The sequence below is a fragment of the Cornus florida genome, unplaced genomic scaffold (genome assembly GCF_030987335.1).
Source record: "Cornus florida cultivar Cherokee Brave unplaced genomic scaffold, ASM3098733v1 CherokeeBrave_3.0.0_Hap2_Chr02, whole genome shotgun sequence".
Taxonomy (NCBI): Eukaryota; Viridiplantae; Streptophyta; class Magnoliopsida; order Cornales; family Cornaceae; genus Cornus; species Cornus florida.
In genome coordinates, this window is record NW_026775572.1 from 71,224,557 (window position 1) to 71,296,645 (window position 72,089).

Sequence of the window (72,089 nt, forward strand, 5' to 3'; positions counted from 1 at the left end):
TTTTAGCACTTAGAAGCAAGGAAGAGCTTCTTGTAAAAGGTTTGCTCTCCACCCGCAAGGAGAAGCCATAGTGAATTGGGAAGTTTCAAGAGGGATCTTGAGTCGAGGAGTAGGAGTTTCTAAACCTCGCTAAAATCGTTGAGTACATGTTTGCAATTTCTATCTCTATCTCTTATATTTATTGCCTCATGTTTGGTTAATAAATTTGTTAAAAAATATTGTCCATTGAAGCTTAAAATTCAGTTTGCTTTTTTCAACAATTGACTAGGAAGTTAAGCCTAGTACTAGTTGTTTAAATCAAAAAGAAAAATTGACATTAGTTTGCTTAGACTCTATTCACCCCCCTCTAGAGTTTATACTTGGGCAACAATCCACAAGGCAATGGACAAGCAGAAATAACTAACAGAACAATCTTCGTCTGCATCAAAAAGAAGCTCAAAGATAAGAAAGGAAAATGGTTAGACGAATTCCCAAATGTCCTATGGGCATACAAAACCACTCTAAGACACCCCACTAGCAACACTCCATTCTCTTTAGCTTATGGAACCGAAGCCGTGATACCCACCGAAGTGATGGTGCCCACTATCCGAAGCTTAACTTGGGAACAAAGATCAAATAATCAACTTCTAGAACACAATCTGGATCTCTTGGAAGAGAAAAGAGAAGCGGCTGCCATTCGACTAGCAGCCTATCGATAGCAAGCAGCTACAATAAAAAAAGTCAGAAGACGAAGTTTCAATCCGGGAGATTTGGTACTCCTGAAATCGGAAAAATATGTCGGCAAACTGGAACCCAACTGGGAAGGCCCATACCGAATCTCAAACGTGATTGGAAAAGGAGCTTACAGACTCCAGCACCTGGATGGCACAAAAATGGCCAAATCAAGGAATGCAATGAATTTGAAAAGGTACTTTCAATAAAGCAATTGTACAATGCTTTCTAGTACTTTTCTTCAGAACAAATAAAGTTGTTGCTTGTCTTTTTCGAAAGTCCCACATCACATATGGACAAAACTTTTAGTTGTTATTTAAAATAAAATAAACACCAAATCAAAATAGTGGAGTGGGCCCCCTGATGGTAGGCAACCCGTAAAGGGACCCACCATCAGGGGTCTCCACTTCACACTTTTTATTTTTTTTAAAAAAAATTTAAATCTTATTCATGAAAAAGTAAAACCTCCTCACCCATAGAAGACGATGTCCCACATCGTTTAAAAAGTAGAATCTAATCATTTTCTTATAAGGATCCTCACTTACCTTTTTATCAGTGTGTGGGACCCGTTGACAATGGGATCCCATTTACGACATTGAAGTGCCCCATTGTCAGAGGTCTCCACACACTCCCCACATTTTTTCAAATGAAAATATGTTTTCCTGTTTTTAGATATCGAGGTCCTACATCGATAAAAAAGGAAAAGAATCCTTTATTTTTAAAACATAACCTGCTGGGTATACAATCAGCGGGCGAGGGCCCTAAATTATGAGACCCATGGATAGTCACAGCCCATTATCGAAGGGTCCGTAATTCAGAGCCTTCCCCGCTTTCTTTTGGGATAGATCACTTCTTTTCAAATCGCTATCTCACTTTAAAAAGAAAATAGGTTTTCTATAAAACAAAATCATTTGATTTTAACATCAGCAAAAGAACGCCCTTATGAAGAAGATCCGACACTCGTTTTGACCGCAAAGGCTCAATAAAAAGGGGTCAACCCGCGTCGAAACACCCAAAAGCCGTTCGCAAAATAGGCAAAGGCCCCAAGAGCCTAACACCTGAACGGGCTTGACCAGTGAAACTGCTCAAATCCTAAAAATTCGAACAGCCCCAAGAGCTGATCACAAAATAGGCAAAGGCCCCAAGAGCTTAACGCCCGAACGGGCTTGACCAGTGAAACTGCCCAAGTCCTAAAAAGCTGAACGGACCCAAGAGCCGATCGCAAATAGGCAAATGCCCCAAGAGCCTAACGGCCAAACGGGTATGACCAGTGAAACTGCTCAAATCCTAAAAAGCCGAACGGCCCCAAGAGCCGATCGCAAAATAGGCAAAGGCCCTAAGAACAGAACGCCTGAACGGGCTTGACCAGTGAAACTGCTCAAGTCCTAAAAACTGAACAGCCCCAAGAGCCGATCACAAAATAGGCAAAGGCCCTAAAAACCTAATGCTCTAACGGGCTTGACCAGTGAAACTACTCAAGTCCTAAAAAGTCGAACGGCCCCAAGAGCTGATCGCAAAATAGGCAAAGGCCCTAAGAGCCTAACGCCCAAACGAGCTTAACCAGTGAAACTGCTCAAGTCCTAAAAAACCGAACGGCCCCAAGAGCCGATCGCAAAATAGGTGAAGGCCCCAAGAGCCTAACGCCTGAATGGGCTTAACCAGTGAAACTGCTCAAGTCCTAAAATGCCGAACGGCCCCAAGAGCCGATCGTGAAATAGGCAAAAGCCCAAAGAGCCTAATGCCCGAACGGGCTTGATCAATAAAACTGCTCATGTCTTAAAAGGATGAACGGCCCAAGAACCGATCGCGAAATTGGCAAAAGCCCCAACAGCCTAACGCCCGAATGGGCTTGATCAATAAAACTGCTCAAGTCCTAAAAGGATGAACGGCCCAAGAGCCGATCGCGAAATAGGCGAAGGCCCCAAGAGCCTAACGCCCGAACGGGCTTGATCAATAAAACTGCTTAAATCCTAAAAGGATGAACGGCCCAAGAGCCCATCGCAAAATAGGCAAAGGCCCTAATAGCCCAGCGCCCGATCAGAATTAGTCAGAAAAATAATCAAGTGCAAAAAGCCAAGCAGCCACAAGAGCCGATCACAAAATATACAAATGCATCAAATCACAAGCAAGAATATAAGAAAAGGCGACCTCAAGGATTGCAGAAAGAAACTTTTATGTTCTCCAAAAGGGGAGGGGGAGTTTCTACAAAAGAGGTGGGGCATACCCAACACCTTGAAACAAAAAAACTAAAAAAAAAAAAAACGAGGAGCTACGTAGGATCACTCTCAGGCTCAGTTCCACCTTCCGCATTAAACCTCTGCGTAAAAGCATCAACCAACTCTACCCTGGCTGGAGTAAAGGAAAGGGCATCAAGCGACAGAGCAGTAACCCCTGAAAGCCCGAAAGATATTTGAAAGGAGGCAGAACTTCAGCGGCCACCTCACCCTTCAGCAGAGCAGCAAATTCAATCTCTCTAGGGCAAACCGAGGGCTCGGCATATTTACCAGCAACTAAGAGCCCCTGTTCGGCATCATGCTCATCAGCATCACCATAATCTCTCTCCTCAGAAGGAAGTTGCCCCTGAACAAAACCAAGCCTAAAGCTTTTGGCATAGCGAAGATTCACAATCTGGGAAAAACGGTTGAACATCTCTAAACCCCCATCCTTGCAGGTCTGAATAAGAGAGTTCGCTTTCCTAAGCTGTAAGTCAAGCTCAGTCGCTTTGTGCTCAAGTTCCTTAGCTCTCTTGTCAAAGTACTCAATTTACTTCAGCTGCTGGACCTTCTCTCTCTTCTCCTCGGCGAGGGAAACCTCCAAAATACTTACCCTCTTTTAAAGGGCAGCAGACTGGTTCGCCTGAAGGGAGTCAGCTGACAGCTTCTTCATAAGAGCGAACATCAAGAAAGAGCTCTATGCACAAACAACAGAGAACTGTCAAAAAATAAACCTAAGTAAAAAAGAAGAAGAGGAATTAGGAAGAATTACCTCTATTATAGACTTGGGAGCAAAAGACAACAGATCATCAACACTCATTTGTTGTTGTAAAATTTCATCTCTGAGAAGCCACATCCCTCTGGCTAAATCCATCAACGTCTCCAGGTTTTTAGCACCAGAGTCACCGATAGTGATAGGGGACCCATCAGCCTTCATCATTTCGGGGAACCACTTCTCAGTAGACCCCACAAAATCACCCCCAGCAACATCAGCAACACCAGGAATTAGGGCACTTTTACCCCCAAAAGTTCCAGCCATAAGTTTTGGGCGTTTTGAAAAAGAATCATCCTTCGCTGAGGGACGCTTAGTCCCTGACTGAACCCCTTTTCCTTTTGAGAAGAGGAAAGCTTACTCACATCAACAAAGAGGTTATTTCTTTTCTGCAGTAATTTAGCAGCTGCCTCCCTCTCCTTCTTAGTCGTACAAGGCTTTGGAGGAGGAAGTTCCATTGCCAATTGAGAAAGGGATAGAGGGGCAGACGATAAAAGGATAGCCACGAAATCAGAAGCATCAAGATCAATGGGATCCTCGGGATTTTGAACAATTACAGGAGAATCCTTCGAAATCGTCTCAAGAAGAGAAGAAGAGAGAAGGACCTTAGCAGAAGGAATGTCACTCCAAACTCTTTCCTGTAAATAAGCAAGGTGATGAGCACTGAAAAGTGCATATTTAAACCCCTTAAGCTTAGGCATTCTAGTACCTTTATTTATCTTACTTTACCGTTTTAGATTGATTTCGTATTATTTCCATTTTCAGGCACTTATCCCGAAAATAAGCTAACTCAGCCAAATAAGAGCTTAATTGAAGCAATTCTAAGATTAAACAAAGAAAGGAGCAAAGTGGAGAAATAAAGAAGCAAAATGAAGCAAAGCAGCAAGTTCGATCGATCCAAGTCCAAGGTTCGATCGATCGAACATTAATCGATCTCAGCACTTCAAGATAGATCCAAGCCTTAACCCAAAGCACTTAAGTCCAAAAGTTCGATCGATCCAACATCATTCTTCGATCAATCGAACACCTTTGTCCTTATCCAAATGATTGATCATATCCACAGCTGTACCACCCACGAACCACTTTTGTCCTTTTCCTATAAATATTTCCCATAAATATCTTGAATTTGTCTTTTTCCAAAAAGCTCAGCCAGTTGGATCAATCCAGCCTAAGTTTGATCGATCTCACTTACTTTCAATCGATCTCACTTACTTTCGATCGATCAAACTTCCTCCAGTGCAAAAAAGTTAAAATTCCATCTCATTGAAAGTTGTCATTTATCCAATCATTAGGGAATATTGTGTGCACGACTCAAGCTCATTTTGGGCGTCATTTTGATCTATGTGATACCCCTCGGATCCAAGACATGGGTTAATCAGGCCCAAGCCCAAACCCGAGGGAATATCAAACAATTAAAGTATTTTAAAGCGAACACAGATGACAAAAAGAACAATAAAGATAGAATAAAACTGAAAGAAATAATAATAATAAAATCCTCCATGTGTAACTGAAAATTGAAACTCCAATCCTTCAAAACTTCAAAGTTACAACTTGGGAATCCACTGATGGACCCCTAACTAAAAATTCAACTGAGACTGAAACTGAAAATAGATAATACTAGAAACATCGGGGAAAGTCCTACGTAATCCGATGAAAGTGAGACTGTCCTTGACAAGCACGATCGAGCTCTAAGGCTGGAACCGTCCTGTACCTGAAAAGAATAATAAAGGAGTGGGTCAGACCCACGAGCAAGTTCTAATCTAACTGCAATCCATACAGTGACCCGATGCGCAGATACACCGTAGACACCTCACAATATCTATTTAGTCCATACGTATAAATATATCCACACAAAGGGACATTCACTAGTCTATAATAGGGGTCTCAACCTGAATAGAAGGCAACATGCGAATACGCACCCAAAGGTAGGCATGAGTACCTAGACCTAACAGGGTACACCTCAACCTATTATAACCAGCTACGCATCCACTGCATATACGCACCCTAACCAACGAGTCTGAAACTCAAGCTCAACTCGTAGTACCATAAACATATATATAAAGTCCGTCCAAATCCAGGGTATGCAGTTCAACTATTTATTAAACTGACATACAATAAACCAACTAGTTAGTCACTCAACTTATTCAGTTGATATGACTTAACTACCATCCATTAATCCAGGAAGTCATCCAACTTGGTTACAGCTGATCTGACATAGTCACAATTAGGATTCGATATCTTTCAATCCATTCCATTACTCCATTAGGTTAGGTTTATGCATTTTGAGCTAAACCGTCCCTAGTATGTCACCGTCCCATACCGGTACATACAATCCTCCATATCCATGTAAATTACAACATATATAACAGTTCAATAATTTACAGAACAAAAAACCACCATCCAATACTTGCAGAAGGAATCTTAACAATCTAGCAAATAAAATCCAGTAATAATCCATGTAATTGCATCGGAGAATAAACTATTCTAACAATTAACATCCAACACATGCATAGTTCAAATTTAATAAAACAATGACCCTATCATGTATTTAAAATTAGTTCTATAATAATATTATAGTCCAATAAATAGCTAAATTAAACTAAGCGATCTAGTTCCCTCTATCCGGTAACAGAGTACTAAGTCATACACTTATATTGTGTTGTATCCTTTAGCACAGAGCCCCCACTATGCCACAAGTCCAATATATTACTTTAAAAGACTTCATCGTGCATCTAAAATAAATTTAAAATCATTTTATAGCACCCTAAACCATCAGATTAAAATTAATCAACAAATCTCCTTCCAGCCGTTAACTGTACGCAAAGTTGTCAAATAGTGTATTGTTAATTCCATTTAAACTAAGGGGTAAATTTATGCAATTCAAGACCTTAGTTACAAGTTAAAATTATTATTTAACACCCAACTAAAATTTTAAAACTGATTAATAACCCAGATTGCCCAAACAGTGAACATAGTACGTAGAAAAATTAAAAAAACTTAAAATAAATCAAAAATAACAAGGGAGCCTGCTCCAGAATTTGGAGCAGGCTCTTTTTCCAGCCTAGAGCCGGCTCTAGGACTTCTTAGAGCCGGCTCTACTTTGTTGTGGGAGCCGGCTCCTACTTCTATGGAGCCGGCTCTCACCTCCTTTGAGAGCCCCTGTCCCCGTTGCTTCGTTTCAGTCCGTCCGCTCCTTCTCTGATCAAATTCAACCACTCTGTTGGTCCCTAAAACTAATCTTAGGACTCTTAATTTAGTCTAGAAGCATTCCCCAAGATTGTTTACAATAGTTTTGCAAACAATTACAGAGTTTAATCAAGCCATTTAAACTAGCATAGTTGAAGAACAATACTGAAACTAAATTGCGACATCAGTTTTATCCCAACCCCTCTGTTCTTCCTCCAATTTTAAAATTGAAGTCTTAAATTACATCTAATATCCAATCAGTCCTCGGTTGATTTCAGTAAGATTCAAAATAAAAATTAGATCAGTGAGACGTTACGCCAAAACAGAGTCAAGAAAACATACGCGCTATAATTGTTTTGTAAATAAATTTCACAGATAAAACGATCAAGTAAAACATATATAAAACATGCATGGTTCAGTTTAAGGCTAATTAATCTCCTAGAGATGTCCAGGTACACAGAACACAAATCAAAGGGAAGGAGGAAGATAAGAACTTGCCTTTGAGTTTCAGACTTGAAACTCTAAATTCCCAGTTCTGTATTGCCCGTTCAATTCCCCACTGCTGTTCCACAAACCCACGTTCCTTCTACCTTGCTTCCACCTATCCTTCCTCTCCTATCTCTCTCTATTCTCCCTCTGTATCCCACGGTCTCTGTTGTTTTACAGAAATTACATTTAATTATTCTAAAACCCTAAACCACCGTGACACACATACTTATAGGCTTAGTGATTAAACCCTAATCCATGTAACCTTTAAGCCAGAGCCCATCTCGGCCCATAAACCGACCTAAGATAAATACCTACGTCGGCCACCTATGTAAAATTGCAACCCTAAATTCACGTAAAGAACCAGAAAACTAAATTCCCTTAAATTTAAATTCCCATTAAATAAAATTGATTAAACAATTAAATAAACACAATTAAATAAATAAATAAAGTTATATAAACAGTTACCAAAAACATATTAAGTAACATGACTGATTAAACAAATAAACCATTAAGCAATTAATTAAACCAAATAATGCACATACAACCAATTTAAACAAATGAAAAATAATAAAATAAATAAAAATGCGATCAAGACAATAAAATAAAGAAAAATGTAATACAATAAATATTAAAAATGCCGAGACTATCCTTTTAAAATTAGAGGTATTACATTCTTCCCCCCTAACAAAAGGAATTTCGTCCTCGGAATTCGCTCTTACCTTTTTCCAATATTTCAGGAAACTGCGAGCGAATGACATCCTCCTGTTCCCAAGTGGACTCAGCCTCATTGTGATGACTCCACTGCACACGAACCAAAGGGATAACCTTATTGCAAAGGATTTGATCCCGACGGTCAACAATACAACATGGTGGCTCCAAATAAGTTGCATCCGGCTGTAACTCAATCTCCCCAACATCGATATGTTGATACCGATCCTCATCTCACAAAAATTTCCGCAACATGGACACATGGAATACGTTGTGTACGCGGTCCAAATTATCCGGCAGCGCCAACCGATAAACAACAGCTCCAACTCGATCCGTAATCATGAATGGACCGACAAACCACGGAGACAACTTCCCTTTCTTCCCAAAGTGCATAACACCCTTTATATGAAATACTTTGAGAAGAACCTAATCCCCAACCCGAAACTCCAAAGCACGAGTGCGACGATCAGCATAGCTCTTCTGCCTACTTTGGGCAATACGCATGCGATCTCGAATAAGAGCAATCTTTTTAGAGGTATCCTTGATGAACTCAGGACCTAAGAATCGATTCTCTCCAACCTCCATCCAACAAACAGGTGATCGACACGGTCGACCGTATAACGCCTCAAAAGGTGCCATCCCAATAGTCTTATGGAAACTATTGTTATAAGCAAACTCTACAAGTGGCAAATATTCCTCCCAGTGGCCCTTGAAATCCAAAACACACGACCGAAGCATATCTTCCATAATCTGATTCACCCTCTCAGTCTGTCCGTCAGTCTGAGGATGATAAGCAGTACTAAGGTGTAACTCCGTACCTAAAGCCTGCTGAAAACTCTTCCAAAATCCAGATACAAAGCTCGAATCCCTGTCCGATATAATAGACAATAGAATGCCATGTAGCTTCACAATCTCTGAAATGTAAAGCCTCGCCAACTGCTCCGAAGTGTAGTCAGTGCAAATAGGCAAGAAATGAGCTGACTTGGTCAACCTATCTACAATGACCCATATGGAATTATGCCCCTTGAAAGAATTTGGCAACCCTTCCACAAAATCCATAAATATGCTCTCCCATTTCCACTCCGGAATTGGTAGTGACTGTAGAGCTCCTGGCGGCCTCTGATGATCAATCTTAACCATCTAACAGGTACTACACTGAGAAACAAAAAGAGCAATGTCCCTCTTCATACCTGCCCACCAAAACTGCCGCTTCATATCCTGATACATCTTATCGCCTCCTGGATGAACAGAGAACTCAGAGTGGTGAGTCTCAGTCATCACATCCTTCCTTAAATTATCAGCAGAAGGTACCACTAACCGTCACTTGTACTTTAAACCTCCATCAGCCCCAACATAGTAGAATGGAACCTCTCCGGAAGCTATCTCTGCGACCTTGTCGACACACTGCTGATCGGTGAGTTGTGCTTGTAAAACCTTGCGAATGATGGAAGGTGTAACCACCATGCAAGCCATAAAAGCATCCGATAACTCATCCACACTCTTCAAAGCATTCCACTCAGTAATGAATAGAGCAGAAAGATTACCAACAGGTCGGCGACTGAGTGCATCTGCCACCACATTCGTTTTCCCTGGATGGTACTCTATAGAAAAATGATAGTCTTTTACAAACTCCAACCACCTGCGCTATCTCATATTCAGCTCCCGCTGAGTGAACAAGTACTGCAGACTCTTATGATCACTGAATAATCTGAAGGACTCACCCAACAGATAATGCCTCCAAATACGCAAGGCAAAGACCACTGCTGCCAACTCCAAATCATGTGTTGGATAATTAAGCTCATGAGGCTTAAGTTTCCGAGATCCATAAGAAATCGGTCGTTCTTCCTGCATCAATACACATCCAAGACCCTGTAACGAAGCATCCGTGTAAACAAGATATTCTATCCCGCTCTGCGGGGTAGCCAGAAACGGTGCAGAAGTCAGCTTCCTTTTCAGCTCATCAAAAGCTCGCTGACAGTGTTCATCCCATATGAACTGTACACCCTTCTTGGTCAGATGAGTGAGTGGTCCTGCTATCTTGGAGAACCCCTGGATGAATCTCCTGTAATATCCTGCCAGACCGAGAAAACTCCGAATCTCAGTAGGTGATGTAGGCTGTCCCCACTCAACCACCGCTGAAACCTTGGCCGAATCCACTGCTATCCCCTTTTCTGACACCACGTGACCCAGAAATTTTACCTCCCGCTGCCAAAATTCACACTTCTCGAACTTGGCATATAACTGGTGCTCACGAAGCGTCTGCAAGACTATGCGAAGATGTCTAGCATGATCGTCCTCCGACCGAGAATAGATCAAGATGTCATCAATAAAGACAATAACAAACTAATCCAAATAAGCCCGGAAGACTCTATTCATTAAGTCCATGAATACTGCAGGTGCATTAGTTGTCCCAAACGGCATAACATGAAACTCATAAGAACCATATCTCGTGAGAAATGCTATCTTAGGAACATCCTGCTCCCTAACCCTCAGCTGATGATACCCAGAACGCAGATCAATCTTGGAGACGTATGTGGCTCCCCTTAACTGATCAAACAAGTCATCAATCCTGGGCAAAGGATACTTGTTACGAATCGTAACCTTGTTCAATTCCCTGTAATCTATACACAGACGAAGCGAACCATCCTTTTTCTTTACAAATAGAACCGGTGCTCCCCAAGGTGATGTACTCCTACGAATAAAACCCTGGCTGAGTAACTGCTGAATCTGATCCCTCAGCTCTCTCATCTCTACCGGTGCCATCCTATAGGGTGCCCTAGCAATAGGCGCAGTGCCTGGAGCTAAGTCTATCACTAAATCGATCTCGCGACTAGGTGGCAACCCTGGAATCTCCTAAAATACATCCGGGAAATCCTGTACAATCGGTATGTTATCCAATGGCACAGTAATCCCCTCCTCATTTTCCCCCTCCACATGGAACAAATAGGTGCTACCGCCCCCTTTAGAACGTGGCATAGCTACTACATACATATCCTGACCAGGTATGGTAAAAATAATAGATCTATCAAAACAATCAACTTGGGCATGGTAGTGAGACAACTAATCCATCCCAAGTATCACATCATAAGTGTGCATGTCCAGGACCAATAGATTGGCTAGAAATCTGAGTCTGCCAATATCTAGTGTCACAGGCCCATCACTCTTATGTATAATAGTTGTATTACCCAATGGTGTAAAAATACCCTGAGGTCTAGTGCATACCCTCGTCCTTATCCCAGATAAAGCAACAAAAATCCTAGCTACAAATGAGTGTGTAGCACCCGTATCAAATAAAACACGTCCATGCAAACCATGAATAAGAAACTTACCCTCAATAGTCTGAGGTGCCTGAACATCCTGTGGCATGGGGTTATACACCCTGCCATAGTGCAACTGCTGTGGTGCCTGTCCCTGAGGCTGCGGCGGTGCCGGTAAAGCCAGATGTGTCTATCCCTGAATCCGTGGAACCTGTAGAGCTGGTAGAGGCACTGGCGCCCTCTGTCCCTGCTGCACATATTGTCTCTGTCCCTGTTCGGCTTTAGGACACTGCCTGGTGGTATGACCATACTCTCCACAAGTGTAACAACTACCCTGGAAAGTACCAAACGGCCTCCTCTGTCGGTTAGCCTGTGGCTGACCCTGTCCTACCTGTGGTCCCCCATTATGTTGCCTCTGAATAGGTGCCCTATTCCGATGAGCATCTGAACCACCCTTGTGCTTCTTCCAAGGCTGTTGTCCCTGGAACTTGCCTTTGTCATTCTGCCGGTGACCATTACCATTCCCCTTTTCAGCTGACTGATTAGTAGAGTCTTTATCACCCCGCTTCTCACCACGAGCCTGTCTGATGTCCACAGTCAACTGATACTGTTGTAGAGCGGCGTCTACCACCTGAGCATAGGTAGTATAGGCTGGACTACCTGTAATAGCTCTCTTGATAGACCACATCAGTCCCTTGACGAAACTGTTACGCTTCTTCTCCTCTGTATACACCTCCTCCGGTGCAAAAAGAGACAAGCGGGTGAACTGCTGCTCATACTCAGCCACTTTCATGTTTCCCTACTGCAGATTTAGAAACTCGGTCTTCATAGCTGCCCTGACTGCATAGGGAAAATATTTCTCGTCAAAGCGAGCACTGAACTCATCATAAGACAATGTTATCCTCTCCTCTGGGGTGGTAACTGACTCCCACCACTGTAGTGCATCCCCAACTAACTTGAAAGTAGCAAGCATCTGCTTCTGAACCTCCGTGCACTAAACCAAATGAAGATGACGCTTAATGTCCTGTTTCCACTGGTGAGCTGCTCTCGCATCAGTTGAGCCTGAGAACACAGGTGGATTCCCCTTTGTGAAAGAGCTCCTAGCCTTTTCCCAAGAATCCGTCTAAACCACTGGTGCTGGTACAGGTGCCTGCTGAACCTGTGGTTGGCTCCGGAGTGCAGCTGTTACCCCAGCCTCTATAGCCCGAGCAACAAGGTCATTGAGGTGTGGAGGAATCTCTGGATCTCTGTCCCGACCCTGAGTCTGTTGAACTTCCTCCTGCTCCTCCTGAAACCCTGGCATTTGCTGCTCTTCTTCCATTTGCCGACATTGTAGACGTTCCTGCTGTCTACGTACCGCTCTCCTCTATCGACTGTTCATGTTCTGTCCTCTTCCAGTGTTAACCATGCTGTTAACATAGAAAGACAGACATCAGTACGAGTTTAAACGAACCGTAAAAGAATTCAACGAATCCTAAACATGAGCTCTATATGAAAAAAAAACGCTACGCGGAAGTCTTAATACGAAACGTCCTAGAGACACTTGAACCTGGAGTGCTCTGATACCAACTGTGATACCTTTCGGATCCGAGACACGGGTTGATCAGGCCCAAGCCCAAACCCGAGGGAATATCAAACAATTAAAGTATTTTAAAGCAAACACAGATGACAAAAAGAACAATAAAGATAGAATAAAACTGAAAGAAATAATAATAATAAAATCCTCCATGTGTAACTGAAAATTGAAACTCCAATCCTTCAAAACTTCAAAGTTACAACTTGGGAATCCACTGATGGACCCCTAACTAAAAATTCAACTGAGACTGAAACTGAAAATAGATAATACTAGAAACATCGGGGAAAGTCCTACGTAATCCGATGAAAGTGAGACTGTCCTTGACAAGCACGATCGAGCTCTAAGGCTAGAACTATCATGTACCTGAAAAGAATAATAAAGGAGTGGGTCAGACCCACGAGCAAGTTCTAATCTAACTGCAATCCATACAGTGACCCGATACGCAGATACACCGTAGACACCTCACAATATCTATCTAGTCCATACGTATAAATATATCCACACTAAGGGACATTCACTAGTCTATAATAGGGGTCTCAACCTGAATAGAAGGCAACATGCGAATACGCACCCAAAGGTGGGCATGAGTTCCTAGACCTAACAGGGTACACCTCAACCTATTATAACCAGCTACGCATCCACTGCATATACGCACCCTAACCAACGAGTCTGAAACTCAAGCTCAACTCGTGGTACCATAAACATATATATAAAGTCCGTCCAAATCCAAGATATGCAGTTCAACTATTTATTAAACTGACATACAATAAACCAACTAGTTAGTCACTCAACTTATTCAGTTGATATGACTTAACTACCATCCGTTAATCCAGAAAGTCATCCAACTTGGTTACAGCTGATCTAACTTAGTCATAATTAGGATTCGATATCTTTCAATCCATTCCATTAATCCATTAGGTTAGGTTTATGCGTTTTGAGCTAAACCGTCCCTAGTATGTCACCGTCCCATACCGGTACATACAATCCTCCATATCCATGTAAATTACAACATATATAACAGTTCAATAATTTACAGACCAAAAAACCACCATCCAATACTTATAGAATGAATCTTAACAATCTAGCAAATAAAATCCAGTAATAATCCATGTAATTGCATCGGAGAATAAACTATTCTAACAATTAACATCCAACACATGCATAGTTCAAATTTAATAAAACAATGACCCTATCATGTATTTAAAATTAGTTCTATCATAATATTATAGTCCAATAAATCGCTAAATTAAACTAAGCGATCTAGTTCCCTCCATCCGGTAACAGAGTACTAAGTCATATACTTATATTGTGTTGTATCCTTTAGCACAGAGCCCCCACTATGCCACAAGTCCAATATATTACTTTAAAAGACTTCATCGTGCATCTAAAATAAATTTAAAATCATTTTATAGCACCCTAAACCATCAGATTAAAATTAATCAACAAATCTCCTTCCAGCCGTTAACTGTACGCAAAGTTGTCAAATAGCGTACTGTTAATTCCATTTAAACTAAGGGGTAAATTTATGCAATTCAAGACCTTAGTTACAAGTTAAAATTATTATTTAACACCCAACTAAAATTTTAAAACTGATTAATAACCCAGATTGCCCAAACAGTGAACATAGTACGTAGAAAAATTAAAAAAACTTAAAATAAATCAAAAATAACAAGGGAGCCTGCTCCAGAATTTGGAGCAGGCTCTTTTTCCAGCCTAGAGCCAGCTCTAGGACTTCTTAGAGCCGGCTCTACTTTGTTGTGGGAGCCGGCTCCTACTTCTATGGAGCCGGCTCTCACCTCCTTTGAGAGCCCCTGTCCCCGTTGCTTCATTTCAGTCCGTCCGCTCCTTCTCTGATCAAATTCAACCACTCTGTTGGTCTCTAAAACTAATCTTAGGACTCTTAATTTAGTCTAGAAGCATTCCCTAAGATTGTTTACAATAGTTTTGCAAACAATTACAGAGTTTAATCAAGCCATTTAAACTAGCATAGTTGAAGAACAATACTGAAACTAAATTGCGACATCAGTTTTATCCCAACCCCTCTGTTCTTCCTCCAATTTTAAATTTGAAGTCTTAAATTACATCTAATATCCAATCAGTCCTCGGTTGATTTCAGTAAGATTCAAAATAAAAATTAGATCAGTGAGACGTTACGCCAAAACAGAGTCAAGAAAACTTACGCGCTATAATTGTTTTGTAAATAAATTTCATAGATAAAACGATCAAGTAAAACATATATAAAACATGCATGGTTCAGTTTAAGGCCAATTAATCTCCTAGAGATGTCCAGGTGCACAGAACACAAATCAAAGGGAAGGAGGAAGATAAGAACTTGCCTTTGAGTTTCAGACTTGAAACTCTAAATTCCCAGTTCTGTATTGCCCGTTCAATTCCCCACTGCTATTCCACAAACCCACGTTCCTTCTACCTTGCTTCCACCTATCCTTCCTCTCCTATCTCTCTCTATTCTCCCTCTGTATCCCACGGTCTCTGTTGTTTTTACAGAAGTTACATTTAATTATTCTAAAACCCTAAACCACCGTGACACACATACTTATAGGCTTAGTGATTAAACCCTAATCCATGTAACCTTTAAGCTAGAGCCCATCTCGGCCCATAAACCGACCTAAGATAAATACCTACGTCGGCCACCTATGTAAAATTGCAACCCTAAATTCACGTAAAGAACCAGAAAACTAAATTCCCTTAAATTTAAATTCCCATTAAATAAAATTGATTAAACAATTAAATAAACACAATTAAATAAATAAATAAAGTTATATAAACAGTTACCAAAAACATATTAAGTAACATAACTGATTAAACAAATAAACCATTAAGCAATTAATTAAACCAAATAATGCACATACAACCAATTTAAACAAATGAAAAATAATAAAATAAATAAAAATGCGATCAAGACAATAAAATAAAGAAAAATGTAATACAATAAATATTAAAAATGCCGAGACTATCCTTTTAAAATTAGGGGTATTACAACCTACCTATATAAGGATAATGATTGTTTTTTCAAGGGGAGCCAACATTATATTTTTCATATCATCTCTTGGAGAGAAAGTTTTAGAGGAGGAGGAGGCTAGAGACACCATTGGAGATCTTCATCAACAAGAAGCAAACCTCTTCCATGGAGTTAGCCCTTGAGGGTTGGAGCATCATCACCATGAGTGGCTAGACATCCTCTTGGGGCTAGAGTTAGCTCCAAGTATGCTTTCAATATCTTAATCTTGTGTATTATTGAGGGTTTAGTGTTGTAATTAATGTTTTGACACTTGATATATATAGATCTTGTTTAATCAATGATTTGTGTGGTTTAATACTTCCAATTGATCATTTCATTCTATTCATATGTTTATGTATGCTAGAATTGATGTTCATATTCTTGTCTCTAGATTTTGTGTTGTTGATGTATGTCTATGTGTATTGATGTCATGGATTTAGAGATTGTCAAAACATTGTGCTTAAAAGAATGCTTTTGTGATTCTCTTAATGGTTCATGCTTATCTCTTGATGGATTGTGCCTCTCCCCTGATTTATTTTCATGCTAGTAGTGTAGATGTAGTGTAGTTGTAGTGTAGTGTTAAATGGGAGGACAATCTATGCTTGTTGTTTGATGATCCAAGCTTTTGAATGCAATTAGCATATGTCTCTAATCTTGTGTTGTATTTGGATTGTGAGTCTAATGAAAGGATTAATGACTTGTTTTGATTTATTGTGCCTTTCACATGTTGTTTAGACAATATATGATTCATTGCTTAGATATATTGTGCCTTTCACATGATGTTTAGACAATACATGTTTAACTAGTCATCCTTGCTTGTTGAATTAATCAAATACACACACACCAATATTGCAACATCCTAATTGCCCTCATTAATCACTTGTCAATAATATAGAAATGCATTGCTTGGTGGTGATCTCTAAACCCCAAGACTCTTCTCTCTCTTACTTACTCTTAATTGCACTCTTTTGCTATTACTTAGTTTAATCTAGTTGCTCTTTAATCAACCTACCAACCAATTGTTTGATCACTCAACCTACTAACCCTAATAGCGATTCCACAGTCAACTCCAACATTGCTCAATCCCCACAATCCCTTGGGACGATCCCTACTCACTCTTGCTACGTTAAGGCGACTATCTACAAATTTTGAAAAGAAAAAGTCAGTTTTGTGACCCAGGAAGTCATAAATGTAACAAAAATGCTTTACAGTACAGATGAAGCAAGAAGACTCGCCCGAATCATCGAATGCATGAACGGATGGAGCATGAAAGCTCGATCGAATGAATAAATCCCGAGCGGATGAAGATTGCCACACCCCTTTGACCTTAACAATTTTATCTTTCCACTCCTTTTCAAAAGTACTGAGGTGAGAGAAAAGAGTCTTACCTGGCTTAGAATGAAAGTGGAATCTACCCTCTCCGCCTTTCAATCTATTGAGTGAGTGACAAAACAGAAGATCGGCAAGATTCAAGGTCAAACCTCGAACCCTACTCAAAGTAAGAAGACAGGAGAGAATACGGAAGAAATTAGGGTTAACCTGAAGAGGGGCCAGATTCAACACCGACAAGACTCGAACGTAAAAAGGATTAAAGGGAAATCAAAAGGTAGGAAAATGTAAAGCTGAGAATTCCAAACCCTCACCTGTACTAAAATTCAAATCATAATCGTACTCCTTAAGGATAAAGTCAGAAGGAACGCGATTCTTCTTTCTCAACTGAGAAATCGAAAAGGACTTCCTTTCTATAATATTTGCGGGGAGGACTATAGGACCCTTGGCATAATCACTCAGACTCGCCGCCGTATTTCCCGACTCAGAATCAGATATATGAACATTATGAGTTCGTTCACTGCTCTCCTGACTCATAATGTAAGAAAGATGGAACAAGAAGAAAAACTAACCTCAGCAAATGGAAGGAGATGTCGAAGCAGCAATCAGAATCTCATTAAAACTCGGGAATAAAACCACAGATGCAGTTGCCCAAATGACAGAAACCCAATATATAAGTAGAAGGAAGCAGGTAACGGAAGGACGAACACGAGGCCCCAAAATCAGCAGCACGAATGGTAATGATAAGCAGTAATAGCCGCGAAAACTTCTCCACTTCCCGAAAACAGTTATAATTCCTTATATGAATCAAATTCATAAAAGGAATCAGGGGCAAAGTGTGGAGGGAAAAAAACCCCACCAATCACAATACATCACGTGGCAGCAAAAAAACAGCCCACAACCAAATTAAGACAACTAGAAGGCTACAGTCATTTGGAAGCCCAACAGAAGCGGCCATGAGCAGGTACCAGTTCGGCCTAATTAAATGGAGAAAGTTCCACTTAACATAAAAGTTGAATAGAAGGACAAACACGAGACCCCAAAATCAGCAGTACGAATAGTAATGATAAGCAACAATAGCCGCAAAAACTTCTCCACTTCCTGAAAGCAGTTATAATTCCTTATATGAATCAAATTCATAAAAGGAATCAGGGGCAAAGTGCTGAGGGAAAAAACCCTACCAATCACAATAGACCATGTAACAGCAAAAAAGCAGTCCACAACCAAATTAAGACAACTAGAAGCCCACAGTCATTTGGAAGCCCAACAGAAGAGGCCATAAGCAAGCACCAGTTCGGCCCAATTAAATGGAGAAAGTTCTACTTAACATAAAAGTTGAATAGAAGGCCCAGTCTCAACAAAGTCCAAAATTCCATAACGTTTGCCATAATGATGCACGCACGATCAGTAGGCATAATTACCCACGTTTGGGAATAAAAGTCAAGAAACGGTTCCATGTAAATCTCTGAGAAAAGCGTATAAATAGAGTCTAAATGAGAATGAGAAGGCATCAAATTCCACTCAAAATACTTCTTCTGCTGTCTGATTCGTTTACATCTATTCCAAGTCTTTAATTTTTAGCTTACTACTTTATTTTAAGTGTTTGGATATAAAAATTTGTATCTACAAAACTTCTTTTAATTTTTTTACCCAGACAACAAAAGAATGGAAGCCACAACTCAATTATTTTTAGAGGACTGATATTTGTTACGATACAAAGGCTCATAATTTCATGTGAATCCAGCATCGACAATATTTAGAAGCAGAGTGGCGAAAGCCTCCTCTCTCTCTCTCATTTACTTCGGTCAATTAGGCCCCCACGTACTTTCTCTCAATCTCTCTGATGGTTGGTTGGTCAATTGGGACCGCAACAAGAAAAAGTGGTGAGGATTGAGGAATTACTTCGAATTAGAGCATTTTTATTTTTATTTTTTTAAAGCAACTTTAGCACATGGTTTTGTTCAGTAAATTTTATTTTTTTAAAGCAACTTTAGCACATGGTTTTGTTCAATAAAGTGGTTTCGGTGTATACATACATATATATATATATATATATATGATACAAAATCAAGTAATCAATAATTATTATTATTAATTTTTTTTTTTTGGTAAAAGTAAACAATCAAAAGATACACCTCACATTAATATAATTAATTTTCAATTATGCACATGGTCCACAAGGTCACATTTTCTCTACATCTGCACATTTTACACCAAGAATCTCGCTTGCCAGTTCATCTTCTTAATCATTTCTTTATATATATATATATATATAACACACTTGTACAATATGTAAAGTGACAATTCATATTCACATGACAAAAAATTATTGTGAGGTTTTAATCCGAACAGAACCTTTTATTCTCTGAATTAGTCTTCTAATGGTAGAAATAGACAATAAACAAAACGAAATTTATTTATTTATTTATTATTATTATTATTTATTTGCAATTTTCTACAATTTAGTGTTGAAATTTCAATACCAACCAATCTATGGCAGCCACAGATAAACAGTTGGTCTCCACGACTCTTCTGATTCGGGGAGATAATAATTGTTCAACTGAATAAGATATTAATTAATCAATACAATAAAATTAATACAGTATATAATAATAATGCAAGAATTTTTTAATGCAAATAAATATTTAAAAAAAAAAAATCATCTCCCCTAGATAATGGTGCTACACCTAGCACAAGTCAAAGGTAAGTGTGGTTCTTATTAATCGAGAACTCTGTAAAAATTTTGCATTATTTGCACTGTAAAATTATTATCAAAATTAAAAAATGCCAAAGAGACAAGAAAAATGAGAGTGCATTTTATTTCTATAACATAAAAATATGGGAAGCAGACAAGTGGGATATAAATGAAATAAGGCAAACAAAAAGGGCAATTTTTGGTTGTATATATGGATAGAAAAAGATCATAAATTTGAGAATGAGACAGATTTGGAAATAAAGCCAATTAGAAAGCTAGGTTAAAGAAAAGCATAGACAAATTGCAATGATAGGAAGCAAGTGGTGCTTATATATGTATATATATGTGTGTCAGTGTGTGTAGATGTAGAGAGAGAAAATACATCTTTTTTTTAAATACCACGTGCGAATATGAATGACACTCAGGAGCGATTTCTTTGGCTTTTGCTTTCGCCGATTCTTATCCACTGACAAGTTCTCGCCACGTACAACTAGACCGGTCAACGAATGAATCGAATTTTTGACCCAATTAAAATTGATATATACCCTCTATATCTCCAAAATGATGCCTATTTTAAAAACTGTAACTCTCATACCCTTGATGATATATTATTACATTACTGTATACTATATAAGAATGTTATACATATTATCGATCCAGTTGCAAATAAAATTATTGTAAATTGATCGATGCATTGGACTTAAAAAAAAGTATACGTGACTTTGGCAAGAAATTTATTGATGCAGTTTTCCATTGATAATTTTTGTATAAATTTCTTTCTTTTTGACACACGCACGAAATTGAGGTATTAGAGTTCTATTTTATTTATGGATTGCAATTTTCTTTTCTTAATTTTGTAAATGCACAAGAACTTAAAATTCCATATCCATGGATAGTTTTCAATGAAAAGGTGAAAGTGAATTCAGTGTTTCTCCGCCATTCAATAGTCGTATTTGATTTTGTGGTTCTCTTATTCGTAGGAAAAATTTCTAAAGGAGGCCTAGACTTTAACAAGTTTTCGATGAAGAAGATGACAGTCGAGAATGATGGCGAGGAGCAACTTGATTTTGACAACTGTTGGGGTTCAAATAGTGACAACAAAGCGCCTCTACAACTTCCGGCCAAAAGAACAAACAACAACGGTTAACAATCACAACAACCCTCTACAACTTCCGACCAAAAGCAAGAGGGACCGATGAAGCCTCACATATGCAAACAATGATGGCAAAATTAGTTTCTTACAGTGATGACACAACTCTCGACAGCCACCGGCGACCCAACAACGAACAACAATGACAATCTAAAATTTCATGATAATAAAAATAAAAATAAATAAATAAATAACTAGATGATGAAGAAGCCAACACACCGGCAACAACACCTGACCGTTTCGCTGATTATCGCCGATCAGCACTTGCTTCTCATTGGCGTCGACCTCGCATGCTCCAACCACTGCGGAATTAATACTTATACTTTGAAAGAGAGATATGTTGGGTGAAAATGGGAAGGGATAAAGGGATCTAATTTTCACTAAAAGGATAGGATTCCGCCACCGAACAAGCCTTTGGCGTCGACACCACCATCAGTTGATTGGAGTTCTGTGGCGGACACCACCATCGATTGATATTTGACACCCCTAAGCTCAAATCTGGCATTTTGGCCAAAGATGGCCACCGTTGCTTGCACCTGCATCTACGTCGATGAAGCTAGAGAGAGAAAAAAAAAAGGAGAGAGAGGGTGAAAATAAGACCCAAAAGAAGCACTTGGATTATACTGTACGTTGTTGTCTGGACTGAGAGTAGGGGTGGCAAATTATGACACAACACGAACACGACACGAGTTAAAAGGGTTTGGGTTTGATATAAATGGACTTGAGTCATAAAAGGGTCGACATGATTAATCCGTTTACTTAACCGTGTCGGATTAGGGTTGGGGGTTCAACCCGTATAACCCGTTTATGACTTATTTAACTCAACATGCTATAATTGTGAATATAGCCTATGTAATATGTTACCTGTTTAAAACCAATTATTATGGATAATTAAATCATTTCAACATAAATCTTGTCTATGCCTTCTGATTTTTCTTTTTATTTTGAATATTTGGGTTAATTATAACAATTTGTTTCTATTATTTAGTATTTGATTAAATATTAAATGTCTCATTTTGATAAACATGTCATTAAATGGTTAATAAGTTTACATGTTTAATAAACAGGTTGGATTAGTGTTGAGAATTCTTGACATGATTATTAAATGGGTTGGGTTTGAGTTTACCTATTTAGTATAATATCCTTATATCGACACGACACGAATACTACCCACGAACATGAATTGCTACCCTTAACTGAGAGGTTAGAGAGAGTGGAGAGACAAGAAGATAATGGATCGCATGCCAATTCTTTTTGCCAGCTGTACTGTCACATGGGATTCTATCTAAGTAATCGACCAAATTCGTCGTCTAAATATTATTTTCCTAATTATTTATCAATGTATCCATTTGTTTGCTTATTTATATTATCAACCATCCTATATATAAACAAAGGTCCACTCTATCTAACACCAAAGGCGGATCCAGGGGTCGGCAAAGGTGGGCTTCAGCCCACTCAAAAAAATAATAATAAATAAAATAAAATTTACCATACCACCCATTAAAAAAAAAAAAAAAAAAAAAAAAAAAAAAAAAAATTACTAATGGTAGCCCAATTCAAAGTTAGCGCACCCCATTCAGAAATGCTGGATCCCGCCCTTGCTAACAATGTTAGATATATATATATATGTCATTTTAATCTTTTTAAAAATAAGATTTTAAAAAAATTCGAATTAGAATCCGATAATCCGTTAACTTAACAAATTGAATATTAATTTGATCAATCCAATCCGAATTGGATCCGTTTACAGACGTTCATGCAACATTGAAAAAAAAAAAAAAAAATCAACCTGTCATGGTTTGAGTAATGAAATGAGTTCAATTTAAGATTGTGCTTAGTTTGAGCTGGGATGCATGAACTCATATTAGACAATACGAAATTAACCAATCCGGAAATACCACACGACTTAGATGATAGAACTCATGTCAACAAGAAGAATTTATAATGAAAAAAAAAAAAACACCTTTCTCAACTTAGTAGAACAAAAAAAAAACAAAAAAATACAAATACAAACATATATATGAAATGTATTATTCAATTCTTCGAAATTTGATACAAAACCCTCATATATTTTTCTTTCTTGTCACTTCAGGGGTTAGCAGACATGAATACTTTTTCTCCGTTCATATTTTATTTCTATATTTCTTATAATTCTTTTCAAAATCTGAAATTTTTTTGCAGAAAAAAATTGGGCTGGCAGTTTTTCAGGTAGTATGAATGTGGCGTTTAACTACTATTCCTAGAAGGACGCCAACAGAGGTGGAGGTGTGGGAGGGAGAGAAATTCAAGCAGTAGATGGAGAATGGAGAGAGAACAGGGCAGTAGAAAGGCGAGAGAATAGAGAATTTTAGCAACATCATATATACATACAATGCATATATAAATATGCAATTGTAGACATATCTAGTAGGAGAAGATGGACTTTTAAAGAGAGAAAGCGGCTAGGTTCTCACTCTCTTAATATTTTGATCCAAGCAGAAAACAGAACATTTGATCCAATGATGTAATAATAGTTTCAGAATAAATGTTTGTAAATGTGTGTGTGTGTATATATATATTGATATTTGCACCGATTTAGACAATACTTAGTTTTCACTAGATATTTGCACCGATTTAGACAATACTCAGTCCTCACCAGTAACATTTGCACCGATTTAGACAATACTTAGTCCTCACTAGTAATATGTATAACATACCGACTAATGATGTGGAATAATAATAAATGATATCTATAACATACTGACTAATGACGTGGAATAATAATAAATGAACAAATCTTATTTTAATTATTAAATCATAGATTATCTCTCATTTGGTAAGTGAGTATCTACCAAACATCTTTGATTTGGTAATTAAAGATGACATGTCTATTTATTATTGATCCAAATCAATAGTAAGTATGTTGTAAATTCTCACTGGTGAGGACTTAAGTATTTTGATTTAGGAGACCATTTCTCTTCAAATAATTAAAATAAGAAGTTATAATTTTTTTTATATGAATGAGTGATCTCTTTCTGGTAAATAAGAACCCTAATTTTTATAATTATATTTTAATTTGGTATTTTCTAATTACGGTGAAATTTTAAAGAGATACCCAAAAGATATATATATATATATATATATATATATATATAAAACATTAGTAGAAAAATGTAAATTATAGGTAGAGAAAGAAACCTATGTAACTATTTGTTATTATTATTTTTTTTCTTCAGTTTGTTAAAATAGGAAATACAAATATATAAAAGAAAAAAAGTATAATATGTATTAAAATAGAATATATTAATGTCTTATTAGTTATTGTCATGTGAAATTCAAGATACAATCTTAAATTAAAAAGTGCTGCTCTTGTTTTTTCTTAGGAAACAAGCCTTCTTCATTAATGATACATACGATATTGATGTAAATTTGCTCAATTTGTTAACGGAAGTTTATTCACGTTACTAATAGGGAAAATTAATGTTATTTTTAAAAACATAAGAGAGGTTCTTATAATTAAGATTTTTTATCGAGGGATGTCAATGTAATTATTTCAAAATAAAAATATAATTTATACTAATTAATAAAATAAAATTTTGTTCGGTATTTTTGTCGAATTCGGCTGCTCTACACAATAATTTGCAATATTTGATAAATTGAGAGGGCATGTTACGAAATAATATAGTAGAGGGGTATTTTATAATTTATTGATAGTATGTCAGGTTCAGTGCAATTTACCTATAATGACTCAGAATTATAGGCACGTGCTCAAGTAAAGGTATCCACGTGTCGAATTTTCAGGCGATTAGTACACATTTGTGGTACCGCCAGCAGGTGGGTGTGATTTTGGTAATGCGTGATTCGTACTACTAGCGCACGTGCTACACAACCGGTATAGCCGGTTAACGACCTGTTCTATCGGTCACCGATGTACCTCCAGATTTATAATATTTAACAATAAACCAACGGTCCCGATCTAATACAGGAAAGACCATTCAACACACGAAAAGTAAAACAAACCCCTCTTTCCTTTTCGCTGCGTATGAAAGCATTTGGAGGATAAGTGCTTCTCTTTCTCTCACTACTTTCTCTCTCTAGCTTCAACCATGATTGCAGTGTTTTTGTAGCGAATTTGGTTTTAGGGTTTGTTGCTTTGGGAGCTGAGAGCTTTCATCTCTGTTTGATCCGCAAAAATTTGAGGGTTTTGACTCGAAATTTAAGTTGGGTTTTTCTCAAACTTGTATGCTTTTTATATCTGACTGAACTCTGAAAATGGAGAGGGATTTCTTGGGTTTGAGCTCAAAAGAATCTGTAATTACGGTGAAGGAAGAGGTTGTTGAAGGATGCATAGACTCAGGTAATTTATCTCTCTCACACACACACACATATATATATATATCATATATATTATATAGTATTCTATGTAAATTACATTGATTTTTACATCTATGACTTGTAAGTCTGTGTTGATGTAATATTTATTCTGAAATTCGGTTATAATTCTCTTTCATGACCTTACAGTGAGTTATTGTGGGCTTACTATATCAACTTTTTTTTTTTTATCTTTTAGTTTTTGTTGATGATTTTCTATCATGAGATAGAATGTATTTTCTTGAATGCATGTGCTGTTTTAAGTTTGTTAGGACTATTGCTGCCAGCATAGCTTGTTTTGGTACTATAATTGGTTGTGAACAAATAAATGGATTTTTAATGCACTTATAATTACATGATCTTTCTAATTGTGAAGTATTTCTCTAGAATATTGATGTAAAAATTAGTTGTTATATTGAAGTATTTTGGTGAATTGAATACCCTTTTTCAGACGAAATTTTATAAGAAAAAGTTATATTCGGATCTCTTTAAGAAATATTCTTTTTCATACAAATTTTCTTGGAAAAATTATCGCATTGAGACAAAGTTGTATTCCGATCTCGGTATGAATATTCTTTTTCAAACAAATTTTGTTGGAAAAAATTATTCATAATATAGATGGATCATCATATAATGGATAATGCATGGTTTGCAATGGAAAGTATGAAGACTCTCAATTGGGTAAGTGGTAATATGTATTTGTGATAGTTTTTCTTTTCCATAGTTTTTGGGCATGTGTGTTGAAATTTGTAAAATATGGCGCGAAGTGTTACGCTTTCCATTTGGGCTCAGGTGATAATTTGAATTCATTGTCGTTTGGTCATAATTTGTGCATGTTTGTGTGCAAGAAAGCAGATAATAGTAACTCTTCTCTCTTATAAATGAAAGTCTACCAAAATTATTCACTAGTTATATTTGTCTGAGACTTGTAATTTTTTTCTTTTTCCTTTCTTTCTTAAACAAAAACAAAAATGAAGTTCTAATTTTGAAGTCTCTTTATGCCAATTGGTGATTAATTTGAGTATTATGGTAGATGTGTTCCTTTTACATTTTTTCATAGATGATTTCTATCCATTTAAAGCCACGTGTTGTATTAATTGGGCATTATTCTTTGTGTTTTGAGACTCTTGCATTTTCTGAAGGTTCAGGGGTCCCATGGCCCTTGTCAAACAAGGCCTCTGCCCTTCCTCATTTTATGTTCTTTAAGACTGCTCAAGAAGACAAGACTGCAAAGATCTTGTCTAATCACATTGCTTCTTCTGGATTAATGACAATATCAACTGCAGACGCATTTGACGCCGCGCACAAACGCCCATCCGGCGAGTTACAGGTTTGGTTCTATCCATATTTTCAATAAATGTGTTTGTTTTTTGTGGTGGTGTTAGGGAAATCAGATTATTCGAATTTGGTCCACATAAAATTGTGAATGACTTTGTTCTGTTTTATATGGTGTTTAGAAGAATTTTGCTGCATGAGTAGAATTATTAGGAAATTTTTATTACTTATACTCCTGTAAAAGGCAAGCTATACTTCTACTTTTGGGACGAACCAATTTATTTTACGCATTTCAATCATTAGTACACTGATAACAAGATTAGGTAGCAATTCCAATAATTGAAAATTTTAACATCATCAACCACTTACCCGACGTTCTTCCAGTTCCCTTTTTTTTTTGGCTAACGAAGAATTAACCCACCAGCTAGGCACTTTGGACTCTCGGATGGTTTGCAAAATCCGGATGCACACAACAGGCAGCAAACCACATGCATCATTTTAGTCCAGGTCTCACCTTCAGTGAGAGTAAAACTAGCTACACAGGGGAGTAACCCCAAAGGACTTACTAGCTGAGCTGCTCGTGCAGGACTTCCACTTTTTCTCTTTCAGTACAACCCTCCTCTCTCCCACATCTTTCTGCATAGCTAGAATCATGAATATCCTAATGTGAACAACTCCTAGTTCCTAGAAAATGAGATCTTTTAAATTATCATCAGTCTTTGTGATGCAATGGCTCCATTTAAAGAATCCATTTGTTTTAAATGTCAATAATCTAATTGGGCTGTTAGATTCTCTGTCCGTGTCCAAACAATCTTTTTTTATTATATGATTTAATCAGAAAAAGTCAGATATCTATTCGAATCAACTGATATTTATATCAAAATGATTCTTACTATATAGAAAAACTGCAATCAAGATAAGCAAGGTGGCACTCATTTTTCAATGACATCTTATCCCGCGCAACAGAATGCGCATTCATTGCATCTATCTCATGATGTTAAAGAGCTTCCAGTCTCTGGCCAAACAATTTCAGTTTCCATGAACCACCCTTTCTTTAAGACTCATTTTACTGGTTCTGGTCAGAACTTTTTGGGTGCTACCACAAAGCAACATTTATTTGGAGGGATTCCTGTTACAGCTCCACATTCAGCTCTTCCTTCTCTTGGTTCTGTTGCGGGGATCAATGAACCAAGGTAATGCATAAATTATGCTTTATTCCATATTCTGTTGCATAAATATGTACAAATGTAGAATCAGAATTGTTGTAAGCACAGAAGAAAATGAATATATAAATGCGTGTGTGCGTGTGCGTAAGTAATAACAGAACATTAATTGGAGTGATGCACTTTTTTACAGGTTCAATTCCAAGGCCTCTGGGGGTGCTCAATTAACCATCTTTTATGCTGGTGCAGTGAATGTCTATGATGATATCTCCCCTGAGAAGGTTCTCTCTCTCTCTCTCTCTCACATACATCAACTCGTGTTGATAACACTTTTCTTGCAAAAAGATGAACTAAGAAGTTCTTTTCTTTCTTTTTTCTGTTTTTTTACTTATTCTTCTATTCTGCCTGGGCCATCTTATATAGGCTCAGGCTATAATGTTCTTGGCTGGTAATGGATCCTCCACTGCTTCTAACATGATGCAACCAAGAACTCAAGTTCATACTCCTACTCCAAAATTGGCAGCAGGGGACGATGCTTGTGTGAACCCGATAAATACACCACCTTACTCCGGTTTCTCAAGCCCTATGTCTGTTACTTCACATCCTATTGGTCAGTCCGGTAGTGGATCTACTAACAATGATGAATCTATGGCAGTTAAGACTACAGGGGTTTTAACCACGCCAGTGAGCAAAGTGGATCCTCCGAAAATAGTCACTTCGCTAGGACCCGTTTCTGCAACTACCATGATGCCATCAGGTATCACACGCTGATGATAGTGCTTTCTATTTGTTATGATTCTTGTTAATCTGTGCTTATAAGCAACTCCCAGATGATATTCAGGTCTTTCATGAATTTAAAGAAATCAATTTAGTGATTTTATTTTATAATGGCTATCTGGATTTAAGGTTCTTAAAACCATTTTTTCAATTCAAACCTTATTGCTTGCAGCTTTCTACTTTCGATTGCCTTTATTGCTTCTGCTACTGTAGGAATATCTACTGTATGTGTAAACTCTTTCTGAATTGCAATGTTGTGGAAAATTTACTTATCAAAAAAGAATGTTGTGGAATAATTTATCATCTTTCAATTCATCTTTGCCTCTGCTCCTAGATGCGTGTTTGACACTTCATTTACATGTCCATAATTTGAAAATAAATTGTAATAATTTTGGTCGCTTCGCAAATACACTCCAGACACATCCCAACACAAGTCCAGTCTTGGAAATGGTATCAATGCACCTCAAAGTGCCCTGACCTTTTTCTTCAACAAAAATTGACATTATTTACATGGTCATCACAAGTCAAGTATGGCATTGTATCATATAGGAAAAACAATATTATTGTAACGACAAAGTAGGAAAGATTTTTAGCAATCTTTATGATATTTGAATAGTTTCATGTTTTAAATTATGTAACTCTTAGTATAGAAATTTAAAATAAATCAAAGTTCTTAAATTGTCTTACTTAATAGATATCTATAACTAAAAGTTTATATTTATATATTGCCATTTCGGCATTTCCACACAGTCTCTGCTCAACTTTTCTAAATCAAAGTTCTTAAATTGTCTTACTTAATAGATATCTATAACTAAAAGTTTATATTTATATATTGCCATTTCGGCATTTCCACACAGTCTCTGCTCAACTTTTCTAGGAATCGGCTTCTTGATATATCCGTGTCATATCATGTCCATGTCCATGTCTGTGTCCGTTATACTTGGGTCTTTTATAGTGTATGTTGTGTACTACTTTTTTACTGTTCTTTTTATTTATTTTTATAGTTATCTGCAGTATCTCTTACTCTTAAATAAAAAATGGAACTACATTTCTGCATAAAGATTAGTTTGTTCATCTCCAACTTTTAGTATTACGTCATCTATCTGTTTATGTATATGACCATTAGCAATATGACCTTCTAAAACATAACATTCAATTCTTTCATGCAGCCGTTCCCCAGGCTCGTAAAGCATCCTTGGCTCGCTTTCTGGAGAAGCGCAAAGAAAGGTAAGCCGATGATTTTTTTTTTTTTTTTTTTGGTCGTTTTGGACAAAGTTTTGACGCCAGAACAAACTACTCAAATATTTTTTCTTGAAATAGAAATCCACAAGAACTCAAAAAGTCACAAATTGTTCACCATTATTAAGTATATATATCATAGAGGATCTGCTGTTTGAAGACGAGCTTGTAATTATTATACTATGAAAATAAGAAGGCTAGCAGCTATTCACATTTCGGTTGTCATGTTTACAAGTTCCATGAAATGTTAGAAGAACTGTTGTTCCAAATGTGATCATCATTTATGCATGCAGGGCCATGAACTCAGCACCATACAACCTCAGCAAGCAGTCTCCTGAATGCGCTACCACGGGATCCAATGGTATGAGTTTCTCTGCAAGCTCCGGTGCTGGTTCCGGTTCTCTCTCAAACAACAAGGAGAACAGCCATGATATCTGAGGCCCAAATGGGAACATGGAATTAATGCAAATTTATGTAGTAAGTTGTGGATTTTGTTCTCCTAACTTTTATTTGTCATATCAACTTGTTTGACCTTTAATTTTAACAAAGTGTTTTTTTTTTTCCCCACAACCCCCCCCCCCCCCCCCCCCCCCCCCCCCCCTCCCCCCCCTCCTCTCTCTCTCTCTCTCTCTCTCGAATGTGATCAAATCAATATAACATTCCAGTATAGCTTGTAACTGGCAACATTGTAACATTTTGTAGAATATGGTACTAAATACTCTCTATTCATTATCATATGCTTACTCGTTTTGTGAGATTGGTATTCTCTTTTGGCTTTGGCAGAAAATTTCAGCTATACTTTTTCAAGTAATTTTGGGCCTGCTTGGTTTGTAATTGTGTTTTCGGAGAATTGAAAATAGAAAGAAAACTGTACAAAAACACTTCTTGGTTCAGTTTTGGAAACAAGTTTTATGAAAACTTAGTTATAGAAAGAAAACGGTACAGAAACTTTACATGGTTCAGTTTTTTGAACACTGTTTTTTAAAAACTTAGTTATAAAAAGACTTGTTTTCAGATTACAAGTTCTCTTTCAGAGAATTGAATGAAGTAGTGTTTTGGGAAGGAAAAAAACACCCGCCTAGAAAGATAAAATTACATTTGAATTTTGGATTTTATTTATTTTTTAATGCCTCATTCCTCGGATATACCATGTGAAATTTGTTTCTGAGCATGTTAGGTAATTCATGTCTCCATAATTAGGCTACTGTGTCTGTTTGATGATTATCAGAAACATTTTGTGTTAACCAAGATAGGAAGTAGTGGAATATCAAGGTGTCCCTGTCTTTTGATTGCTTTGCTTGTCAATTTCTGGCACATTTTTTATGACACAAGACAAACATTTGGGATGAAGTTACTTTTTGGTGCCATTTTTTTTACTATTTTTGTAACATCTTATGTATCCTAAAACAATCAATGACTGATGACCAATACAGTTTTTAAATATAATATATATGTAAATTATGTGTGTGTGTGTGTGTATATATATATAGCTGTGTGTGGAGCCAGTTTGTAATCACTAGCAACTTAGCAAGTAAGGAGAGTAATCATAGGTCACTTGGAAAATTTAGAATTTTTTTAAAACTAAGGTGGTGGGAGACAGCGTAGCAAGTTGAATCAAAGTTCTGGATGTAGTTATCCAACTTGTGATTATATATATATATATGTATGTATACACACCTATGAGACAATTCAATCACACTGGTGTAGAAATGAGGTGTCCCATGCATCTCACGAACTTTCCATGCTATTTATTTATTTATGTATTTTATCAATTTAATGATTTTACTTGGATTGTTTGGTATTGCTATTGATTGAACCACCCCCTTTATTTTAAGAATTAAAAAAATTGTTTATAGACGCGTTGGCTAACCTAATTTTTAAATGGTAGAAAATTTCACTCCCTTAAGTTTTGGATTGAAGCTATAAATTAAGGGGCTGTTTGGTTTTGATAACAGTTTTTGAGAACTAGTTTTTGAAATCCTAGATAAAAACTTATTTGTTTTTTACGAAACTGTCATTTATAGTATAGCATGTCTAATCCAAACACGTTCTCAATTGTTCTATAACCTAGTTAGTAATATTGAGGAATTTTAAAGATGAAATTTTGCTGTATTATTCATTTATTAATTATTAGTTATTATTATTATATTCTATTTTGTATGCGCTGAATATCTTTTGGAAATATAGCTCTGCATATTTGTCCCAAAATATTAATTAATGGAATTGAAAAAATAGGGATATAAGTTTGAATAAAAGATTAGCTATTAAAATTAAAAAGCGCGTGAGATAATATAAAAACATACTTTTTTAGAATATTTGTGCTACGGGAAGACATAAGTTATATGAAAAAATATTTTTTACCTTCTTAGAGGTTAGACCTAATTATAAATAATACCCCTACCATTTCCAAAATATTACTTACCTCCCTTCAATGTGATCGCCAATCGGTTGTATTGGAAATATGTGTGAATGTACTAATATAACCCTATTATTATATTAATAATGATAACTTGTTATCAAATTACTTTTTTACCCTAACAACTTTTTTTAGGAAATTGAGCTTTCTTTTGTTATTTTCTCATGTTGGAGCCTTAAATTTGCAGAGCATAGCTACCATCTCCATTGCCATCACAGGTCTGAACCATCATCTCCATCACTGCTGGTAGAGCTACTATCTTCATCGCCACCGAGACGGCCATAGCCGCCACCACCACAACAACAACAAAAATCGGCGCCACAACACAGCCACCATCTCCATAACTAATATTAGGGTCTTATTTGTTATTACTTATATAATGTTCGGTAATTATGTGTAATTTCTGAAACTTACTTATTAATATAAATAGAATGTGGTGGAAGGATGAAATAATTCTTTCATTCTCTATTTCTCTCCATTTTCTCTCTTTTTCTATCATCATTCTTCTCTTCTTCTTTATCTACATCTTCTTATACTTTACTCTTGGTTTAATTATCTCTTAAAGTCAACATGGTATCAGAGCATGGTTTGTAAAGCTCTAGAGGTGTAGTTGAAACCCTATGGCAAGTTTGTGTAAACCCAGTGGGTGTGAAGGGTTTGAAGAGATTCTAAGATGGGATTTGTTGGACCTGTTTTTTATTGATTGCAATCTCGATCGGTGTTTTTTTGTGTTCGCGTGATTCTGCAACAACTTTTTCTTAGTAGTTCGCGATTCTAATATGATGTATTTTGTTGCTTTATAGGGTTTGTGTGGTGACTATGTGGTGCTTTTTATATACAATTAAATGACTGTGGTGGCAAGGTCTAAGGATTGGGTTTGTTCGACAAATTGTCCTCATCGGCGAATCCTACTACAGTAGCAACATGATCGAGATTCGTTTAGAGAGAAAATGTATAGATAGGAAAATAAAGTGTGATTGTGAAGGTTTATAAATAATTTTTAATTTAAAAGTAAGGATGAAAATGTCTTTGCAATTATAGTAAGGGCAAAAATGGTATTTCATGTTCAAAAATGGCTGATGTCATTAAAAAAACATTACGGGCGTTGACATTCACCGGAAGGAGGAAAGTATTATGACATAACTAACTTTGAGGGTTGTAATTTTTTGAAACTTTAAGAATCTGTCAGTAATGAAACCTAACTTTGAGGGAGGTAATTGATATTTGTTCTATATATATAAAGAGATTAATTACGTAAAAGACGGGTATATATGCCCCATGGCCCAACAGAAAAACGACAAGCCCCAAGTATTCACAGGTGGGCAGCCCATCAATTGGGACCAAATATTCATTCCATTCCAGCCCAGTGGAATGTAAAGCTGAAACCACTTTTGACCACAACGCATCCATAATCAAGTTGGTAGAGTAAATAACACCAACTCTTTTACTTTACGTATATAATTTCCTCGTGAATTTAAAAATGTTGTCAAAGACTTTTCGGTTATTACGGTTTAAAATGTAAACTATAATAATTCGTGTTAAGCCATTAATCACAAATTTACATGAATCCCATATCTTAGAATTTCATGATTTTCACATATCTATAATGCATAAATAAATACTAGTTAGATATAAATACCTCGATTCATGATACAAACCTTATTGAGATTAAATCTAACTTCTAGATCCTTTAATCACGAACTAATCTGCAACTCTGATCAACAGGCAAAGGTAGAAACTGGTTTCTCTCTCTTGGCCTTTTGCACACATAAAACTTTTACGTGTTGTTTCATTAATTGTACATAATTGATGGAATATATGCACTTTTATAAAGGCAGAGAGAGGACCAGTTTTCCTATTAGTAACATAATTCTACTTTCCATCAAAGTAAGAAATAAGAAAGGAAAACACTTCTCCAATAAGTAATTACCAAAAAGGTAATTATAAGTTGACCATAAATAAATAATATTAATTGATATCTATTTACTTAGCCACCAAGTAATATGTCACATGTCCAAATCATGTGGGCCACAATTAAATAAATAATCTTACATTCTCTTACTTGGCACATATGATAACTTCTGTAGTGGTTTAGTAAAATAGTCATTAATGTGCACCATAAATCAAATTAACTTATTAAATTGGTCATCATAAATACCATGGTAAATAAATTACCAATGCGAGTCATGGCGGTTATATATCCTTAAATGACACAGTTCATTCCATGTACCACAACACTAGTAATCTATTCAACATAGTCTATAAATGAGAAATATCAATAATGATCTAACAATAATGTCTTTTCCAAGACTATTCCTATTACCACTTATTAAAGTAATACGTACATGTACATTAATTAATAGGAAATATCAGAAACACATTTTATCAGCGCAAAATGTCAAATATATATAAGTACTATTTAAGCAATCCACAATTAAAAAATAATTATCATTGACTACATTTAAGACCCATTCTTTCAACATGTTCCATAAATGTCTAGGATGGTAGTCCATTCATTAATGGATTGCAATCATAAGTTGTGTGCTTATAATTTCAATAGACATTCGTTGTTTCTAAATATCTTCTTTAATGATAAAGTATTTCAACTTTAGAATATCTATCATTTTTCATACAAGAAGATCAACAATTGCAGCATAAATTTTCAGCAATCTGAAAATGGTACCCATAACTCCAAGTCCTGAAATAAATTCTGCAACCATAAATTATAGCCTCAAAGCATGCTACAAATTAAAATTTCATAATAGACAAAGTAATCATAAATTACTTTGCACTTTTTCATAATATTATTCCTCCAACCAAATCTTCTAGAACTCTTTTAATATATACTTTATGAGATAATTCTAAAAACAAATCAATGTGATCTATAATGAAATATTTCTATTCCTATCACATAGGATGCTTCATCCATATATTTCATTTCAAAGTTCTTAGAGATAACTTTTAGTTTCATATAATAAACTAAGATCACTACTAACAAATAAAATATCATCAATATATAGAATCAGAAATATAAACTTACTCCCACTAACCTTCTAATATATACACTGATCAACAGTATTTTTCTTAAAACCAAAAGAAATAATGGTATCATTAAACTTAATATACCACTGTTAGGAAGTTTGTTTAAATCTATATATTGACATCTTAAGTTTACGGACTATGAATTCTTTACCCTCTAATACAAAGTCTTCAAATTGTTCCATATGGACTTCCTCTTATAAACTCCTATTCATAAAAATTGTATTTACATCCATTTGATGTAACTCTAAATCATAATAAGCTACTAATGTCATGGTATTTTAAAAGATTCCTTCTTAAATACTAGAGAGAAGGTTTCTTTATAATCTCTCATTCATGACACTAATCCATTTAGTAAAATCAATACTGTTAATGGCTTGTGAATATGTAACCGGATCCGTATATATCTCACTATTTATCAAAATCAGATTCTTGTAGATATATCACATAGTCATCCGGAATAGCAGATCTCCTTTCTCTTTGAGATCGTCTTAATGTTATTCCTTATGATTTTTCTACAATCTATTCATTGGTGACAATCTCATTATAGAGTTGTTGATCATTTAATTATTCTTCGTTGTTATACGGTTCAACAACTGAAGGAACAATTATTTCCTTATAAGTTATGGATAAAGATATTTGTACCCTAACTTCTGAAATGATCAAATTCTTATTTTTATCACTCCCACTGATTTCACCATTTTTAATGAATCTGACATTACCGGTTTCAATAATTATCGTACTATGTTTCGGATAGTAAAACTTGTACCCTTTAGATTACTTAATATCCACAACATTATGGGTAATGAGGAATTACTTAACGTACTCCTAACCAATTCCATAAGAGTACGATTACGCCTTATAGCTACACGTTTCTGTTGTGGCATATACATTTCAAGGAGTTTAACAAACGGTTAGAGTATTAACCTGTTTCATCATACTTTACATAATATTCACCACTTCTATATGATCTTATGATTTTCACTTTCTATCTAGTTATTTTTCAACCTCATTTATATATACTTCAAGAGTACCCACTGCTTGAGATTTTTCATACAACAAATAGATATATCCATAACATGAAAAATTAACTATAAAGGCGATAAAATACTTTTCTCCTCCAAAAGATGAAACATCAGAAGGTTTACAAATAATTTCAAGAAGCTATGTACTTATTGTGACTCATTTCTTTGTGCATTTAGTTTGTCTACCCTTAATACAATCTACACACACATCAAAATCAGTAAAGTTTAGATTCAGAAGAATCACATCCTTTACTAATTTTCCTAACATTTCATTAGATATTGACCTAGTCTTTTATGCCAAAGATAAATTTTCTATTAATTGAGTTACGCTTAATTCTAACATTATGATACAAGATCAAAAGGATTTTAATAAATAAACCATCAAATTTGAATTTACAGAAATCATCAACAATAATGCCATAACTCACAAATTATAATTTCTTAAATAAATATCATTACCAAATTTAAATGAAAAACCATTAACATAAAGTTTTTGAAATAAAATCAAATTATGGGATATTGAATAAACATAAAAATTTTAAAATAATTTAAATAAAATCCATTGTCTAACATTAAACATAGTGTCACAATGGTTTCAACAAAACTTTGTCCCAATTATCATAAATAAGAAATTCTTATTTGAATTTGTGGTTTAGACCATAAAAAATTCTTGCATATATTAGAAACATAAATATTAGTACTTAAGTTAACCTATCATGTATTAAAAAGAATTTCAACAAGTAATTCGCAATATACAAAAGCCAAAAACGTACTTTTCTTTTTCGAATCATTCTTTATATGTCATGTAATCTTTCTAAAAGTGTTCAATACATTAATGACACTTTTTCATTATTACATTACTTTTTTTTTAGTAGATTGACCTAAATCTTTTAATTTTGTGTGTTGCTCACTTAATGCCTTTTCTGACTTATTCCCAAATTTCTTTCTAACTTCTTGAGTCATCAGATGAACATAATGATTACCTGCTGCTTAAGCTTTGTCTCCTCCTAAATTAACATAATGGTCAATTCTTTAACTTTCCACTTGTCTTAATAGTGTTAATTCGAAATGACCCATACCAAGTAGACAAAAATTGAGATAAATTGAATAAGAAAATTCTTATCCACAATCATCTATAAGGTTCTCAATTTGGTATCAACATTAATCATCCTAAGAACATACCCATACACGGTAAGAGTATCAACAAAAATGCATAGTAGTGATATCAATTAATAATTTTCGTTTTAGATATTTATTTATAATACGAAAACATTCTTCTAGTCAAAATATTCCTTAGCACTATAATTATGAGGAACAATTATTCATATAACCATAATGCTTAATCTGTTCGATTTCTCCCAAGCTTTATGGAGAATCTTTTCTTCCTCACTGTTTTTATCAGTAATAACAGTAAGTTTCTCAATTTAAAATGTTAAATTAAGATTTAACACATTTAAATTTTGAACTCAACTTACTCATTTCATTATGAGAAGTTAGTCATATTGAGAATCAGAACAGATGTAGCATGCGCATTAAGGGATGTAATAAAACAAATATAATAAGATAAAATCTTAACAACAATAATGCTTTGAGTTAACAACACGTATGTATAACTTAAAAATATAAATACAATGTATAACTATAGTACCCCTTTGGGTGGCAACTATAAAATACTAATAATGATACTTATATGTATTTATACGTATACCTTTATTGGTGATGCATTATTTAATTAAACAAATAAGTTACCTTTGGATATTCTATATTTACCTAATTAAAAAAAAATACATACGACCCTTTAATTTTTATTTAATCACTTGAAAATCAATTCTCTTTGAGGAATTATTTCTCATAATTAAATAAAATCAATATTCATGAATATCACAAAAAATTATAAGCATCATAATTCATGAAATATTGCAATTATGTTTACTACTAAAATTAATATTCATCAACTATTATGGTTAGGCCACTTTGGTAGCTACCAACCTTTACATAATATGAATATTAAATTAGATAGTAACTAATTTATGATTAATTATATCTATTACAAAAATTAATATTCATTAATCATTATGATTGGGCCACTTTAGTAGCTACCAATCTTCACATAATATGAATATTAAATTAGACAGTAATTAATTCATTATTAAGTTATATTTACTACTAAAATTAATATTCATCGACCATTATGGTTATGCCACTTTAGTAACTACTAACCAATACATAATATGAATATTAAATTAACTAGTAATTAATTAATTATTAATTTACCCATTTAACATTATACATACATACTCATAATTGTCGATTAAAGTTTAAGCAACTTCGATCTCAAAAACTTAATAGTCTGAAATTTCATAGAAAATATCTTTTTATTTTATATACATCATAAAATATATTATTTTATTTTCGGACTTAAAGATCATAATTGAATCAATTTAAAATTGATTCTACAATATGTATGTATGTTTGGGTACGAAACAATAAGTTATTTACATGTCTAATTTATTAGATTAAATTTCTAAACTCACAAATTATTCTAGAAATTCAAATTCCTAAAATAAATAAATCAATATATATATTTTATGTATTCAATAACTTTAATTTTAATTTATTTTAAATTAAAATTAGAATCTTCAAATCATTGGACAAATACTTATAACAATAATTTAAACCTCTTTAATAAAATAAATAAATACACAAACTTTATGTATTTATTAATTTTTAAATAATAATAATAATGAGTCTTTCTAATCCTTTCACAACTTACTGTTTCTATAAAACAATAGCAAGACAAATGCTATTATTATTATTATTATTTTTAATTCAATATTCTTTATTAGTCATGCACGAAAATTAGTAACCTAAAGCATTGAAGTTGTTTGTCTTACACACATTATGCATACATTTGTACTATTACACATATGTAAACTATGTATCAGTAACCAACTTTCATAATTCAATTTTGGCTCAGAAATTGAGGTACCTAAACCCAAAAACCACACGGACTGATCTAAACATACGATTCTAAAAGAATGGATTATACAATCATTTAATTTTAAAATTATACATATTATTTATGCAACTTTAATGAAAAATAATGAGTTCCTAAACCGTTAGCTCTGATACCACATGTAAACTATAATAATTCGTGTTAAGCCATTAATCACAAATTTACATGAATCCCATATCTTAGAACTTCATGATTTTCACATATCTATAATGCATAAATAAATATTAGTTAGATATAAATACCTCGATTCATGATATCAAACCTTGTTGAGATTAAATCCAACTTCTAGATCCTTTAACCACGAATTAATTTGTAACTCTGATCAACAGGCAAAGGTAGAAACTGGTTTATCTCTCTTGGCCTTTTGCACACATAAAACTTTTACATGTTGTTTCATTAATTGTACATAATTGATGGAATATATGCACTTTTATAAAGGCAGAGAGATGACCAGTTTTCCTATTAGTAACATAATTCTACTTTCCATCAAAGTAAGAAATAAGAAAGGAAAACACTTCTCCAATAAGTAATTACCAAAAAGGTAATTATAAGTTGACCATAAATAAAAAATATTAATTGATATCTATTTACTTAGCCACCAAGTAATATGTCACATGTCCAAATCATGTGGGTCACAATTAAATAAATAATCTTATATAAAAAACATGTTCCTGATACATGACTAGTTAATTTAATAAATATCAAAATTACCTTTTATTAATTTCTAAAATGCGTTTTCATTTTGTATATAAATCTCAAAAATAAAGGATTAATAGTAATTTTATATTAATTAAATTTTTATTCATTTTTTATTTTAATTGTAGGAAGGGTATTTTAGTATTTTTTATCACTCCATTAATGGTCAATTGACGGGAGGTCCTTATTTTCCATACAATAAACGTTAAGTGGTTTTCAGAATCTATATAGACTTATATAAACTATATGCATATTATAGAGGTGTTAAATGCTAGCGAGATGTGTAGGGGTGACAAAGTTTTACACGACCCACCAGTACGACATAAGTTAAGCAGGTTTGGGTTTACCTTAAACGGGTTCAGGTGGTAAACGGGTCGACATGCACGATTAACCCGTTTAATTAATCGTGTTGTGTTCGAGTTATGGGGTTCAACTTGTGTAACCCTGTCTATACCCTTTTAACTACAGTGTCATAAAACAATTTATATTTAAGTTTCAAAATAATTATTTAAAACTTGTATTTTATAATTTATTCTTTTATAATCTGATTGGACTAAAACTTATATTTTTCTAGTATTTATTATTTGATTGAATATTATTAATAATTTAAATAATATAATGTTTGGCTTTATTAAATAGGTCATTAAATAGGTTACCAGTTCGTTTAATAAACATGCCAGGTTAGTGTTAGAGAGTTCCTGACATGATTATTAAATGGGTGGTGTTCAGGTTGAAATACCCTTAAGTCGATATGACACTATTACGATCTGCGAATATAAATTGCCACCCATACGTTAGTGTAACCGGTTCGGTAGGGTACTATTTATACAACCCTAATCAAATTTTAGGGTATGAGGTGAGAGATTCACGTGAGTAAATGATTGAATTAATTTGTGTTAACACATGAAAGAGCAATTAAGAGAGACTGAGAGAAAGATTCTCCATTGTAATTCTTTTTCTCTTTCATGGTAGAATTTGTTCGGTGTGCTCCACAGACGTAGACTTACGTTTTGGATGAACTATGTATATTTTATTTTCTTATGTGATTGTTTTTTTTTTAATTCTTCATAATTGTTTGTAATTATTTCTCGAATAAAGTTGTTTTTCAATTTTCACCACAATAACTAGTATTAGAGCATCCGGTTATTTTGTGCCTTTCTGCAACTACACAAAGTAGCTTGGGGTTTAATTTAGTTTAGTTTGTATTGAAAAATGTATTGACTGGAAAGGAAAAACCATCAAGTTTGACAGAAATAACTTTAGATGGACACATGTACAATAGTGAACTGCTACGTAACAAATAAGTCTAGAATCCACAAAAAAAAAAAAAAAAAAAAAAAAAAAAAAAAAAAAAGTCAGTGATCAAGCATGACCAAGAACGTGAATTTGTATTGTCTCAACATCATCAGGTATCTGGCTGGGTTGGAAGAAGGCGTAATAGAGCTTGATCACAAGCCCACTGAACTAAAGCCGGCCCAACCAGAATGATACATGAACAAACTGGATTCTGAAACACCCCGTGAACCCAAAAAAAAATGGAACAAACGTAACAGTGATTGAAAAGATGTTTCTTTTAAGTTACTATGAGGATAAACGTATTTAAATTTGTACTTGTGCATATAAATTCAAGATTGCAACAAACCATATTCATTCTCACCTGCATATATAGCTGTCGTAGAAGCCAATAGAGCTTCACATTAATCAAGCATGGCTCTTTCCTGGGCCATTTTTTTTAGTTAGTATTCACACACACGTTTCTTTTAAGACTTGAAAGACTTGAATACCTCTCTTTAAAAAAGTAAGAGTTTAAAATTGCTAGGCCATTAACCGTTAATTTCCTGGACTATTATATATATATCAGCGAGTTCAGAAACCAGACAGTTCATCCCCTCTACCATAAAAAGATTTAGATCCCAAGCATTTGATGTTCCAAAAAGCGCATGTAAATATTTAGTTAGCAGTTTGTGCAAGTTGAGGCAGCACAAGGCCAAACAACTCAATATAGAAGTCAATAATCAATATGGGTGTACAACACGCATCTCTCTCTCTCTCACACACACAAATATAAAAAGTGTATATTAATTAACAATGTACCCCAAAAAAAAAAAAAAATACTATTTCAAACTGTAAAATAAAACAATAAAAAAAGACTCTCCATTAATAACCAGATATACCAAAAAAAGAATAAATGATTATTTAAAACTGTAAAAAAATAAATAAATAAAATAAATAGATAAATAAAAAATTTGACTCTCCATTAATAACTAGAATTATACGCTCGACACTAATTATCAAAAGTTAAAACAATTGAGACTAAGTTGTATAGGAGGAGGAAGGCTTAGTGATATTGCGCCATTCGTGTTATTAATCAATTATATCGTGTTACATAAGAAATTTGTTTTAGTTTAATTTAGGGGTGCAAATTGAGTGGGTTAGCCTAGTTTGGCCGACCCGAAATTTTTTGAATTAGGCTTACATTTTTAGAAGCTTGGGTTGGGATTGGGTTGAAAATTCTCAACTTGGGCCCAATTCGGGTTGGCATCAGGTTAGAACGGTTCTAACCTCATCCCAACCCATCTAACCTGATTTTGATTTTTTAACCCTCCCCCCCTCCAAAAATAAAATCCTTCGATCTGCTCAAAGAAAAAGCCACCACCACGTGCCGCTGCCTACCTCCTCCTCTGCCACCGTTGTCTTCCTCCTACACCTCTACCACCGCTATCTTCCTCTTCCACCTCTACTTCCGCTGCCATTGTTTCATCTTCAATTTGGGTTGTTTGGTCGTGATGGTGTGGTTGGGAGTGGGTGATCGTAGACAAAGGTTATTGTTTGGTTGTGAATTTTTTTTTTGAAGAGATCTCTAAATTTATTGTTTGGCTTTGATTGTGTGTTTGGGGGTGGTGGTGAAAAAAAAAAAAATAATAATAATAAATTTGGTCAATTATTTTTGAAACTCAAATTGAAGATTTCAAATCTTTTTATTTTTCTTGTTGGGAGAGAAGAAAGAGGGGCTGAATGTTGTTAGGGTGTGATGAGATCCTTTAGATGCAATAATGGACGGTTAAGATTAAGTTAAAATATATATTTTTTAAGGATCAATTGTTGTGAATATGTGTAATATGCAGGTAGGAGAGAGAGATTAAGCTACCCAATCCCAAAACTATTTGGATTCGGGTTCATGGGCAAAGCCTACTATGAACCTTTTTTTTTTTTTTTTTTTGGTTATGTCATCTTATTATGTTTTTATAAAATTTCAATGGTAAGTAATACACCGCCTTTTCAATACTAAAAATATTAGTAATACATACATATTCTGCCTTTGGAATGGTATTTTTTTTAAAAAATAAAAATTAAATTCAAATATGGAAAAATAGGAAAAAAAAAAATTAGGGTTGAAAAAAAGAAAAAGAAAAAGGGATTGTCCTGTATACCCGCCCGCCCCGTGAATATTCGGATTGAGTCTCACTGTTTGAAGCCCAAATTTAGATTAAATCGGATTGGCCCAACCCAATCCGAAATAGAATTGAGGTTGGGTTTGGGTTGGGCTGGACAAGCCTAAGTTGCATCCCTAATTTAGCTGATCCCTGTCACTATGTGTCAACATTTAATTAGTTAATGATACTATGTCATTAATATAACAAAAACAATAAAGTATTTCTCATAGTTAGGGAACATCTAATACAAAAGTTATGACAGGAATATGAACATGTAATAATGACCCTTTGTGGTTAAAATTTGTTCATTGTAATAATTTCATCTTCTCAATTAGTTATTTAGCTTCTTATTTGTAACGATTTTTTTTCATTCTTTTGCTACGATTTATATTTAAAAGAAAACTATTATTGTTCGTGAATGGCTCATGAGCTTAGCTAATAGCCAGTCCCAATTGTTTAGAATTAACTAAAAAGAAAAAGAAAAAAAGAAAATTTAAGAGGACATAATAGCCTTGTTTGGCTCACAAAGTGGTCTGAGGTCGCTAGCCAATGAATGGCTGACCTAGAACGCGGGCGTGCCAGAGTCCTGATCGACTCGAATGTTTCTTGCCAAACTATTCCTATCAGGTCGGGTCACCGACCTAAGGTGATTCAGGCGAAAGTTGGAGAGTAGGAATGACCCTCTCCTTAAGGTTACTATTTCCTTTAAGAAAGGACTTTAAACATTTAAGATGAATATCAATTAAAAGCAACTTAAACTGAACAATAAATATACCTGAATCTGCAAACCTTTCTTCATTGAACTTGACTGATTACAATGATGAATGAATTACAAACTCCTGATTGAAATGGAAACTAAAGTATTGAATGCTGAAGGATGAACTAAGAACTAAATCGATAGTGCTAAACTGAACTTGCTGAAATAAAAGCTAAGTGCTAAACTGAACTTGATGAAATAAAAGTTAAGTGCTAAGTGATATGAATGCTAAAGGTTGAACTTTAGAAATGGTCTTGGACCCCTTCCTTGTAAGCCTTGAGTGGGTATTTATAGAAGCCTCCATCTGGTGTTGTCCCTTTCAACCGTTTCTCTAGAAATTGATTGGTTGTAAGTTCAAAGTGATTTTATGTAATACCCCTAATTTCAAAAGGATAGTCCTGGTATTTAATTTATGTTTTAATTGATTTTTTTTTTTAATTATTTGATTTACTTGACTTATTTGTATTATTTGAATTAATTAAATGGTGTTTGAATTTTAAATTGTTTAACTTGTTGATTGGTGTTTTATTTGCAATAATTGATGACTTGGTGTTTAATGGTGATTATGTGAATTAAGTAATTATTACATTGTATTTTATTTTCTATATTACGTTAGATTGGACTTTATCATTTTCTTTAATTGATTTGATTATTAAAGGTTTTAATTTAGGAAGTATTTTAATTAACTATTTTTCATAATTTAGGATTTAGTTTCTTTAGCCGACACAGGTTTTAATTAAGTTCTATGGGCCGGTTAGGATTTATTTAGGGCTTTATTTAATTTAGGGTTTTGGTATAACTCTATAAATATATGGGTATACGTCTGCCGAGGGTTTCTGAAAACCCTATTCACCTTATTCAGGTATACAATGATACAGAGAGTTGTGAGGGCAGAGTAACAGAGAGGGAGTTTACGTACGTTACAGAAAGAAAGATTTAAGGGAAACACAGAGTGAACTTGGGTGATTAGCAAAGCAACTCAAGGAGGAAGGAGCGTGGTAGTGGGGAACTACAGTGTAGGACACAAACATATCACACAGAGACGGTGAATTGGAATTTCAAATATGAAATTCAAAGGCAAGTCTCTGTTCCACTCTATCCCTTTAATCTGTGTTCTGTGCATGTTTAGGAAGACTCCAGGGATTAAAATAAGTTTTAAATACATCTTGTATGCATGTTAATCAGTGTTTAAAATTATTGAATTAATCTATTTTGCAGTTGTTTAAAATTTCAGTTTTGAATCCTACTGCCGTTGTTTAAAAAAAAACTGATGTTTAATTAACACTACAACAAATAAGGTTTTCAGCGGCGGTCTAAACTGCCGGTTTTAGGTACAAAAAGCGTCGGTAATACATATACCGGCGGTTTTAGATAACCGCCGGTATAGTCACCGCCGATAAGCTTCACCGGCGGTTTATAAGCAACTGCCGGGTTTGAAATCATTATTGGCGGTCGAATAAAACCGCCGGTGAAATTTTAATTAACGGCGTTCTTGTCTGCCGGTGTATTTTAAGTAAATTGTCATTGTAACTGTCTATTTTGGCACTTTGAAGCGCCGGTAATGTATGTTCTTTTTAGGGGCGTTTGTAAATGCCGGTGTTAGAATTTATCTCCGGCACCTTAAAGTGTCGGTAATGTATAATTTTTTCTTTTTAGGGGCGTTTTAAATCACCCTTTTTAACGATATACTCCGGCAATTTAAAGCGCCGGTAATGTATAATTTTTTACTTTTAGGGGCGTGTTAAATTGTCGGTGTATTGTAAGTGAACTGTAATATTTTTTTCTTTTGGGGCGTTTTAAACCGCCGGTAATGTGTTAATTTTTTTTTAAAAAAATATTTTTTTCTGGTTTAATTTATATATTAGCAAATATTTTATTTTGTTCCCTGTTTAATGAAATCACATGTAATTTATCAATCACAACACATCCAACAACTTAAATTTGATATATAACATAGAACAAAGAAAGTTGCATTAAAATTCAATAACATCCCATAACATCTAAGTTTTGTTTCAAAATGTCAAGTGCTAATAAAAGGTTCAAAAGGAAATCATGCAAAATAAAACATCAAAATTTCATTGAGAATTTGAGTGAGACTATGCGAGGGCCTTGAGAATTAATGGTTCAATTTCATCTCTCGTCTTCCTTCAAATTGCCCTACATACATTTAAAATAAAAGCCATGAAACAAAGAATAATAATTAAGACAATTAAATGTATGGTTAAAAGAAAATGATAATTAAAATCTAAATGCTCACCAAGGATGAAATTCAATGACCAAAAATAAAGTTTAAGGATCACCAAGTGTAGTAGTTGAGGAGCCAGGTACCTTCACAATAAAATATAATTTTATTATGCACCTTCATAATAAAATATAATTTTATTATGCACCTTCATAATACAATATAATTATAAATATATTAGGACTTATAAAATTTATATAGTTAAATGTTTACAAGGGTACAATAACAAAATTATTTACCTGTACATTAGAATTTTGATTTTCGATATGACGCAAAATCATAGCCATCTTTGCATTCAAAGCTTCATATTTTTCATCATACTCGGCACGCATCTTGTCCACTTTCTCATTCATTTCTGCACGAGCAAGACGTGCCTCTTCCTCTGCTTGTGAGGTCCTCCTTATCAGCTCCGCTTTACTAAGAGATGGCCCCCAAAGACTAGTTGGCGTAGGTCCCAAGCCATACATCCGAACACGGCCCCTTCTTTTTTCTCCCCTAACTTGGGCATAAAAATCATGGGGTGAAGGTTCATCTGGGTTAGAAGGCTGAGTTGCAGCAAGCTCTTCTAGTTGTGTCTACATACATAGAATGGATAAGGAAACACAAAAAGATAAAAAATATCAAATATAATAAATTTTAGTACTCATATTTTACACTTAATCAAACTAGAAAATAAATAATTGAAGGTCTAAAAAAATTCTTACAATCATTTTGGCAGCATGTTCATCACTAGCTTTGCCATCCTTCTTGCTCTTATGTGTTGCGCAAAATAGTTGAGCACGAGTTGGTGCCTTCCCTGATTCCAACTTCATTTGTTTTTTTTTTTTTTTTTTTTTAATATATATATATATATATATATATATATATATATATGTTATTATAATTATATCGCACTGATGTATAATAAATTGTGTGACATACAAGTGATTAACTTAAAAAAAAAACAGACTTAACCTTTTCAGCCTTCCGCGCATAACTCATTGTCCCAGTTGTGTGCAGCATTGTTTGCTTAGAGCGATTTACTTCATTTTGTTGGCTTTGTTTCTAAAACAAAGGAATAAGAAGGTATATATTAGCCTTTTAAATTGTAAACACACACATGTTATATATGAGCTAAGTAGATTAATCCTTATTTTTAAACAAATGTTATATATGTTACAGGTTAAGTGAACACTAACTATGAAAAAATCAGCAGGATGTCTAACAACTAAATGATTCAACATTCTTTTGTACATTGACTTCCTCTTTGTTTTTACAACTAAAGTTGTCCTGTAATATCATTTCTACTCAATTTATTAGCTTCTTGCTAGTTGCTTTTGCTTGTAATCTATATCAACTTCTAGTTTTTTGGTCAAATTGTTTAAGAATAAATAGAACTTGGTTCTGCTACATTACTATCCTTTAAGGTTACTTTCATTTCAGGTTGTAAATGACTTGTTGAATCCAGCGGGATAGAATCTAAGAATCAGAGAGGACACTCAGGTACTTTTTACCATTTTATTGTTATTATGATTTGGTAATTGTTATTGGCTGAACTTGGCAAAGCTTTAGCAGAAAATGTGTTGAATATGACACATACAAGGATACATCAAAAGCTTCTGTTTCCTAACTCTCATGACAAATCAGCAGGATGTCTAAGAACTAAATGATTCAACATTCTCAAAATTAAAGAGTGCACCATAAAATTCAAGGATTGATTTCAGACATTTGAAGGTTAAAGAAATGAGATGTTTTATATGTGGGATGACTAAAAGAAATGAGATGTTTTATTTTATCTGGGGTTGGTGATAGGGGGGAGCTAGAACATTTGACTTCTTCACTATAAACAACACATTCTCGACATATATATTTCCTTGTCTTGAGATTTTGTATTAGAAATGTGTTATATCAAAACCTACCAAATTATAAATGGAGAAGCTACATATATCTGGATTGGTTGGGTTGAGCTAAATTATTGGATTATGAACCACCAAGAATTGTAGCATAGTGAATTAAAGTATGCTACAATTAAAGGAAACATTGACATCAGAAATATTTTGTTGTCTCTATGATATTTTTACTGAACCATTAAATAAGTAAAAAATAATTAGATGAGGAAGTAAACCTACCCTTGAGAGTGTGTATCTGCTTTTGATTAGGCTGGTATTATTGTAAATCGCAATGGATATGGAAGGAGTAATTAAATAATGATCAACTGGAAAGGACCAAATAGCCTACCTAAAAAGGAATCTATATCAATATATATATATATAGAGAAAGAGAGAGAGAGAGAGAGAGATTTTATGAAAAGAGGGAATATGTGTGTTTTTGTGCGTGTGTGACCAGAAGGGAATGCTTTTAAGACTAGCAAATTGCTCAAGTTGTCTCAAGCACTACTCAGTTGCTTCACTTATTGCATGTTCCTTTTGGGATTTCATTCCTGGGTTATGGCCTCCCAAGCTGTTCTCCCAACCTGAAATGGTCTTTCCACCTACACTGCCTCTTGAAGGTCTCCTCTCCCTCGGACCCAACTCATAGTGCAAGCATGCTGATTTTAGATCCACCAAGACCCCGCCATTAATAATAAACTTATGGTCCACTGATGTAGCAGCACTCAGCACTTCACAAAAATTTGAAATTTCGGAAGTTGATACTTCTCTTCATCTGTAGACATCTCTCGTGCTCTTAATCTCTAGACGTCTTAATATTTTCTATGTTCAGTTCTCTATTATTTTATTTTTTTCTCAATGTATTAAAGATTGATAATGTCATTGTCAACTTCATGTTCAACAATTACATGATCATGAGAGATGCCATCATTTGGCTTCTGCTGGTATACTTTCTCAGCAAAAATTGTCTTACATTTGAAGGTAAAAGCTTAGCTTACCAGGTATAACAAGTGGCCAGCTATAATTCCACTTTGATTGTCCAATTTATCCTGCTTTTTTTGTTCTAAGCGTCTAAGGTAAGGGGTAAATCTTCTATTTCAAGCATCCATAAATTTTCAAAATTCAATAATCAACCAGGCCAATGAAATTATTTGGATCTTTCTGACTTGACCAATCCTCAAGTTACCAATTACATTTACAAATTCTAAAAGGGTATTTGAATGACAACTTATTACAAATGTTAGATTAATTTCATGGTTTGATTTGTCCTAAGTGAATGTGTATATGAAAATTATGTATTGATTAATTATATACTATTATTACATCATACACATTTTCAGTGAATTATGATCTTAACAATGTAAATTTAACATGGGCTTAAGTAGTAAATATGAAAGTAAATTTTAAAACAGTAAATTAGGACAAAATGTTATGGACATACTATGGCAAAAAAATAATACAGAAATATTACTTACAAAACAAAAGGCAAGGATACCAGGTTATGTATAAGCATTGAAGGAATTTTGGGTCTAATATTGACTTTTCTCTCTCTACTTCTCTACTCCTTGATTGAAAAAAACTAGAAAAAAATGCTAGAAACTGACTGATAAAACTAGAATAAAATGCTAGAAACTGACTAGGAAAAAATAGTAGAAACTGACTGGAAAAAAATGCTAGAAATCATTCAACAACCAAATCAAGCAACCAAACAGCAACCCCGAACCACCAATTCAGCCACCCATAGCAATCAACACTCGAATTCGAACTCCAACAACCAAATCAAGCAACCAAACACCAACCTCGAACCACCAATTCACATGTCCTCTTTAATTATCCAATTGTAAATAAGCATTATCCAATTTTAAATACACATTAGATGGGAATATACCTCTATACATGGAATGATAAATCTAATAATATTAAATAACCTAAATAACATTATGAATTACCTGTGCTGCCTCTGTACACCAATATCTAATGAGATAATCCCATTGGTCCTCCTCAACACTTGGTGGTGGGTTTGCATATCGTTGTTCATCTGTACGCCAAATTTTATAATAGTTACTTTTAATTTCACTCTTCCAATCTTTCCATTTATGACCAAGGGATGATAATGTCCAATCTTTTGAGATTTCTTCTACTGCAAACTTGCCCTGCATATAAAAGATAAATAAATAAAGAATCGAGTAATTAAAAAAAAAAAATTTAACTCTAGAAATGAAATGTGAAATCAGTCAGTCAAAGATGTGAAGAGTCGAAAAAATTTTACCCGGACCGTCGTCCACATGTCCTCTTTAACTATTTCAGGGACTTTCCTCCAATTTTTATAGTTCAAGGGAGTTGCAAGACCATTACGGGCAATTGTGCCCAAATAATTAGCGAAATTTTTTTCATCGGCTCCATTAGGCTGTCCATGCTCATTCACACTGTAAAATGGTATAATAATAAATAAGTCATCGATTTGGACCAAATAAGTAAAATGGTATAATAATAAATAAGTCATTCACACTACAAAATGGCTTCACTTGCATGCATTTCCTAAAACTCTATAGTCATTCAATGCCATCATTTAAATAAAGTCACCTTAATGGTATCAGGCCATTCTTTTTGGTGTCATGTTGTACCACATTTGCGCAGCGTGTGGGGCCTCGAGTCTTCTTCGGTGTTATTAACTCATTGCTTTTGGTAGTCCCCACGTCCTCTTCTTGTGAACCATGGGAAGTATGGGACTGCGAATTTGAACCCTGAGAAAGTCCTCCATGCAATTCTAATTCCAAGTTTGTTGTTGCCCTACGTTTCATTATGTTCCTGCATAAAGCTAACAAACCTTTGTTGCCATGTTTATTCAAGCTGGTAGTTAAGATGAAATTTAGGCTGAATATATTAGGTCTTCAAAAACATCAAAATTTGGAAAAGTAACACACTTGAGAACAATTACAATATGCAAGAAGGAAGTATAAATTTACTTAAGTATGATAGTACCACAGTTTTATTTGTTTTAGGACAATATCAATTTGAAATATGTTAAAAAAATAAATAAATAACTAATATTATGTATACTCTTTTTACTTACCAAGTTATAAGAAAATGAGTAAGGGAGGGAGAGATGGAAAAAAAATCATAATATTCCATAAGCACGAAGCCAAAAAGAAGATGAAAATAAGAAAATGCAACATTTAAGAAAAAATTATCATCATTCTAAGTATGTTATTCATCCGAAATATCTTCTTTTTCCGTGTTTGCTGATGAAGATTTATCAACCATTGTTCCAAGCACATCACCTCTATCCCAATAAATGTGATCATCAGTTGCATCCGAGTGTAGAGAACTAAATGGTTACTCAAATCCATAGGTCTCAGTATCATCTTCAGGAATATCATATAAATCACGAGGTTTTGTCCCTATAACAACATGCCAATCTGTATCAACTGGGTCTTGAACATAAAACACTTGCTCAGCCTGAGATGCTAGAATGAATGGTTCGTCAGTTCGCATTACACGTGAAAAATTAACGAGTGTAAACCCAAAATCATCCTCCTTTATCCCTCTACCCTTAGAGAGTACATCAAACCAATCACACTTGAACAATACAACCTTCCTTTCTTCATTGTAGTCCAACTCAATGATATCAATCAATAATCCGAAGTAATGAACATTTCCTACAATAGGATTTTGATCACTGGCTCTTGCATAACTTGATGTGTGTGCTTTTAAAACAACACCACTATTTTGGGTCTTCCTCTGATTATCACGATCTCTAACATTAAACTTAAACCCATTAATCACGAACGACTTAAATCGTTTGGAAACGACATTAGGACCCCGAGCTAGCCATCGAATCTCATTAGGGATAGGATCCTCCGTATTCCGCAGCTGTATTTTCAAAGATGTAAGTTTTACAATAAAGTAAATAGCGTATATAATATAAAATTTAATTAACCGTTCTATGTGTAGATACTTACACATTCATTAAACCACTTATGAAATGATAGATGAGACATTGATTGTATTTGTCGTGGCTTTAAATTCCGTTGCCTTCTTTTAAGAAATTTCTTATGCTTTCTGTAATGAAAAAATATCATACTCTATATGTTATATTGTTAACAACAAATGAATAATAATAATAATAACAACTAGGTCAAATATTGTAAACTTTTCACTTACTCAATGAATTGTGTAGCTCCGTCGTAGTTAAATAACACATACCGATGAGCTTGCGTTTGACAATCATCATCTAAAACAATCATCTCCTGTTTTCCTAAGGCACGACCTCTAGGGCCAAAAGTAGACATCTCTTCTCCTTCATCAAGGTTGTCATCATTCCTTGAGGGTCTATTGAACCTTGTCTCCACGTTTGCTAGGTATCTTGAACAAAAATTTAAGCATTCCTCAGCTAAATACCCTTCTGCAATTGAACCCTCTGGGCGACTTCTATTGCGCACATAATTTTTTAAGGTTAAAAGATACCTGATAGGATACAACAAAAAAATGAGAAGTATTTGCAATATTTAGTGGGGAAAAAGGCCTACGAAAATAGTGCAAAAAAGTTAAACCTCTCAAATGGATACATCCAACGATATTGCACTGGTCCTGCGATCTTTGCTTCCTGAGCTAAGTGAATTGATAAGTGGACCATCACATCAAAAAAAGATGGTGGGAATATCATTTCCAATTTACAAAGTGTTAAAGCAATCTTATTTTGCAAATTGTCCAACTCAGCCGGTATGAGAGTTTTTGAACATAATTCCTTATAAAAGTTACTCAACTCAACAAGTGTAGAGCATACATTCTTTGGCAATAGCTTGCGAATGGATACTGGTAATAGTTGTTGCATTAGGATATGGGAATCATGGCTCTTTAAACCGCTAATTTTACGCTCTTTCAATTTCACACAACGTGATATGTTAGCTGCATATCCATCTGGAACTTTAACTTTTTTCAACGCCCGACAAAAGATTTTCTTTTCAAGTGGAGAAAATGTGTAACTTGCTGAAGGCAAATAATATTTGTTTGCACCACGTTCCTGGGGGTGAAGTGAATGCCTTATTTGCATCTCCTGCAAGTCGAGTCTTGATTTTAAACCATCCTTTCCTCGACCCGGTTCATTCATCAAAGTATAAAATACATTGTCGCATATATTCTTCTCAATATGCATCACATCAAGATTATGACGAATAAGAAGGTGCTCCCAATAAGGCAATTCAAAAAATATACTCTTCTTCCTCCAATTGAACATTGGATTTTCATCCATTTCATCCACTTGTGCAGCATTCCCCTTGCTATCATCCCCTTTCCCAAATGCTGGAAAGCTAATGCCCTCTAGTTCATGTAGCACTTCTGTTCCAGATAACATAGGTGGTGCACACCTAGTCTCTTCTGTTCCATCAAAAGCTGCTTTATTGCGTCTGAATCTATGACATTGCTCAACAAAATGCCTATGGCCTGTATAACAAATTTTTTTGCTATGCTTTAACCTACAAGAACAAGTGTCTTTAAGACAAACTGGACAAGCCAAATACCCCTTTGTGCTCCAACCAGATAAGTTTGCAAAAGCAAGAAAGTCACTTATAGTCCACAATAACGCTGCATGCATGCGAAACATCCCTTTTCTCGACGTATCATAGGTATCCACCCCTTCAACCCACAATTCCTTTAATTCTTCTATCAAGGGCTGCAAATATATATCAATATCATTTCCAAGACCCTTAGGACCAGGGATTAAGGTGGACAGTATGAAAAAAGGTTGTTTCATGCACATCCACCCTGGCAAGTTGTATACAGCAAGAACAACAGGCCATGTACTATGTGCAATACTCATAGTCCTAAATGGGTTGAAACCGTCTGATGCTAGGCCAAGTCTAACATTTCTAGAGTCCCTAGCAAACTCTGGATACTTTTTGTCAAAATGATCCCACGCTAGAGAGTCAGCAGGATGTCTTAATTTTCCATCTTTTATGCGTTCTTCCTCATGCCATCGCATATCTGAAGCTGTCTTATTTGACATGAACAACCGTTGAAGTCTTGACTTAAGAGGGAAATACCTTATAACTTTGGCTGGAATTTTTGTCTTTTTTGATGGGGGTGATGTACTTGTACTGCCCTCGGAATGAGTGTTAAAATCCTTCCACCTAGACTTGCCACATTTATGACATGTTTCATCATTGGCGTGCTCCTTCCAGTACAACATACAATCAAAGGGACATGCATCAATCTTATCATACTTGAGACCTAAGTTACTAATTATCTTTTTTGTCTCGTAAAAAGATTTTGGCAGTGTCTCACCTTCTGGTAGTACATCTTTAAAAAACATTAGCAACTCACTAAATGATTTCTCAGTCCAATGATGCAAAGTTTTCAACAAATATAGTTTCACTATAAAAGACAACTTCGTAAAGTTTTTACACCCAGGATATAGATCTGTTTTTCCATCATCTAGAAGCTTGTAAAACTTATCTGCCTCTTCATTAGGGCCCTGATGATACTCATTTTCCCTATCAGCTTGTTCACCCATTTCATTTTGAATTCCAAAACCCTCATATAAGAGTTCGTGCATGTCATCATTATTTACATTGGAGTCGATGTGCTCGTATAAGGTGTGCCCATCATTATGCCTAGAAGACGAAGGTAATTGTTCTCCATGATAAATCCAAGTTGTGTATGTTTGGATAAACCCATTCCACATCAAGTCATCCAAAACTTCTTGTCGTGTTTTCTTGATACAATTCCCACAATTGTTACAAGGACAATATATGCGTCCACTCTGCCTAACTCGCTCAAACGATGTATCTAGAAATTGTTCAACTCCATTCGAGTATGTAGTACTTATCCTATTTGTATAGTAAGAAAGACAAAAGTAAAAATGAATTTATCGTAAATATCTAAACCAAAATGAGAATTAAGCTTTATTTATTTATTATTTTTTTGAAAATTGACGAGACTAAAATTTAAAGTACCTTGACTCCGTAATCCAACTTCTGTCCATTATGATAGATTCTATAACCTAATGAAAGAAATTATACATGAATCTCTAGAAAATAATAAATATATTATAACAAAGTTACAAAAGTAACAAAGTAATAAAAATTATTTATTATCCTCATGAAGAATAATACATATGAGAGAGAGTGTTGGTTTTAACTATAAATACAAGTTTAATGCATTGGATTTCTTTTCCTTTTCCTTTTACAGTTTTCTTTTCCTTTTTCAGTTTTCAGTTTTCTTTTCCTTTTTCCTTTTCAGTTTTAATACATACAAGTTTACTTTAATTCATGACAAAAAGTTATGGCTTGACTAGTTGATCTGTTTTGTGAACACTAAAACCAAAAGTTAGGGTTCACATCCATAACAAAAGTTGCTGGAATTTAAAGAATACGACAAATTGGAAGAACCCATGTATCTCACCAATCAATGAATTCTTAAGAAAGAGACCCTATTAACATAATACAAGCCACAAAAATACAAACTACAATATAAGAACAATAAAAACCCATCTGTTTAGAAAACAAATAAGCCAAAGCAGCAGAACCAACATGAAAGCCTCAAAATCATAAGACCCCAAAATCGGCAACAACATACCGAAAATCGGCAACAACATTACCCTATTTCCTTCAAAAATCAGAAGCCCCAAAATCGGCAACAACATACCAAAAATCGGTAACAACATTACCCTATTTCCTTCAAAAATCAGAAGCCCCAAAATCGGCAACAACATACCAGAAATTATATATGCAGTAGTTGGAGCTGATTCGTTCAAGAAAGAGTAGAATGGAGAAAAACCCAAAACATATATGCAATTGTTCATCTTTACTTAAGAAATTAACAACAATATAAGCTAATTACTTAAGAGAGAGAGAGAAAAGTGGAGCTCTTAAGAAGGGAGGGATTAGGGTTAGAAGTTTTTAGAACTAACCGTATGCCAACTGAACAACCACCACTATGCAGATCTCTGATGCGCCACCAATCGGCCACCACCGCCGTGATCTTCCCTGCACCACACCAACCGCACCACCAAGGTTTGAAGCCGTGATCGAGTCAGTGAGAGAATAGAAGGGAGGAATAGAAATCGTGAGCCAAGTAATAGCCTCCCCTAAACGTGATTTTTAGGAAAAAAATAATAATACATAAAATAATAACAATTAAATAAAAATTACATAATTTCTGGCATATTTTTTATATCCGTCGGAATTATTTAATTAATTCCGGCGCTTTTATAAACACCGCTGGAAATAGTACATATATACCGGCCGTTTTTATCATACCACCGGTATTATAACCAATAATGGCAGTTTATTATAAACTGCTGGTAAAAATTAATTAACAACGGCACACACATAAAAATTGCCGGTAAAAATGATATTTCTTGTAGTGTAAATTCAAGTTTTGATTGTGTACCATTGTCTTGTGATTAATTTGGAGCTAGGATGGAACTTAAAACATGTAATAAAAGTTACCACAGAGGACTGGTACTCACAGGAATCGGAGAAGACGAAGTTTAAACGGACAGAAGGTTGCTAAGGGAGGAAGAAGAGGCTTCCAAAACCCTTAGAGCCGGCTCCCAAAGAGGAGGAGCCGGCTCTTGATGCACTAGAGCAGGCTCTAGTAAGGCTAGAGCCGCTAGAGTCGGCTCTAGATGGGAAGAGCAGGCTCTACTTTTTTCTAGAGCCTACTCCCTCTTTAATTGCTCAGAATGTTGATTTTAGGGTCCGTTTGGGCTGAAAATTGGTTTTCTAAAATCATTTAAAAGCTACTGGAGAGTGTAAATAATTGCCAAAGACTTATAAAAATGTTGGGAAGCATGGTTACAAGTAGGTATTGAGGATAGAATTAACTTTAGTTTAAACAGAGAACCGTAGGAGGATGATTAAAGAATTAATTTTCTTTTGTCTATTATTTTTGAAATTTTGATTTCTCTGTATAATCTTAAACTGCTAGTTATATTTTTATTATGGTTTAAGCATATAGTAGTATAATTAGATGTAGATATGGATGGAATTAACTGATGATTTAAACTGGATATAAATTGCACCAGTTATGGCACTGTTTGGAGAAATAAATTGCATGCTTTTGGTTTGTCATTTAACGGACTGGAATTGGGATTTTTATTTATTACTGTTTTAATTATGTTTAGACAGTTTTATAAGCATGGTAAAATTCTTAGAATTATCTATGTTTGGTTGGAAGTATTTGATATAACAGTTCAGTTAATTTTATCAATTAGTGAATTTGATGCATGCTATAAATGCTATGTTTTATAAAATAACAAATTTAATGGTTGGAATATAATTTCTAGGCCTGGACTGAATGCCTAAGTTTTATAACTATGGATTAATTTGGTTTGTGCATAATTTGGGATTGGTTGATGATTATTTAATACTGTATTATCAACCGTATTAACTGGAGGATGGTATGTACCGGTATGGGACGGTGACATACTAGATATGGACTAGATTAAATACTAAGTCCTATCCAACATGGATTAAGGTATGGATTAATTATATAGGTTAAGTCCATCATCTACTTGTGTCATATCAATTGAGAATTGAATGACCTACTTTGGTTTCAGGATGGCTTGGTTATACATATATCAGACCACTACACAGATGGATGGTATTTTGTATTAGGAGGAGTACGGACTTTATATATATATTGTATGGTGCCGTGGTATGAGCATGAGTCACATGACCATGGTTAGGGTGCGTATATCGCCTAGGATGGATAACTGGACAGAGGTGTTGTTCCCTGGTAGGTCTAGATACACATGACCACAGTATGTGCGATTTGCATGGTATCTCTATTCAGGCTGAGACAATCCTTTTTGGACTAGTGAACGTCCTATAGTGTGTACTATATACATATATGGACTATTCTAAATATTGTTGAGTCTTCCTAGGATGTATCTACGTATCGGATTACTGTTTAGATTGTAGTAGATCAGGATTTGCATGTGGGCCTGACCCACTTCTTTATTTTTCAGGTGCTCGTCAGCTCAAGGGTTAAAGTTTGGACATGCAAGTAGATACAGCTATTCATTCCTCCGATTATGTAGGAATCTTCTCTATGTTAGTTTTGGATTTTATTTTTATGGTTTTCAGTATCTTTTGGAGATTTTTAATAAGGGGTCCAATGGATGGATTCCCGAGTTGTAAACTTATGGAGTTTTGGATTAACAGGTTTTAAGTATTTATTTATAAAGGATTTTATTTCTAGATTCTTTCAGCTTATTATTTTTAATTCTTATTTTATCTTGTATTCCGTGTTCGGTTACATATTAATTGTTTGACATCCCTCGGGTTTGGGCCTAGGCCTGATCAACCCGTGTCTCGGATCCGAGGGGTATCACATTTTACTTAACGACCTTGCTGAGCTGGTTAAGTTGACTGACTTGCACATCCCTCTATAGGCAGATACAAGTATATCTTACATAGTATTTTTGACTAGATGGTGCATATTCTTTCATGCTTGATGATTTTGGTCTTCAAGCCATTTTCAGCTCTATGCACCTGTCATGTTTGGCTTGATCTGTACACTGGCTTGGCATCATCTGATTACTGACAAATCTGACTTTCTTCATCAGATGTAGGTGAGAACCTTCCATCTGGGGTTCGAAATCTCTGGACCTCTGACATAGTCAAGTTGTCATTTTCTATTTCAAGCTCTTTTCACATTTCTAGACCTGACTTGTTGGGTTCTTAAATCATTGGGATTCACAGCCGATCTTCATTTGAATTACCCCAAAGATTCTTCAAGTGATTATGACCCGAGACCCCTGATGATGACCATATTTGGTTATGAGTCTTGATCATGGCCATAGTGACTAAAAATCTTGGTTAAGATTCATGATCATGACCATTATGACCGAGAGTCTTATGATCATTGTGACCGAGAGAAATAACGGTCGAGACTCTTAATCATGGCTGGTTATGCGTCTTTGGAGAGATTTTGGATCGTGACCATTATGACTGAGAGTCTCATGACCATGACCGTTGTGACTGAGAAAGTTGTGACTGAGAGTATTTTGGCTTACACTCATGACCATGAGACTGAGACTCTCATAACCATAGTGACTAATAGGATTTTGACTGAAAACTCATTATCATGACCATTGAGACTGAAAGTCATAACTATAGTGACTGAGAAGGTTTTGGCCTAAACTCATGACCATAAGATTGAGACTCTCATGATCATAGTGACTGAGAAGATTTTGGCCTAAAACTCATGATCATAAAGACTATAAGGATTTTCGCCTAAGACTCGTGATGATGAAGTGTGAGAGGATTTTCGCCTAAGTTCTGACCATAGTGACTGAGACTCTCATGACCATAGTGACTGAGAAGATTTTAGCCTAAACTTATGATCATGAAGACTGAGAGGATTTTCTCCTAAGACTCATGATCATGAAGATTGAGACTCTTATGACCATAGTGACTGAGAAGATTTTGGCCTAAGTTTATAACCATGATGACTGAGAGGATTTTGGCGCGAGACTCATGATCACAAGACTGAGAGAAAAATGGCCTAAACTCATGACCATGAGACTGAGACTCTTATGACCATAGTGACTGAGAGGATTTTGGCCGAGACTCATGATCATGATGACTAAGACTCCCATGACCATAGCGACTGAGAGGATTTTGGCCTAAACTCATGATTATGATGACTGAGACTCTTATGACCATAGTGACTGAGAGGATTTTGGCCTAAACTCGTGATCATGATGACTGAGACCGAGAGTCTCAATCATGGCCGGTTATGAGCTCAGAACTTCATATCAGTTTTAATGGCCTAAAAATTCCACTCTTCTTCCTTCTCAGCCTTAAATCGGATCACTGTGATTAATCTTTGGCCCTGATGATCATGGGTTGATCCAAAGTTCAGACTTTATGGTTTCTGACCACGTGGCACAATTGCTTCAAATTATATTTTAGGTGTTAACAACTGCCCCCAACTCTATGAAAATGGGTTCATACCGAATTTTTGTAGAGTAGTATTTATTTAGGCCAGTTTGTGTGTTCGGCCTGGGACCAATCAAGGCTAATTTTTGCCTTTAATGTATGGACAATTAAATCCATATAATATATTAACAAGAAAAGAGAAGTGCATAATTTCATTCCGCAATGACAATTTGTATCTAGGCCATATTGAAACTGCTGACCTGCATCAGTGACTTATACCCATTTCCTGCCTGCAGTGGCCATTCATACCTTAGCCATTTTGAAACTTCCAACCTGCTCAAGCTTAAAAAATACACCAAAATAGAACATAATAGCAGTTGCTGACCACTTTTTAGAGAGAGATATATTGAAACCCATTTAATCCAAAAGAGAGAGAAATGAGCTATGCAGCAGCTGCATGTCTCAGTCCCAAAAAAAAAAGCAAACTCAACAGAAAAAATGACGAAGTGTGGATCATATTCGCCGCCCAAGAAACATACACGTTTCCTTTGCAAGCATCAATGTTGTCACCTCCAACGGCGTCGTCGTCGCCAGAGATGATGCTCCTACCATTTTCTGACCTTTTGAGAACGTTGGTGAAGAAATGGTGATTTTTGACACCATTGAATCTGGTTAGAAGCAAAGTTCAGCCTGACCAAAAGTTGGCGAGCTTCTAGGAACTTCATGAACCGATCTCTGGTGACAAGCTTGCAAACATGCATGATGCTCTATCATCCACCCAACCATCAACATGCAAACCCGTTTTTTAAATGGGCATTGACCAACCAAGGAACGAACATGGTTTATATTGCCAAGCATTGCAACATGTTTGCCATGGACCGTCGCCGGCCATGAAGAGATTGTCGAACCAGTCATTTTCTTCATGACGTCACTACTGCCAAAACTATCACCGTGGATGGACTCGCCGCTGGAAAAACATGTGAGCTTCTACTGCAAAACACAAGTTGTTATTCTCTTCTGCGGCGTCGCCGTCGGTGATGGTGCCCACAACATCGGTCATCATCAATACTTGACAGTTTTTTATTTTGAGTGAGCTTCAAAACTGACCCATGTGGTGACGCCGGTGAGCTCTGTGGACTACATATATGGGCAAAACACCGACGATGAGCTTGATTGCAACACGGCCGTCATCTTCTCCGATGGCCTCGACGTCGAACATGGTGGTCACACCATCGTTCATGACCTACACCCAACGGTTTTGGGTTTTAAGTGGTCTACAAAACTGACCCATGTGGTGACGCTGGCAAAACTCCGTGATCAAAGTTCTGAGCTCCATAGGTTTATTTAAATGGGACGCCGTCGCCGGAGGAGCTGCATGGCATGGTTCGGCGTGGGTTGGTCGTCATTAATTGAAACTCACCAAAGCCCAGAATTGCAGAGTTCAAAGAATATTGCCGAGGTATACAGGTAAATGATTGCAAGGTGAGGACGACTATTGGTTGTAATTCGGCTTTCGCCGGATTCAATGGAAACTGGGTATGTCTTTGGCAAGCTGTGTTCTCTTGAAAATATATATATAAGCAATATGTAATATGAATATACATATATATTATCTGTGTATAGAGCATGAATTCTAGACGGCTGTTTAGGAGCTCAATGCCTGCTAAAACTGCAAGTTACAGGTCAAAAGTATATATATACCTGTGCATAATTGTCATGCAGGCCCATTTTTTAAATGGGCATTGACCAGCAGCCTGAAATAAATTGCCAATTTAATGCATATATGTACTTGAGCAGGGCGGTTGTTTAGGAGCTCAATGCCTGCTATATACTTGCAACTTAATTTGACAAGACAAGAGGGAAATACACCAAAAAATCACGTGCCCAATAACTGTTATACGAAGACATGTTACCCAATGGTCCAAAGACGGACGTTAAATCTTTGTTGCTGACATGCTGATTTCTAATATTAGTTTCCGTTTCCCATGTAATCTTGGAAGTTCAAACTACACGGCATCAAGTACAATAAAAAACAATGTCGCTTTATCAGATCAAAAATAATGTTTTGCCATCCAACCTATCCAACCTTTATATATAGCATTTAAATTTGCCAGACTGGTTAACACCATCTTCAACAAAATCCATTGTTTTGCTGTGCAATTTGTAGAAACATTCTGGAATTTTAGGTGGAGAATTGTAGATGCATTTGACCACAGAAAAGAGTGGCCGAAGCACGTCTTGAAATGTGGCCTACTAAAGTCAGCAAGTAGCAGTCAAGCAATTCACAAAAGAATCCAAATTCCAGTGGCCGCTCTGTCACCAATTTCTGGTGTGACATACCTCTCTGGCGATAATCGAACTCCTCAAGGCACTTCAGGTGAGTTTTTTTTTTTTTGAACATCTCATTTCATTATATTATAATGTTCAAGAGTAGAGAAAATTGAGCATTAATTGCTCTCCACTACTATAAATCCACCACCATACTCACTGAAAAATCACAAGCAACCCTCTCATATTAAAAGAGATACAAAAGGTACATATAGTACTTTGTTTGTACATATGTCCACTGCACCACCTAGACATGGTCAACTTCTCCATTTGCCCAACCAGACTTTTACCGTGCCACTTTTCCTAGAATTCTTCCCTCAGTAGAAACTGGAAGCAATAGTTAGTTGCATCGACATGGGGGTATGAAGCTTTAGAAGTGATCCCTTACTGTTGGCAGAGAATCCTTAGTGTCTTTTCTCTGACGGCTAGGTTGGAAGCTCAATGTGCCGTTACTTGCTGTTGTACTACTCGGCACTTGGATTTTGTGAACAATTGGAGTTTAGTTTTCGCTTTTACTAAGATGTCAACTGATTGTAACCTTTTTTTTCTTGAATTCTTGTTTAGCATATTTGTTGGTGAAACGCTGATAGCTCTACAATCCTTGAAGCGATGAAGACAAAACTAACATCGGAGGAGTTGCTCATTTGACCGTGAATAAACTGTGGTTTGTTGCGCACTCAATCAACGGTTCCTTGTTTTTCTTCCTACCCTCTTGCCAGTTCTTCTTCCACTGTGCACCATCCCTCCACCGGACTTTAGATAAAGGGTATTAAAAGGAATTCAATAGTTGCCGTTGTAAATACATTGGTTCCGACCAGTCGACCAGTGAGTAATTTTGAAGTTAAATTTCCTTTTTGTCAGTAAAAACAAAATTCCGGTTTCCATTATCTTTCTCACTAGTTCTTCTCTAATTTAGCTTCATTCTTTCTTTGCCTTAAGATCTCAGCCAATGGGTGGTAATAAAAACGTAACGATCGTTGCTAAGAACACGTCAATTCCGGCCAGTAGCAAATCTTTCATTCAGGCAGGGATTGTTCAAAAACTTGTCAACGAGATCATTGTTAAAGACATTTACGGTACTAGTGAGGTGTTAACTAGTGTCCTAGGCTTTGACTCTTCACCTAGAATCGGCCTTGCTCCAGCCTTTAAAGATAGTCCACCAACCTCACTTCTTCCCTACTGTCCTTTAGCTGAAGAGTGACTCCCATTTCAGCGCGAGTTCTCTGATTCCGTAGATTCTTCCAACCTCTTCAAAAATTGCCTGAACCTTCAGAGTGACTGGATTGATTGGGTTGATAGGGTTGAACCTCATTATAAAACATTATGGAAGGAGGTTGGCATTTATGATGCCATCCTTCTTTCAAAAAATTGAATCTCTATCGATAAGGAGGCTCTCGTCTCATTACTCTTTTTCTAGTCGAGTTCCACCAACGCCTTCCATCGTCGGTGTGGTATGATTGGTCCAACGGTGCAAGATATCTGTTTTCTTACCGGGCTTAGGCCTTACGGTATAGAAATAAATTCACTTCTCACCGTCCCTGAAGTAACCTATGAATATCCGAAGAAACCTGATGCTTCTGAGCGCATTACTACCCATGACCCTTTTATTAAAACCAACAAGGGTAAAGGAACTTCGGTTTCCACCGCCGAGCATATTTTTTTCTTGGTGTACTAGCTAAATAAGTTTCTATTTTGTGTCTCTTCTCTTACAGTCACCAAAGATTTTACTCAACTGGCCCTTGCTCTTCATTCGGATGCGAAACTTGCCCTTGCTCTGTTCTTGCTTACCTATCTCTATCGCGGTATCGGGGGAGTATGTAAATTCCAATTTCAAAACTTGTTTTGGGCCATTTTGGCTATTACAACTTTGGGAATATACCTACTTCCCCGAACTTTATCCCGCTCTTAATCTGTCGATCATCGTTCCTGTCCTTGGCTATCGTTATGTATCCATTCTGCTAGGAAAAAGATCATTTAAGGCCATGTTTTCCTTTTTCTATAACCTCCCTGCATCCCGAGCTCCTAATTTCTTCTTGCCATTCTCGCCTCGGCTAAGGCGACCTATGTGGCTTTCCTATCTTCCTGCCTAAGCTCCACCCGGTTGCCAAAAAGGAACATGAACAATCATGGGCCAGCTTTTTGATTGCCAGGGACATCTCCTATGGATGCTCAAAATTAGGCTCTCAAAATGACAAGTGTGGAGTTGAATACTACAATCCTCCACAATTCGCCAGGCAATTTGGCCTCACCCAACTCGTTCCACTTCCGCCTTTCCGATCCTTCAATACTTCTTTTCTGGATCGAGTAGTCATCACTTCGAAAGAAACAGTGGAGAGAGTATCAGATCGATTTACCCGTCTCTGCAATAAATTCTCTTTGCAACCATTCTTGGAAAATCTTGATACTTCTCCATCCTTTGACTACTGGTGGGGAAACCATATTGTTGAGATTATGGTAGAGGATTCTCGGGCCATAGCAGATAGGATTTCCTCTATTTTTATCAGACCCCAAGGAGTCTTAAACAAACCAAGGCCATCGAAAGGAGTCAGTGTGGCCAATCCTGGCTCTCCCAGCAGGACAAAAAAATCAAAGTCGTCCAAAGAAGGTATACACTCGTACCTACATATATATGAACACCAAGTTCTATGTCCTAGATCATAAAGACATTTTTTTTCTTCTTTTATGCAGCTGTTTCCTTCTATGACCCGTTGGGAATCTCTGATCATGAGGCGAAAATGCCTGAGGCTGACGAAGAAGATGCGATGCCCCCCAAGAGGCCTAAGGTCTTCCTTATGAATTCTTCAAAGCAAAATCTCTCAGAATTTTAGCTTCCTTATATGTGCTGAATATATATGTTTTTCTCAACCTCAATGATATTTCAGGTGACAAGGGCAAGGAAAGGAAAAAAACAGGTTACCTCAGTCAGGACCACCAACCCTTGCCTATTCATTGACGAAGAGGAGGAAGAAAATCCTGCCACCTTGATGCCATCGACTTTCTTGGTTGAGACAAATATCTCTGCCAGTCGTGAGGTAACTAGACTTTACTTTTTTTTTTATTTTTTTTTTTTTTTCTTCCAGTATCAATGTACCTTGCCAATCCTAATGGCATCCTTATGGGCAGGTTTCTTCACACTCGACCAATTCATCATCGAGAGATAGGATCAATGCTTATGATGACATTGCGAATGTCGATCACCCTCGCACTGGTGGAGTCGAGTGTCAACAAGCCACGAACCAAACAAACACTGTCCTCCATCAGTTTAATGAGGCTGAGGTGATTTTCAAGATGATCTTTTAGTACATCTCCCGTATATCTTTATCAAAGTTAAGCATTCATAAACATTCTTCTCTTGCAGGTTGCGCCGGGCACACAACCAAGAGTTCCAAGCCCTTACTCTGCACCAGCGTCTGCTGCCAAACGCACCTTTGGCCATGTGACTCGGCCTTCACCAGTTGGTGTGAGTATTTATGACTTATTCTCTCATTCAAGCCTTGACTTGTTTTACTAAATCCCTTTCATTCGCAGGCTGGCTCAAGTTCTCAGTCCCAACCGCCCCTTCAAACTTATAGCACGATCGATGACTTTGATGCCTACTTTTCCGAGATAGCGGCTGGGTTTGATCTAGATCCCTTGATGAGCGAGCCAATTGTTGTGCCTACATTTTCCAGTCGTCTGCCAGATATTGAGGGGGCAAAAAGATTACTAGTCGCCGTCGTGTCCCGAGACCTCTCTGAGATGCCAAGTTTGGCTGCTGATGTAACCGATGCCATGTCTGTCCTAATAGATCATCATGACTTAAGTCAAGAAAAGATAAACCATCTTCAATCTGTCCAGAGTCGATTCCCGACTCTCGTCTCTGATTTTTAGCTTTCCTCGCAGAAGGCTAGTGAGCTGTCGTCTACGATCCATGACAAGCTGCAGGAGCAAGAATCTCTGATTCAACAAGAGAAGGACAATGTTTCCCATTTTCGGACCTTAAAATCAACTCATGTTAAGGAAACCCAGAGAACGGCAGAGATCGAACGGGAGATGGAACGTCTCAAGCTGGAATTGACTGGAATTGCCAGATCAAGAGAAGAACTCACTGTTCAGATGAAGGAGATTTATTAAAAGAATGTGGAAATTGATCAGCAGAGAAAATCGGTCTCAAAAGAAATTCCTCGACTGAGGACTGAGAAGGCCAAAGAGGATGAAAAAGTGGCCATGTCTAAGAAGGAGTGGGATGAGCTCCGAAGTCATTTTGTTTATCTGCAAAGAAAATGATAGGTAATGACTCTTATAAACTTTTGTACTCAATGAAAACAATGAATGAAATGCATGTCTCTATGGCTTCTGGTTATTTAACCATCTTTGGTTTTATTCTCCATTGTCTCCTACATTGTAGGATAATAAGTTTTTAAGTATCGGCCATTAATTGGCCGAGGGTGTATCTCCCCGTCGAGATCTTGCAAATGATATACGCCTCCTTTTAAGACTTTGTAAACTATAAATAGACCCTCCCACATATTTTCAATCATTCACTCCTATTGGGAGGACAGTCTTCCAAACCAAGTCACCTTTGCTGAAGGTTTGGCCCTAACACGCTTGTTATATACCCTTGCTACTCGCCTCTTTTGAACCTGTATATGGTCAAGAGCCCTTAACCTCACTTCATCTAGGTCTTCCAATTCGATCAACATAGATTTGTTGTATTCCGCAGGAGTCAAATTGTTTTGTAATACGAATCTCATTGACCGCACAGTTACTTCCATGGGCAAAACTGCATCATGACTATAAGTGAGCATGAATGGAGTCACACCTGTGCTTGACCGTTGAGAAGTCCTATATGCCCAAAGTGCTTCTGATAACAGTTCATGCCACACCCTGGGGTTATCTTCCACCGTTTTTTTAATGATGCCTTTTAGCGTCTTATTAGACGACTCGGCTTGACCATTTCCTTATGCAAAGTGCGGGGTTGAGTTTAGGAGCTTGATCCCGTACTCTGCTACGAATGCCTGCACTTCTTTGGCAACAAGGGCTGAACCTCGATCAGTTGTGATTGATTCTGGGATTCCAAATCTATGAATAATATGTTGCTTGATAAACCGAATCACATCTTCCTAGTGCACTGACTTCATAGGCACCGCTTCGACCCACTTGGTAAAGTAGTCAGTTGCCACAATGACAAAACAATGTTGTTTAGAAGAAGGTGGATAAACTTTCCCTATCAAATCCATAGCCCAGCCTCTAAAAGGCCATGGTTTTATAACTGGCTATAACTCAATCACCGGGGCTCTATGGATTGGCCCATACCTTTGACATGCTTGACATCCTTTGGCATATGTTATGTAATCTTTAAGCATCTCGGGCCAGTAATAAGCGTACCTTCTAATCAGCCACTTCATTTTTATTCCAGCTTGGTGAGCACCACATATCCCTTCATGGGTCTCTCCCATTACTTTCATGGCTTCTTTTTTACTGATACACCTTAAGAGTAGGTCATCTTTGATGCTTTTCTTGTATAGGTCTCCATCAATCATCACAAACTTAAGAGCTTTGATCTTTAGCTTCCTGTCAGCCTTAGGGTCTAGATTTTTGAGAAAATTAACGATTGGTGTTCTCCAATCATTCTCCTCTATATCTTCTTCCACCTCGATTGCAAAGACCTCTGCCAATAATTCTTCCCTCACCTTGACTGAGGATAATGATCTTTTGTTTATTCTGATCAAATTCTCCATTATTCCTTCTGGCACCCTAACGCTAGATGCTATTTGAGCCAAATCATTGGCCTATTTGTTATGTGATCTATAAACATGCTTGACCCTTACATCTGCAAATTCTTGTAATAATTGCATGGCTATAGAGTGAAATGGTTTGAGGTGCCAACTTTGGCACCTAAAATTGCTGGACAACTGACCGATCACTAGACTTGAATCACCTATGATTTCAACGGTCTGTGCCCCCAATTCTAAGAGTATCTCCAGACCGATAATTAGAGCTTCATATTCTGCTTGATTGTTAGAACATTTAAAATCTAGAAAGAAAGAATATGTTGTTTTCCTGCCATTTGGTGATATTATTACAACTCCAGCTCCCCCGACATCATTTGCGCTTGATCCGTCAAAGATTAGAGTCCAAGGAGTTAGTTGAATAGCACATAACTCCATTGCATCATAGACTCCCGGATCAACATCCAAACATGGATGGTCAGCTAGGAAATCAGCACGTGCTTGGCCCTTTACGGCCCTTTAAGGCACATATTGGAAACTGAATTCCATAAGGGCCAAAGACCACTTGCCTATTCGTCCAGAAATTATTGGACGAGAAAGCATATACTTAATTAAGTCAGTGGCACAAATCACATAAACTAAAATAGGTAGCATATATATTCTCAATTTGTGAGCAGCAAAATACAAAGCAAGACACATTTTTTCGATTGGCGTATATCGACGCTCAACCGGTGTCAAAATACGACTAAGGTAATACACTGCCTGTTCTTTCCCTACTTCATTATCTTGGGCTAACAAACTTCCGATTGACTCATCCGCGGCTGAAATATATAACTTCAATGGCTGTTTTTTCCTAGGTGGCATGAGGACAGGAGGGTTAGCAAGATATTCCTTGATTGATTCAAACACATGTTGGTGATTCTTTTCCCATCGAAAGTCTTCCTCTGATTTGAGCTTTAAGAGCGGAGAAAAGGTATGGATCTTCCCAGCACGGTTTGAAATAGACCTTTCCAAGTATGTGATTTGACCAATCAGTCTTTGTAACTCATTCTTGTTGTGAGGTGGTTAAACTTCGATGATCGCCCTAGTTTTATTCTTATCGACCTCGATACCCGTCCGATGCACCAAAAACCCCAGAAAGTTCCCTACTGTCACTCCAAAGGCGCATTTAAGTGGGTTCATCTTCAAACCATGAGCCCTCATTCTCTCGAATGATTTCCTTAAGTCTGCCAGATGCTTCACCTTTGTCACTGATTTCACCACTACGTCATCAATGTACACTTCCATAAATTTCCCAATCATGTCATGGAAGATTGCATTCATAGCTCGTTGATAAGTGGCTCTGGCATTCTTTAAACTAAAGGGCATTACTAGCTATTCGAAAGTTCCTATAGCTCCCGGACATCTAAACGTCGTCTTGTTAACATCATCCTTTGCTATGAATATCTGGTTATATCTTGAATGACCATCCATGAATGACAGAATCTCATTCTTGGCGGCTGCATCAATCAATTGATCGGCCATAGGCATTGGATATTCATCTTTTGGAGTAGCTGAATTCAAATTCCTGAAGTCTACGCACACCCTTATTTTTCCATTCTTCTTAACCACTGGAACAATATTGGATAGCCAATCGCAATACCTTGTGGTCCGGATGAATCCTGCCTTGAGCAACCTCTCAATTTCCTCCTTCACTTTCATAGTCACTTTTGTTGACATACGTCTAGGTGCTTGCTTGAACGGTCTAAAACCTTCTTTTATAAGTAGTCGATGCTCGACTAGTTGCCTTGGTAATCCTGGCATCTCAGTGTAATTCCAAGCAAAATAATCTTTATATTCTCTAAGCAACAAGATCAGTTCAGCTTTAAAGTCAGGTTTTAGAAGATCACTTATGTAGGTTGGCCGAGGATCTTCTTCTGCTCCCAAATTGATCTCCAACAAGGGATCCTGAACATCGACCTTCAGATCTTCTAGCTTGGTTGGAGCTGCATTTAGCTCTTCTAACTGAATAACATCTCGACAATCCCCTGACTCATCTTCTTCTATGATTTCGGCCATATTGGCTGACATGTCACTCCACAACATTGCCCGTCTTTCGGCGAGATATGCTCTCAGCCATGCCATGCTAGCATTTTCTCCTTCTCCCTTTGGGCTTGGTCCATTAACAACCTGTTGTTCATCAACTACAACTATCGGCCTTGGCTCACAGATAACACTTGGCCTCGATAGTTCCTTGAATAAATCGGATAAGTCCTCGTCTGTCAGATTTTTCCTCATCGTCGCCTTCTCAGGCTTGCCATACTTGTCACAACCAATGAGCCTCACAGGACCCATTTCCTTCTCATATAAAACTGCATCAGCCACATGGACCCGAGCTTCGAAAGGTTTATTGTCTCCCCATATGACTTAGATTTCATCCCCATCCCAGAAAATCATAAACTGGTGGAGGGTAGAATGGATGCAGAAATGTGGGTGTAACCAATCACGCCCAATCAAAGCATTGTAAGCCGCCCTTACGTCGACCACGAAGAATGCAGTCATGGTCTTACATTTTCCAACTGCCATTTCCAAGGTGACCACTCCTCTGGTCCTGGCTTTGCCAAACGTGAAATTACTAACTATCGGAATAAAGTCATCTTCCATTTTTTGCAGCAACCTCATGGTGTTCATCAGAAGGATATTAACTGTAGATCCATTATCTATCAGTGCCCGAGACACTGGCATCCCTTCTAAGAACACCCTGATGTAGAATGGTTTCAAATGTTGAGACATTGCCGCAAAAGGCTTTTCAAAAATTACCATAGCCACCTGATCTCTCCCAATAGTCACTGACTCATCATCTCGTGGTTTAGCTCTTATCACAGTGACTTTCTGTTTCTTATCTTTGGTGATCAACTTAGATGGGTTCTCAATAATCTCCGGAAGTTCCGGGCCTTCATCATCGATCACCTCGACGTCTCCCTCCATGGCGGAGGGTTAATCAGGCTTAGCCTAAAAAATATGAGGCAAGGTAAGAACCATATTGTAATTCACAATTCCTTTAAATGAACCAAATTTGATACCTTTTGAACCATCATCCTGGTCATCCAGGTCAAGTTCATCATCACCAAATCCTGCTTCATCTTCAGCTTCTTTCATGGAGGAAGACGCACATTTCTCTTCAGTGCCTCCATTTCCATCTGCACTATCTTCCTTGGATTTTCCTTTCAGATCACTTTTTAAATCTTGCTTGATAGGTTCTCTCCTAAGCAAAGTCACCTTCTCTGGTTGTGGAGCTGAATATTTCTCTTCCATTCTTTTTAACTCAGTTTTCATCCGTTGCCACCGTCTTACTTGAGTGTGAGTCATGAATGCTGGAGGGATATCCCTAACCCTAGAGAACTTTGGATGACTCACCCTTGACCATCGACCATTGTCAGTGACTGGTGGCTTTATCATCCTTTGCCTATGGTTTGGGTGGTTAACTGATGTCTCAGCCTAGCGAGCCACATTTGAGTTATGCTCCCTAGGCTTCCAGACAGCATGAGTCAGATTCCTTGACCGACTATTGGAGTTCACTTCTCGCCTTCGCTTGTGATACTCGTTGGTATTAGACCTTCTATCAGGCCATGTTAATCGACTTGTCACAGGAGGGTGACCTAGGTCTGTTTTCATGACGTGAACTTCCAGGACGTCCCCGAGTGTCGCTATGGAACCTCTCTCGGTCCCTTCCAATGTCTGTCTTGCATTTAAGGCATAATCCTTGCTTGATCAGCGC

The 72,089-nt window shown here is 36.2% G+C and overlaps 3 protein-coding genes across 7 annotated transcripts; 1 reads left to right on the top strand and 2 right to left on the bottom strand.

Moving 5' to 3' along the window:
• Window positions 1-25,071: 25,071 nt before the first annotated feature.
• Window positions 25,072-32,803, top strand: LOC132295301 (protein TIFY 6B-like). Of its 5 annotated transcripts, XM_059793500.1 has the most exons (8): window positions 25,072-25,441; window positions 26,598-26,785; window positions 27,631-27,923; window positions 28,087-28,174; window positions 28,317-28,650; window positions 29,840-29,897; window positions 30,203-30,386; window positions 32,513-32,803. In XM_059793500.1, the coding sequence occupies exons 1-7, from the start codon at window positions 25,357-25,359 to the stop codon at window positions 30,345-30,347; spliced, it is 1,191 nt and encodes a 396-aa protein (XP_059649483.1). In that variant the 5' UTR covers window positions 25,072-25,356; the 3' UTR covers window positions 30,348-30,386; window positions 32,513-32,803. The 5 variants fall into 5 exon arrangements, with proteins under 5 accessions (XP_059649483.1, XP_059649486.1, XP_059649482.1 ...); XM_059793503.1 differs by lacking the exon at window positions 32,513-32,803 and having other exon boundaries at window positions 26,579-26,785; window positions 30,203-30,472; XM_059793499.1 differs by lacking the exon at window positions 32,513-32,803 and having other exon boundaries at window positions 30,203-30,472.
• A 13,415-nt stretch (window positions 32,804-46,218) lies between these two features.
• On the bottom strand, window positions 46,219-56,475 carry LOC132295303 (uncharacterized). The gene is made up of 8 exons (XM_059793506.1): window positions 56,312-56,475; window positions 50,986-51,220; window positions 50,672-50,828; window positions 50,352-50,555; window positions 47,489-47,578; window positions 46,774-47,109; window positions 46,550-46,620; window positions 46,219-46,449 (listed from the first exon to the last, which is right to left on the bottom strand). Exons 2-7 carry the CDS (start codon window positions 51,201-51,203, stop codon window positions 46,582-46,584), a joined length of 1,044 nt encoding a protein of 347 aa, XP_059649489.1. The 5' UTR covers window positions 51,204-51,220; window positions 56,312-56,475; the 3' UTR covers window positions 46,219-46,449; window positions 46,550-46,581.
• LOC132295302 (uncharacterized) lies at window positions 51,508-56,305 on the bottom strand. The gene is made up of 4 exons (XM_059793505.1): window positions 52,956-56,305; window positions 52,567-52,869; window positions 52,365-52,464; window positions 51,508-52,275 (listed from the first exon to the last, which is right to left on the bottom strand). Exons 1-4 carry the CDS (start codon window positions 55,082-55,084, stop codon window positions 51,739-51,741), a joined length of 3,069 nt encoding a protein of 1,022 aa, XP_059649488.1. The 5' UTR covers window positions 55,085-56,305; the 3' UTR covers window positions 51,508-51,738.
• Window positions 56,476-72,089: the final 15,614 nt, after the last annotated feature.

Excerpts from the sequence above, each read along its gene's own strand:
- LOC132295303 (XM_059793506.1), bottom strand. The coding sequence starts at position 51,203 with ATGAAACGTAGGGCAACAACAAACTTGGAATTAGAATTGCATGGAGGA. Across the intron at positions 50,556-50,671 it reads ACATGTGGACGACGGTCCGG|GGCAAGTTTGCAGTAGAAGA; the intron begins GTAAAATTTTTT and ends TTTTATATGCAG. Across the intron at positions 47,110-47,488 it reads ATGCGCGGAAGGCTGAAAAG|ACACAACTAGAAGAGCTTGC; the intron begins GTTAAGTCTGTT and ends CTATGTATGTAG.
- LOC132295301 (XM_059793500.1), top strand. The coding sequence starts at position 25,357 with ATGGAGAGGGATTTCTTGGGTTTGAGCTCAAAAGAATCTGTAATTACG. Across the intron at positions 26,786-27,630 it reads GCCCATCCGGCGAGTTACAG|AAAAACTGCAATCAAGATAA; the intron begins GTTTGGTTCTAT and ends CTTACTATATAG. Across the intron at positions 27,924-28,086 it reads GCGGGGATCAATGAACCAAG|GTTCAATTCCAAGGCCTCTG; the intron begins GTAATGCATAAA and ends ACTTTTTTACAG.
- LOC132295302 (XM_059793505.1), bottom strand. The coding sequence starts at position 55,084 with ATGTGGAATGGGTTTATCCAAACATACACAACTTGGATTTATCATGGA. Across the intron at positions 52,870-52,955 it reads TGGATGTATCCATTTGAGAG|GTATCTTTTAACCTTAAAAA; the intron begins GTTTAACTTTTT and ends GTATCCTATCAG. Across the intron at positions 52,276-52,364 it reads ATAAGTGGTTTAATGAATGT|CTGCGGAATACGGAGGATCC; the intron begins GTAAGTATCTAC and ends TTGAAAATACAG.